This window comes from Excalfactoria chinensis, chromosome 1, assembly GCF_039878825.1.
Source record: "Excalfactoria chinensis isolate bCotChi1 chromosome 1, bCotChi1.hap2, whole genome shotgun sequence".
Taxonomy (NCBI): domain Eukaryota; kingdom Metazoa; phylum Chordata; class Aves; order Galliformes; family Phasianidae; genus Excalfactoria; species Excalfactoria chinensis.
Window position 1 is genome coordinate 20,301,800 of NC_092825.1, and position 71,900 is coordinate 20,373,699.

Here is a 71,900-nt window from a genome sequence, read left to right on the forward strand (position 1 = left end):
AAAGAACTCAAGTAACAGGCACTACAAGTGAAGAAAAAGTTCTAGCTGGCACCCATGTCAGCATTCGTGCAAGAAATGAAAGAGCATATTGTCCTACCACATGGGTTCTCAGGCTTCAGCCTGCTCACTCTAGCGGCAAGGATGCTCTTCTGCTGGCCGGCCCTCAGATGGAGGATTCTTCTTCTGACACAACAGGTCCATATTTGCAAGGAGTTAGCAGAGTTAGCTTCACTAATTAAAATCAAACTTAACTGTCAACTTTCAAACTCAGTTGTCAACTTGAGTCCTTCTGTGACTGAAAATTATAGGATATACATTCAAGACAGAGAAAAAAGACATGATAGGCTTCAGATCCTCTTTATTCCAGGCTGTTACCCACCTGAAACAAATGATATAAAAGCTCGGTGAAAAATGAAATACAGTGACCGGACCTGAAACGAGCTGTAACTTGATGATCCCGTTTCCTTCAGAGCAGGTTGGGATTTCTGAATGCTTCATGGTTCAGTACATAGTAGAAGTGAAGGAACAACTTCTGAGTAAAATAGCTAATATGTTATTCATCAGTATTAATTTAAGCCCAATTCTCTTAAATGAGGTCTATGTAGAAAAAAAAAAAAAAAATGTGGCTTACTGTAAAAGAGAACTTGTATCTTCACAGTTCAAAAACCATTTTCAACCACAATGAGAGTTCCCTTTTTTTGGTTACCACAAGTGGTTTCGCAGTAAATGGACTGGTCTTTTCTACAGGTCCAGACATAACGGGTGCTGAGAGAAAGGAGCCTTTCCTATTTTTTTGGTCTGTCCTTCTGCCACTCTGTTGTCATACTCCGAGTGCGGTGACACTAATCATACATTCACAACTGTGACCTCCCCAGCCATGTTTATGTGGTTGCCGCAGTTTTGTCTGTGCCTGTACCATGCTGTTTCACTTGCCATTGAATGAGATTGGAGACAGAAGTTAGTTAGGATTTATTTTTCATTTTAAATTTCATTTCCCATTAATTTTGCTTGTTCTTCAATGTAATCAACTGCCACTTCGTCTTATGGAAAATAAGAGAATCACACTGTATGACCTGAGGAAAAGAAGAAAAATCAAGATTTGAGAAACACGGTGCTGCTAAAACAAACAAACAAACAAAGCATACATAAATCCTCGGAAAACCAACTTATTGCATTCAGACAGTTCAGAAATTCAAAAAAACTCTGAAATAGTTTACAATTCGTGGCTCCGGGGCAAGAAACAGAAACTCTTCCTTACCTTTTTATTTCATTTTCAATTGCAAAACATTATTTCTGAAATTGGGTTGATGGATAAGCTCTGAAACTCAAAGCGTGTAACTTTAGACTAGTTATGGAATTCAATTTTCAGCTTGCAAAAAAAGTTACTGAGAATTGTGGGAGACAAACTTCAGAGAGACAAAATTGCTGTAAAATGTAAGTCTGCCAAGGAACATAAGATCTGTTCGTTAAATAGGTATTGATATTACAGACCTGTAAAATCATGACACTTGTTTATATTCATATTCATATATCACTTCCAGTGTACTTGTTATGAACTGGCACCAATGAGGAATAGAAAAATACAAGTTACCAGCTGCTTCCCACAAGTTTAGAGGCATCAGGAGTGGGCAACGCAGTTTGAAGCTCCGTACTACAGTAGGAAATTCAGAGGGAAGCTTAGGATAAACAATGACAGCAATTTCTCCTAAGAGGTCAGAAAGAGCATTGCAATTTCTTCAAAATATAGTCAGATAATTCTGGCTTTGCTCAACAGAATTTTACTTGAAATTGGATATTTTATTCAGGAATAACAGCTTTTTGATGATATGACTGCGAATGTAAGTACTAAAGGCATAAACCTATTTTTCTTTGGGTCCCTCTTACTCATCACCAGACACTGATATTTCCATTTCACCTCAGGACTCACTGCTTTGCTGTGATACAAAAACAAAAACAGCTTTTGCATAATTAATGAAACACGGGATCTGAAAATAGTTCTTTTTCCTTCCCTTTCCTGTCTACCCCATTAAAAAAAGCAAACAAAACCCAAACAATAGAGCCTGAGAGTTGAAGGCCCTTAAGAATAGCTACAAGCTAGCTGGTGTCAAAAGAGCAGCATGAAGCAAAAAGCGTCACAACTAAAATCAGGACTCTGTTTGAATGGAAGGATCTACACAGTGAGGAACAAAAAGTTACCAGGAATGAGGAAAAGAGCAACAAATGCACAGGGGCAGAGACATGAGGATAGTACCAGCATTTACTGTTGAAAAGTGCATTACATTCCTAGCTATTTACGCTGTAACTACCAAGACAGGTACTTATATTTCCTTGAAGCAGGATCTGGCTATGAAAATAATTGTTACGCAAGGAAAAAAAGAAAATGCCTTGTAAAGTGCTTCCATGTGTTTTATCTCTTTACATACGTTTTCAACAAACGGAATGCTGCCAATATTCCTTAGCTAAAATATTTCCCCTTCTAGTAAAATATGCACATACTTATATAGTAAAGAAATGAAGACTGAAGAACCCATGTCTGATAAAAAATACTTTGAAAGTATCAATTCCTACTGTTTGCTTTTCTTTTACTGTAAAGGCCCGTGGCACTTCTGTGAAACCTTCATGCTGAGAAGTCCTGTATATATATATATATATATATGTATATGTATATATATATGTATGTATGTGTATATATATATGTGTGTGTATGTATTGCTGAAATATCAGGATTTTCTACTACTCATTCTTCCTCCTGTTTTTGGACATAATTACAGGCTCTTTTAAGCATGGTAAAAGGACCTGCCATCTGTTTCTGCCTGACCTTTTGGAAGATATGAAGAGAAGTCAGCGGAGCTTCATACAAAGATTTGTGTTTGCAGGTTTTCCCCTGGTGCTTCTCTAGTTCCCCTCCTCCTGTGCTACTTCAGTTCTTTTAATACAAAGCGTATCACCATGGGGGTGTCGCTTTGTCTTCCAGATGGACAATTGATTTATCAGAGGAGGTAAAGCTAACTTCATCACAGAACTGTAGCTGTAGGAAAGGACCTCTGGGGATCATCAAGTCCAATCCTCTGCTGAAGGAAGTTCCCTCACATTCGTGTGGTACTTCCCGTGTTTCACTTTGTGTCCATTGCCACTCATCCAGTTTCTACACAAGGCTGAAAAAAAATCCCATCCATTTGACTCCCACACTTCAGATATTTATAAGCAGTGATGACGTCCCCTCTCAGTATTCTCTTCTCTGGGCTGAAAAGTCCCTGGTCTTTCAGCCTTCCAGTCTCCAGGCTCCTCATCATCTTCTCTCTCTAGAAGTTTCCTGTCATTCTTGAACTGAGGAGTCCAGAACTGGACACCATACTCCAGTGGCCTCATCAGGGTAGAGAGGAAGGATTACCACCTTCAGCCTGCTGGCCACACTTTCTAACACACACCAAAATCCCATTGGTGTTCACCTTTGTCCCCAAGAAGCGTGAGCACTACTTCCACACAGTCAAAGCCAGCCTGGGCACACAGCAGCTGAGCTCAGTGTCTTTGAGCTTTGAATGCCTTCAGCATTCGATACCGACGTGTGGGGTGAAGCAGGGCAACAGCTCTGCTGCCAACAGGCACTGCCTGTACATGGCATTTCTTCCCAGCAGCTCCCCCGGGGAGCTCACAGTTCCCACTGCTGCTTGCAGTGTTTAACCTCCAGCTGCACGGAGGGCGATGGCTGACACCCACTCCGCCCCCCTGTTTGACTGTGCAAAGAGAGGGAATTGCTTCTGTACAGCAAGAACGCATCATTAACCCCCAACGTAACACAGCATGCGGTAATGCAATTGATAATTTGCATGGTGAACCACGAGGAGACATTCTCCTTCCAATGACAAAAGGTCACAAAGGTTTTTGAGTTACAAATTAAACCATGCTTCACTCTAAACTGCTCAGGAGCTCAGCTCCCGAGCTGCCGCACTGCATGAAGCCGGGCTGCCCCGAGTCCGCACTGTACTGTCGGACTTCACCTAACATTAACGCCGTTTGCTGACAGCTCCTAGCAGAGAGCTCCTTTCTCCTCAAGTGAATGCACCGAGTCCCCGTTAGTGCTTTCAGACCAGAAAACCGAGAGCTTTTCAAATCAGCGAAGGGCCCGGCCGGCTGACCCCGCGGCCTCAGGAGCACTGCATCCCACGGCGCCCGTTTCTCATTCCTCGCCCCTACTCCTTCTTCTCCTTCCTCCTCCTCCCGTCGCACTCCCCGCCCCACAGCAGCCGCCCGGCCGGCCCGGCAGGTATTGAGGGCAGGGCTGGGCGGGCGGCGTTCCCCGCCAGCTGGCGGGGCGAGGAGGGGCCGGAGCGGAAGGCGGTGGCGGCCCGCACGGCGCATGGTCGCGGCGGCGGCGCGCTCTCTCTCTCTCTCTCACGGCCTCCCCTCTGGCTGCCGCGCGCTGTGGTCTCGCCCGCCCCCGCTGCCATGTTGGATTGTGCGGCCGCCGGAGCCGGGCCGAAGTTGGAAGTTTAGTGCCGCTCGGAGGGGCGGGCGCCATCGGCTGCGGCGCGGAGCTGCCTCCTGCTCGGTGCTCCCTCCGCGGGCCGCTTTCCGGGCCCCCCTACCCCTCCGCCTCCCTCCTTCCCCGGCCTCGAGAGGGAGGCTCCGCGATGCGGCTGCTGTGAGTGAGGCCGCCGCGGAGGAGGAGGAGGAGGAGGAGTAGGGGGCCGCGGGCTCCAACGGTAGCAGGGCAGCGCCGTGCCGGCCCGGCCATGAGCGGCGCCCCGCAGCAGCCCCCGCAGCCGCGGCGGGTCACCAACGTCGGCTCGCTGCTGCTCACCCCGCAGGAGAACGAGAGCCTCTTCAGCTTCCTCGGCAAGAAATGCGTGGTGAGTGCCGCGTCGAGCCGAGGGGCGGCGGCGCTGCCCGGCCCCAGCCCTTCCCACCCCGCGCGCGGAGGGCCGGGGCCGCACGAGGACGGCGGAGGGTTGCGGCCGGGCGCTGCTCTCCTTTCTCCCTGCCCCGTTGCCTCCCTGCCCCGAACGCGGCTCTCGCCCGGAAGTTTGTCCGGCCCGGCCCGCTGCCAGGGAAGGGGCTTGGCGGCAGGGCCCGGCCGCTGCCCGGAGCGTAGGGGACGCAATGAATGGCGGCGGGACCGTTCGTCCGAACCCTCGGCCCGGCCTCACCTCTCCGCAGGGCGCGCGATGGGGACTCCGAGCCGCCTGGGCCGGGGCTGCGGGCGTTGTGAGGAGCGGAGCTCCGCTCACCCCTCACTCCGCGGGGAAGCTTGTTGGGGCGGCCTGGGGGCTCCACACGGCCCCGGGTGCACCTGCGGCACAACAAAGCGGTGCTGTGGGGCGGTGGAAGGCCCGTGTCCGCACCGGGCCTGCCCTGCTCCGTACTTGGTCTGAGCGGCGGGTCCGTGCGCTCAGGTGCTGCACCTCCAGCTCTAGGCTCAAAATAAATAATCATAAGGCAACACGGCAATCTAAGCAGAAAAACCTTCTGGTGAATGTGTTCCTAAGTATTGCACTGAGTTCTGCATTTTTGGAATACCCTCTTGCATTTTAATGTAGAGTTGTACTCATCTGTGTTTATAAAAACAGCGACAGAAACTGCATGAAGCCTTTAAAAGTTAGCTCCGTGTTTTAGAAGAAGCACAGCTTATCTTAAACTTTCCTTTCTGTATTTTTTGAATAAATGCTCTTCTTTTACTTTCTTTTTTTTTCAAATGGCCACTTGAAGCCATTCGGAACTGTGACCTGAATGTCTTCTGATGCTTTATGTGCAGTGCTGGGTTACTAATGCCAGGCACCTTAGTGACCCGCTGTCATACAGTGACAGGTACGTCATGAGCATGAGCTTGTGTCTCAGAGCAGGATATCAGCAAAGTCTCAGTGCTTCTGCATAAGTCTGGACTTTGAAATGGTGTTGCTGATCGAACTGACTCCTGCAGGAAAGCAGGAGATGCAGTAGCTGAGCAGGAAGTAGGCGATGCTGACGTTGGGTGAGTTAAATAGGATGTTGTCGTAGTAATTACACTGGAATGGGTCAGAAGATGTAATCGTGAAACATGTCAAGAGGGGCTTATTTTTGGAAACTAATAAATCTGTAAGAAACCTGTAATCAAGCTATTTTTCAGGCACGCGTTTTGTGTGTTAAATTCCTTAATTCCTTAAAGAAAAAAGTAAAACTCTAAATGACAAAAGCACATGCATTTGTGTGAGTTTGTTTTTTTACAACTCAGAATTTCTTGTCAAGGGAACACGTTATGCTCAGCTCTAACACTCACCTACTCAAGTTCTCAACTTTTCTGCATAAACACCACTTAAGGCTTTAGAGACAAATATCAGCACAGTACCTGGGTGATGTGATTTGTGGCACATTGATAGCTTTGTAGATGTGACTCTCTTCATGTTTTGCTTGAATCTGTGCATTCTTAAAGCTTTCACTGAATTTTGGATGACATTCCAGTTAAAGCTTTCCTGATTGTCCCAGCCACTTCCCTTTTGTCCCCTGCCCCATCTAGTCTCCAGGTTCTCTAGTCTCATAGGCTCATGTTGTAGTTGTTCTCTGCCATATCCTTGAGGGCTCGAGTCCAGAAGCTCCAGAGATAAACCAGACTTGTTGAGCTGAGCCAAAAAGGTGGTAATGGGGAAACTGATTCATGAGCAAATCTAGTTTCCCTATCGCAAGGGTGACAGCCTCTATCAAGACAGTGAAATGGGCACCTGGAGATGGTCTCTGCTGTCTGGTTTGAATCCAGAATGTCAGATCAGAGTCTAATGGCACTCCTGGCACTACTGACCTTCTGACTTGACTGTAACTCAGTGTTAGCATGCTGTGCTGATGAGTGCCATCTTGCTGTAATATACATGATATTTGATCTCTTAATATCCATGCTTGAATTATTCATTAGCAAAACTTAATAAATGGTAGGGGAGGAACAATCTTGCAAGTTTCATAGGATGCTACAATTTTGCTTTCACACAGGCTGGTCTAACTGTGTTCCCAGACTGCTGCAGGTGGTGCTTCTGCTGGTTCAGGGCATGGGTTTGATGCTGTATGTGATGTTTCCGCCATGCCAATATCACTTCAGGTTACATTTTATATAACCTTACGTCTGTGTGACTGGGGCAGTGAGTGCCAGGGGAGCAGTTGAGACATGAGACTATGATCCTAGATACTCTTTTTATAGTAATAACTTGTGGTGCTCTTGTGGAGTGCATAGTGCTGTAAACAGGCCTGAGGGTCTTGGATAAGAAAGCATGTGGCCCTCCGGACCTGATCTACTTCAACAGACTTGCCTTTGTCTGTGTTTGACGGGTTAAAAGGGCAGCTACATTGAGATGGCACTGCTTAGATTTTATTCTGTAGAAAAGCAATGTAATTAATCATATTGATTGAGTGTGCACAACATATGTATTTCAGTATTGACATAATTTCAATGGCATCTTAAGTCGTTATGACTGATAGTTGTGATGGAAGTGGGTGAAGAGCCATAATTGTGTTTGTGTGGGTGGGACTGATACCCTTATATGGAAGACTACTGGTACTTTGGGGGTCTCGATGTTTAGTAGGTAAATCTATGTAAAGGTTACTGATCTTGGCTTTATTTATTTATTTATTTTGCTGAGATATAAAATGCTTGTCTGAATTGGTAAGCAGTTACAGCATCTTTGAAAGCCTAATTAGTCAGGGGCTAAAACAAGCCATTGACTTGTAGTCGTAGCTGTAGCTAATTTAGTTTAAATACTAAGCCAAATGTAGAACTGCTTATGATAGGTGGAAAGCAGGTAGCCAGCCAGGACTTTCATTGTTGGTGGGTACATGAAAAGCATTTGACTAGTTTTCATTCAGGCTTGTGATATTTATCTGTCAGCTGTGAAACTTACTCCCTATAGTAATTCTTTATCTTATTTCTATCATAATGTAAAAATAAGTCTCTGTAAACTTATCCTGATCTGAACTATGAGATTCTTGATTATTTTACTGAGATATTTTAATAGTTATGCTAAGCTCATGAGATTTTGCTGAATTTGCTTTAGTTTTGACTAAAGGAGTGGGTTTAAGGATAAAATAGTAGGTGTCCAATTAATTCTTTCTAATAAAGAAGACTCTTCATTAATTTGCGTGGTTAATAGTGATAAGTAACATCACTGATGAAGAATTAGTTTTCTGCTTGTTAGAGACCTCAGGAAAGACAAAAACATGACAACTGTGTAGATGACAATGCAGGATGGAGCATGGTTATCTTATACTGCTTAGGAGTGGAACTGAACACTCGAATAAGAGAGCAAGCCTAAAGATAGCTAATTTCTAACATCTTTCTGTAGTTAACATGGTAAACAGGAACTGGTAAAGAATGCAAAAAGTGAAGTGACACAGCAGTAAACCAAGAGAACTATTTTGGCTGCTTTTAAAATGCATGTGACCAGAATGAGATTGTATGTCAGAGCCAAAGGACAAGTTTCAGTAATGCTTCAGATAAAACAGAATTAAAATGTGACTGGGAGTTTTAGTTCTTGATTGATAAGAATTCAATTTCTCCAAAAAGGGACTTGTAAGATTACTTGTGCTTATGATAGCATGAACTAAGACTTGACAGCAGACTGTAGGTCAGAGTAACGTGAAGCCTCGTGTGGCAGGGAAGTATTGGGACTCTGTCACTTTGAGTTTATGCTGCGGGCTGCACATCCGTGAGGGTACCAGAAAAGCTGAGGCTGTCCTTTGGAAAGGAGTTATCTCTTGAAGAGGTGGGAGGTAGTCATCTGTTAAGATGTGCTGATTACTTTATGTTTGCATCTGGTCTTAAGTGAGATGTGGAAGGAGAATACAAAGGGTAAGGGGTAGGGTCCTGTGAAACACAAGGGTGTTGAGTTGAGCCTGAATTTCATTGTGTCTGTCCTATCAAAAACTGTGTGACTTCTTCAGATGCCTCTTTAGTATCCACTCTAGTCATATCCCTAAGCAGCATGGCAGGGCCAACCTTCTAGAGAGAATCACAGTGCATTTTGACTGCTCCCCCTGAACCAAATCTGTGCCTACAAAAGTGATTTTCACAGGATTGGGTCAGGTGGGACTTTTCAGAGCAACTCAATGTCCTCCAACTGCCTCCTTGTATCTACAGCAGAGATATTTATCATCAAGTGTTTCTCAATCTTATTTTCCTTACAGCCTGCTATTAAACAAGGACAGTGAATTATGTAATAAACAAATAATTTACTCATGGCTGAGAAATGTTTTGAGACCACATGTGAATGCTCTACAGGATGTTGTGTCCTATATCTGAATGTATTTGAGAGAAATAATTGGTTCATAAAAAGTACAATTTAGTTCAGGATAAGAGAAATTCCAGTGTTTGTGTTCCAGAATTGTTAGTGGCGATCACTGGCTCTTACCTAAACTCAAGGAAATAATTTACAGTTATGATCTGAATTGGTCTGTTTGGCTGTAAGCACTATAAATGTCTGTTAAGTTATGCTAGACACCAAATATTAGGTGTCTAGATGTGCAAAGTGAGTCCTACTTTGGTAGGAAGTCTTGTGTTTGTAGGCATAGAGGAGGAAATCTAGTAAGATTTGACTGGATTAAATATTGCAATCCACTAAGGCTTCAGAACTCTTGTGTCCTCTTCTGAACTATTTTGTAAACCTTTTCTCTTTTGTCTTTTACCTTTTGCAGGTAGTTGAGTACCAGAAGTCTCCGTGATTACTCAGCTGGTCACAGATACCTGTCATAGTCCTGATAATGTGCTCTGGAATCCTGTAGGACCCAGGCACAACAGGATGAGAGCAATTTGTAGTCGCTAGCAGTTGTGTTGTAACTTAGCTGCCCTTTGCAGCTAAGAATCAGGTGGAGGAATTTGGATGAACATTCATAAGATGTTTTGACTACAAGGTTTCCACCAAGATGTCCAGACACTGCTTGTTTAGGAGGACACCTAAGGATGAGGTAGCTCTTAGAAGATACGACCGAATTTATTATTTCATGCAAATCTGTAAATTGGAAGACTGTAGTTTGTTGCTGCTTTAATGATGAATTTGTGATTTCTCTGTATTATTTGTTCATAAATATTGCTTTGAATCTTCTTGTTAGAGTGTTTCCTCTGGGACTATTTCTTTTGGAATTTTCAGGGGTCTAACATAAGCTGGATTTGTCGTAGGCAGAGTGTATAAGGTCCTTCTAAAAAAATCTCTTGTCAGAATTGAAAACGTATTCCTTGTATTCCTGGAGGTTATTCATGACCTTTATTGCTTGGCTGTTGGTGTCTCCACAAACTGCAGGGATTAAGAATTTGTTTGCCACCGTTATTGCTGGTTAGCAGCAGCTGCACATGGCAGCAGCCACTGGTAGCTCAGCACTGAGCTGGTTGAAGTGGTTTGCATCTGATGAACGATTGTCACTGAGAAACCTTGTGGTAGTTCAGTAACCAGAAGGACAAAGGGCTTGATTTTTGTGTCGACTTGTAGGCAGATCTGCCTACAGTGGCAATAGTTTCTGTGAGCTTTTTGATGTTTTATTTGAGAATGTTTGCAATTCACTTAAAGGAGTGTGGTAAGATTTACAGTGTCCTCTTCTAGAGAGCATGTTTCATTGACTTGTCTCTTGAGGAATCTTTGCAGTACAGAAATAAGACTTGGTATAGTGCAGAGCACTCGTGATTTCATGACCTAATACCTAGATAATATAAAGGAAGTAACAGAAATGTGCCATGAGCACTAGACAGAGTGCTTATTAGTTGGTTAGGGTAGGATTTCCTCAAGAACGGTTGGCATTATTTTGCTTGGGTACAGAGGAATTTTCTTGGTTGGCCAGTTTTTCCTTGTAACAGTAAATCATGCAAAGTGGATTTAGGGGAATTTGAAGTGTGTCTTCATGGGTGGTTTTAAACAGGAACACTGTCAGATGCTATAGAGATGGTTTTGTTTCTCAGTATTATTGTGGGTACGCTGCCATGCTAAATTCTGTGGCTTCCAGTCCTGTTGTTTCTTTCTGGGTAATCAGTAAAATGGGCAAAGTAGCTACACGGTTACCTTCCTGAACTTTCCCAGCTACATTCTAAAACTCTCAAGTGGGCTGTGATTTTTGTGTGACAGGAGCAGAAGGGCCAAGTGGGGAAAGATGCAATGCAGGCAGCTTTTACAGCTAACTGCTCCCTTTCTTAATTCTTCAAGTTGAGTTGGTACTTCCATCTACCTTTGAGTTAACAACAGGTAATTTCTGATACCTCTTCATGTTTATGCAGCGCATGACACTTTAGGGATCTCAGATTAGAATTCCAGTGTTGAACTTCTTCCATAACCATATATGCTTAACAACACATCTTACAAATTACTCAGTTCCTGTAGATTTGATGTTCAGAGAAGATCGTTGCTGGCATAGAAACAGCAGCTGCAGACCTCCACGACATGCTGACAGATCTGCAGATTTCAGCTCACCGTAGGCACTTGCTTTCATACATGCATCCACATGTTGGTGAAGCAGTTTTCTCCCTAATGTTTAATCAGCTACCTTTAAAATCCTTACTCCTGGCAGCTTTTTTCTTTTTAACTTTTCTGAGAAAGTGTTAATGGGTTTTCCAGTTCTCCAGTGTGTCTAGTTTAAAGCTGAAAGATCACACTGAGACTTGCTAATCAAGGTCATAAGCGTTTCCATTTCTGTAAGATTTCACACACTATTTCCCCCTTCAGAACTTTATGTGTAATTCAGAATTCCCCTGCGTTCATCTCATTTCCCTTCAAAGTGAATGTGTTATTTTGCCTTTTTCTCCCCTTTTAATTAGCCACTGTGCAGCATAAGAGCAGTATAGTCATACAGGAACCTTTTTGTGCTCATTAAGCATGTTTTATATGCTGAGGGTACTGTGCCTGCAGTATGAGTAACACCAACCTACTGAAAGAAAATACAGTTTTCTGTTCTTCAAACAGCTAAGAAAACTGTATTTCATTATCCGAACAAGAGTGGAAGGATAACTGTTGCCTCTAAGTTTGCAAATACTTTAAAAATACATTTGCTTCTAATGTCATTGATGATGGCTTTCCCAAAGTTGCCCAAGACAACTGGGAGTATTTACAAGAAAGATTAAGTTAGAATATGGATTCCGAGATGACATACTCTGAATATCAAGTAACGAAACCTAATACTTATCTTTCTGTCTAGCAAGAATATTTGAATATGGGAAATTGTCCCTAAATAGTAAATGCTTGAAGTGACTGCCAAGAGATTTATTTACCCATATGTGATACATGGATAAGAAAAGAACAGAGTACTAATTTGTGTTTTAGTATCTTTCTAAGGGATAAAGAAAAGTGTAAAATGTTTTATAACTTAAGACTGCTTCTGTTGTAAGTTGTACTACCAGCGGCCTTCTTAAAGTATTTTTTCTGTGTAGGAAATCAAACTCTGTTAAGATTTTTATATAGCAGATTACTGTGAAGTTGTTAATGATACTTAAGACATCAATTTGGTGACTGTTGCTCTTGTAAACTCTGTTCTGCCGGTTTGCTTCAACATCCTGTGCTGTGACCTTTGTCCCTTGAATTTGGTATGTTTGCATCAGGGGCTCCTTCCATTCCCTCATTACAGCATTCTTTTTTTTTAACAAGATTTCTGCCTTTCTGTACCAGCAGGAAGATCTCCCTGTTTCCTCTTTTCCATTGGTACCTCAGCTGCTTTGTGAGAGTACCCCTTTTTCCCTCCAGCCCTTGCAGCCAGAATGTGCACAAAGGCATCCTGATAAAAAGTAGAGTGTCTCTTCCTCACTGTTCTTCCCTCTGTTCCCTTATCACTTTGTTCTTTATTGCACAACTGCTTTGTTCCTGCTGATGAACTGGGTGTCTCATCTGGCATGTAGCCCGAGCCATACCCAGTGCTGGGCTGGACACAGTTTGTATTCTCCTAGCTCAGCAGAGCGTTGCATGGGGAGAGGAGACAGTCGATGCTAACCAGCTGTTCTCTGCTGCTTATGTACAATACACTTCAGCCTGAAATATGCCCATTAGCCATTTTTCCTCCTATTTCTTGTTGCTGGCCCAAAGTCACTGTTAGCATTACTGTAGCAAAGAGAACTTTTGGGTGAGAGAAGGAAAAGTAAAACCCAACTGTGATATTCCTCAGGCTTGCACTACCCCACCCTTCACTGCTGTTTCTCCAGGGAGGACCAAACTCTCCAGTTTGGACACTGCTGTATTAAGAAACTGAATGCTGGAAGATACAGCTTCAGCAACTACAGGCTCAAATTTGAAACCACAGAATTGCTTAGTGCTGTTTTGAGTGAACTCTCAGTTATTTCCTGCTCCCCTAACATGTGACAGCTCTCTCTGAGCACAACTGAGATGTGGTCATTCTTTGTAAGTAGACATTTTTCTCTCTTGCTCCCCCAGTCATCCAAAGCATACAGAAACATCACTTGGCTTATGACACCAGATATAAACAAAGGCATCCAAATATACTCATCTATGTAAAACTGTTCTTGATTTTTGTGGTTCTCAGACAAGAGAGGAGAGAACGATGAACATCCTGTGGTGGTATGTGTTGTGTGCAATACTGCAGCCAAAGGCTTCTGCACGTGTCTGCAAAGGAGGAAGCTGTAGTTTTTAACAAACTAAATGTAGGGTTGTCTTTTCTTTGTCCTTAGTTATTAGCTTCTCAGGTATGAAACTTGTTGTATAACCAGGCACACGGGATGATTAGTAGCTATTATTTTTTTTAAACAGTTAACTGCCAGGTTACTAAAAGCTCACAGGTTTAGTGCTTAATTTTATGCAGCTTTTTATCAGCCTGTATTTTTTGGCTGTACAATGTTATTGTCATTTGTATCTTTCGTAAAGAAGTTGACTGTGTTGCACTGTAAGTTGTTTTCAGCTTGGGTAACCGGGACTTTAAATTTAGAATTGTATAAGGTTTTAAAGTGTCATCACAACTGAAAATACTTGTAGCATTTAATCTCTAGAACTCAGGAGTGATTCAACAAACCATCTGTCTGTTCTTTAAAAAAAAAATAATAATAAGGTTGAGAGATTTGTTATGTTCAGGTGCCAGTATTTACATACTTGAGAGACTTGGAGCTTCTAACTGCAAAGATCCTGCCCTTCTTGCCTTAATTCAAGGCTGTGCAAGGTGCAACGTGCCTAGATGCTTTTCGGTTGTTTGATAAGCTGAGTTTAGTGCTGAATGTTTTCCTAAGTTATGGAGCTCTTACTTATATCATGGCTTTCACTTCATCTTTTTGTGTCATTTAGGAGATTTCTCAGTGCTTTAATTCTTAATTGAGACATTTCCTTAGCAGATTATTGGAATATCTGTGCCCTCTGCTGTCTGTAGACACTGCATCTGGTCTGTTCCTCTGTTCTCTATTTATAGCATTCAGAATGAGGTTTGATTATTGAACAAATGTTCTGGCTGCAGCCTCAGACTTCACCCAGAGTAACCATCCCTCACACTGGCCATGTGTATGGTACGTGGTCCATACATTTCTGTCCCTGGGAGCCAGAATGGCAAGCTCAGATGTGAGATATCCATGCAGGATACATAGGAGCTTTGTGCAAGGAAAATGCATCCTGTCCTTTCCCTCACCTCTGGTCTGTCAGTCAGCCGTGCTGCTTTTATTGATGCTAACAAAACCTAAGTAGGGCAGTAACATAAACTCAGGCACTGTCCTGTGATTGTCTGTTGTGTTTAATTTGTTGGCATGCTTCCTGGCATAGATTTAGGTTATGCTAGCTAGTACTCACCCAAATTAATGAGCACGGTTTTAGGAAAGGAATGATGGTGTAAACACGGTTTCTAGTAGTTGGTATGCATACAGCAGTCTTTACCCAATTTGTGCTGAGCTGGGAGTAGCGGGAGTTCAGCTGTACAGAGGTGAACTCTGCTCTACCATTTGCCATCAGGTCCAGAAAGTATCTCTGATCCTGGCTGGTGCAACCTCCAAAAGCCATCAGGAGGCAAAAGCAGTGGTAATCTGGAGAATTTAATGTCATATCTGTTCTAGTACATCTGTTAGCATGTGTATTGTAATGGCCAGCTCTGCTGCTCTCACAAGTGTCCTGCTTTGACATCAAGTCAGAGTACTGGGAACAACAAAATTCAATCTTCTCTCTGCTCTCTGAAACTGCTTTTGGAAACCTGAGAAAATGTAGGTGACTGGAAGTTTCCAGCAGGTGAAAGCTTGCCTTTGCATGTAGAAAGCGCAGTAGCTGGACTATCAAGTGCATCTCACATACTGTGAACACAAGCTCATAAGGCTCTCGATCCTGTTCTCTGATTTCAGGGAGGAAAAAAATAAATATTTTGCTTCTTGTAACAAGATCTGTCTAACTTGTAGCTGTTCTGCAGACTACATTAGGTACAGCAGGGATGACCTTAAGGGCCGCTGCATTTCACTTACTGTACTACTTGATTACAAAGCACGGGCCTATCAAGAAAACAAATTCCCAAACATTTCTTTTCAGGGCTTTAAATTAGATTTTGTGGAAGAAGGGGGTGTGCTGCTGAGAAACGGAAGAGTCAGGAAGCACTGTTACTTTAGGAAGCAGTGGAAAGAAACCTCAGATTCTGGGAGGATTTCTCCAAGAAAGTAATGCATCTGAAAAAACAGCTGAAGTGCCTCTAAACCAATAGCAGGGGAAATTGGAAACCATGATGCGCTCATCACACTCACAGGCTCTCATCCTGATGGGGGTTTTCAACCACCCGGATAACTGCTAGGAAAACAAGATGGTGAGCTGCAAGCAGTTCAGGAGATTCTTTGAGTCAGTTGGTGACAAATTCCTGGTTTGGGTATTGGACAGACCTGTCAGAGTTGAAACGTTACTGGATCTGATGCTCACCAAAGCTGAAGAGATCATAAAAGAGGCAGCCTGGGCTGCAGTGACCATGTCCTGTTTGAGTTTGTGATCTTGAGGAACACAGGCCTGGCAAAGAGCAGAGTCAGGACCTCGAACTTCAAGGAAACAAACTTCAGGCTGTTTAAGGAATTGGTGTGTGAGATCCCCTGGGAAACTGTCCTTAGGGACAGTGGATCAGAACAGGGCTGGCAGCACTTTAAAGATGCCTTTCTGAGAGTAAATTGCTCTTCATGCCCTAGGATAAGAAATCAGGCAGATGAAGCAGTAAATCAGTATGGCTGATCAGGTAGGGGATAAAAGGGTAGGTATAGGCAGCAGAAGCGGGGATGGGTTTCCTGGGAAGAATATAGAGATGCTGTGTAGATGTGCAGGGTTGGAGTCAGGAAAGCCAGGGTACAGATGGAATTGAATTTGGGGAGGGATGTGAAAAACAAGAAGGGATTCTTAAGATACAGCAGACAGAAGAGATAAGCAAAGAGCATACCCCCCTCTGATAAATGAAATGGGAGAACTGGTCTCGCCAGACATGGAGTTGCTTAATGAGTTCTTTACCTTGATCTTCATCTTCAGTCAGGGAACTACAGGATGGTGAGCTTCACATCCGTGCCTGGGAAGATAATGGGGTGGATCTTACTGGAAAAGATGCTTAGGCACATGCGAGATGAGGAGGTGATCAGAGACAGCCAGCACAGCTTCACTAGGGGCAGGTTGTGCCTGACCAGTCTGGTGGCCTATGGTGGGGTGACGACATTAATGAACAAAGGAAGGACAAATGATGTTGTCTGCTTTGATTGTGCAAGGCCTTTGAAGTGGTCCTGTGCCACATCCTTATCTCTAAATTGGAGAGATATGGATTTGAAGGTTGGACTTGGATGGTTGTAGCAAAAGGGTTGTTGTCAACAGCTCTATGTCCAGGTGGAGGCTGGTCACGAGTTGTGCCCCCCAGGGATCTGTCTTGAGGCTGGTGCTCTTCAGCACTGTTATCTGTGATGTAGACAGTGGAATCAAGTGTACCCTCAGAAAATGTTGTTGACACAACAGAAGGATCAGGGCAATGCCAGGTATGAGTACAGGATGGGAGAAGAACTTATGAGCAGCCCTGAAGAGAAGGACTTGGAGGTCCTGGTGGATGAAAAGCTGGATGTGAGCCATCAGTGTGTTCTGAAGCCTGGAAGGTCAAGAGTATGCTGGGCTACATGAAAGGCAGCAAGGCAAGAAAGATTATTGTTCCCCTCTGCTGTGCTGTTATGAGCCTCATCTCAAGTACTGTGTCCAAGCCTGGGGCCACCAGTATAGGAGAGATACGGAGCAGTTGTAGCAGGTCCAGAGGAGGGTTACAAAAGTGATCAGAGGGCTGAAGCACTGCTCCTGTGAGGGTGGGTTGAGGGAGGTGGGCTTGATCAGCTTAGAGAAGAGAAGGCTCTGGGGGACCTCATGGCCTTCCAGTACTTCAAGGAAGCTATAAGCAAAAGGCAGACTGACTTTTTACACAGTCTGATAGCATTAGGGGAAACGGGGAGAGGGAAGGGCTTTAAACTGAAGGGGGGAAAACTTAGATGTTAGGAAGAAATTTTTTTGCTCAAAGCACGGTGAGGTGCTGGAACAGGCTGCCCAGGGAGGTTGTGTGTGCCCCATTTCCGGAGGCATTTCAGGCCAGGTTGGATGGGATCCCGGGCAGCCTGATGTAGTAGTTGGCAGCTCTGCTTATGGCAGGGAGGTTGGAACTAAGTGATCTTTAAGGTCCCCTCCAACCTAATCCATTCCATGATTTTCTGATACGTGTAGTTATAAGTATTTCAAGAAGAAAGTTCCGTGTGTCTTCAAAGACTCTGGAGATCTGTGCTGAGGTCTCTTGAAATCTCCATTGTGGCTGCACTTTAAAGAGTTCCTGCAGCTTTCTGGAACTCAACTTATTCCCTACTTGAGATCCAGAGACCTTGCTAGGGAAGGAAATGGCATCATTAATGACAGCTTAATCACTGCATGCTGTCTGTTTTTGTGTTCCACCATAATCTTTTTGTTCTGACAGGGTTGTAAATGTGTGTATGGCTTCTGTATCCACTAGGTCTGATGTTAGGTGATGTTAAAGCTGAAGTACCTAAACACTCGAAGTTTGTAATGTTTTCTCTAGTGTCCTGTGATTCCCATGATTGCTCTTTTCTTCCCCCTCTCTTTCCTTCCCCAACCCAGTGCCTGCCATTAGGTCCGTCCTGGCAGGATCCAGCCCCCTGGTGATGCTTGGTGCTGTACAGGCAGTTCTGCAGCAGCAGGCTGTCTTTGCTTCAGAGTGGAAGGGAGGTATAACCCATCATTTATAAGCTGAATGCTTTTCCTCTTAATGTTACAATGGTGACTTGCATGTCAATTCTGGCTGCAGTAATTGCTGTAGAAATGAAATGTGCAGGTATTGGTACAGTGCCATTGTTGCATCTCATTAGGAATAACTTCTGCAAGGTCACCACATGCAGGCAATCACAGATGCAGGTTTGAAATAGCAAAAGGTGTTCTGCAGTTAGCTTGAACCTAACAAACAGACCAGCCATAAATGAGATTGCCTGCTGTGTGTCATCAAGGCTGTTTCTTATGTCAGATGTATTGAATACCTTGTTGAAGTGCAGCACGGTATGTGCACTGTTAGAGTATTCTGATCCAAAAGTGAAGGAGCTGACATGTCACCGACTATGGAATTCTTCAGAGGACTGGAATGTCTGTTGCAGACACACAGTGCGTGTGTGTGGGGATCAGCAGAGGTAGCAGTCTGAGTTCCAAATCAGCCCTGTAGAGCTCTGCAGTTCTGTGTTAACATTGCATGTCTCATGGTGGGTGGCAGAAGCCTTCTGAAGGATGCATCTTCGGTTAACAAAGCTGTTCTACAGGACACATTTGTTAGTGAAGTTCTGTGAATCTGCTTCATCTTCTGTCAGTAGTCCATCTGCCCAGGAGTGGAAGTTGGTCTGGAAGAAAGGAGGGTTTTTCCCCCTCAAATTTTATCAAATTCTAGCCCTTTTGGCATAGCCCCATTGCCAGCTTTTTATAGGAAGATCATTGTTTTTACCACAGGTGTTTCTGGCAGACTTAATCTGATGTTTGTAATACCGAACCTCTAGCAACTTCTTAATGCACTGATATTGTGTAGGAACCATTCTTGTAGTTATTTCTTCTACCAAACTGGAAGAGATCCGATTTCGATGTCTATACCAAGGCTTAGGCTGTTTTGGGTAGGCTGCTCTATCTTAAAATAAGTTGATTGTCTGATTTTCTGAAAACTGTGTACTCGTGGGGCTGATGATATTTTTCATAAATATTCTGTTTCTGTGCTAACAGATTGAGGCTGTTAAGTTCTCAGAGCCACTGATGTGGTTAGCTGAACATGAAGGGAAGGGATATTCATGCAGAAACTGGCAATCCGGTGTCAGCTCTGGAACGAGGAACTGCTTTCAGTCACTGGATCTTAAGTTGTATCAGTGCCATAATGAAGGATTATTGCATTTCAGAGTGTGTTATACTTCTGGAAAAATGTCACTGTCATTAGTAACCTTTTTTTTTCTGTTAATTAGTTACAGCCAGTATTAATGAGCATTTTTATTCTGTTAGCAGGCATATCATTGCATTACGCTGTCTTTATATTATCATAAAAGTGCTGTAAGTGATTACAGCTTTCTGAAAAGTGGCAAATGTTTGACCTGAGAGAAAAACTGCTGCCAGTTGTTTGAGGTGGTGACATTGAGTTGTTTGAGGCGGTGACGTTGAGTTGTTTGAGGCGGTGACGTTGAGTTGTTTGAGGCGGTGATGTTGAGCAGGTTCACCTTATTGTCAGTGATCTCAGAACAGGTGGAAAGATTTGTGGAAAAAATAGTTCAGAAACTGAAATATGTAACACTTCCAATCCGATGCTTGATTGGTGATATTGGCTGCTGGGCCTACCAGTGCTATACAAACTTGTTGTCTCAATATTTCATTTTCATTAGGATCAAAAGCAAAGCTGTGTTAAGATCTTTTTCCATTAAAACATTCTTTTGTTTCAACTGGCTCTATTTCATTAATTCAGACAATGATCACTAAGAAGGCTAATGGTTGGTTTCAGACCTACTAATGTTTTTTTTCCTAAATGTTCTTCAAAACAGATTTTCTACCCTAAGATTTGAAAAAAATGTTCTAAACTGCTGTTTTAATGTAAATTGCACTGGTGAATTTAGAATCCATAAACTCATGTACTGATCTACTCTAATACTGATTGTCATTCTTGTAAGCTTTGCTTCTCATGCAACATGCAGCACTACTTACCTAATATTTCAGGTAGGGTAAAACTATTATCTGCTAATTCAGACAGGTACATAGTTCTAATGTGACTTAGTATCTTACTGCCGCTAGACAATGTTCAAAAGTTATGTTTAAGAATGGGGAAGCAACAGTACAGGGGGGAGAATTACCCTCAGGTTTTGTGGAGTTGCTCTTCTGGCCCAATCAAACACGAATATTGAAGAATAAAAATCACAGTGTCACTGCTTCTATTCCTCAGTTCTGCCTGTAGTTGCTAAATATAGCTGCTATGTGTAAGGTTGTGCTGATGGCCCACTCCTATGATTTTAAACTGGGAATCGGTGGATTTCCTCTTAAGAGGAGAGTTGAGTGCAGAGGAGAAATCCATCCTGCTGCCCTTCCTACAAAGTTTCTGTTGTATGAATGAGTATATTTCATTAGCTGTAAATGGGCAGATTCTTTACAGTTTTGCTGTTCTGGTTTTGCCTAGCAGAGCAGACAGCCTCTTGAGAACTACATCTGGCACCCAGAGGAATTACAGAGGAAGAGTTGAAGCTTATGGGAAGGAGCTTTCCCATTCTACAGTCATCTGCACATTTATTTTTGGGTAGTAGGTAATAAGTTTAGAAAGGAAATTGTCAACTCCATTGTCAGCAGGTTTCTATTTGCAACTGTCTTTTTTTCTTTTTTTTCTTCTTTCTTTTCTTTAAGTCCTGACTTGGCAGAGGTCACTTTCATCCATTTCTCCCCTGCCCTGAAAACTGAATATTGCAAGCTCAGCAGTTTATCTTTCTTTAAGTTTTTTGCAATCAATAAACTACACCCAACTGTTACCTTTATACTGTTCATTTGGGTGGTCCAGAGGGAACACTTAACAGACGTACAACTGGTGCAGGGGGGCCTTTCTGACATGGTAGGAATGTAGGGTTTGTAATACTGAGAGTATCGCAAAGAAAATCTTTAGCTGCCGAGCCCATACTATAGCAGATGGCTGAGGGTAAGCTCTTAATGCAGTTTCTAAGAGGTATTAATAGTAATGCCCAAATCCAAACTAAAATATCCCTGTATGTTTCATGTAGCCTTCTTTCTTAAGAGGAAGAACCTAGGTGTATGGGGAAAATGGTTACTTGTATTGAAGGGCTGTATTGGAATTAGCCTGCTCAGTTTTTGAAGCTGCTGCTATCAGGTGGCCGACTAGAAAGAGATGGAAATAAATGATTTGCATTCAGGATGAGGTTTGTGTAGAATTGGCCTTAGAAGATTGCTATTTTGTAATACCAATTCCAAACTACTAGAATTTGTTTTCATTCAAGTCAATTCAAGCTCATTTTATGCTCCACAGTGCATTGGCAAATGTAGTGCTTTGAACCTGCAAAGTTGAAACTCTTGTAAGTAATGAAGTTGTAACTGTTAGCTGTAATAAATGTCATTTTAATCAAGGGTGTCCTGTATGGTGAAAGGATATCTCCATTTCCTTGTCTTCATGGTTGTGGTGTATCTGAGACTTTCTAAAACAGTGAACGGGCTATCAGATAGTAATTGATGTTCAAATAGTTGTTGATATTCACACACTGTGGAGAGAAGTTTCACATTACTAGTGTTAAACTGTTTTAACCCTTGCTATTAGCAAATGAGATAATGTAGCCTTCCTCTCTACTCCTCACCCCAAGTAATGGATTTTTATCTGGCAGCATAATGCTGTTTTCTTCATGTGCACCCTGTGGAGGTGGAGGTCACCATTTCTTCTGTAATACAACTGAGAAAAATGAAGCACAGGGGAGAAGTGAAGACTTAGGTCACGCTACTGGCTATTGGCAAAACTGAAATTAAAATAGCAGCATCCCAAACCTTTGTTGGGTGCTTTCATAATTAGGCATATCCTCTACTGTGAAAGACTTTAGCATTGTATCCCCCAGTTCAGCTTCAAATTTGGTTAAGTATCCTGCAACCATTCAATCTTCATGCTTTTTTTTCTACCTGGTAGCATACCTACTTTTGAAGATGTTGAAGTGGGAATAATTTCTTTATAGTAATTACACTATTGGGTCCATGCCAACCTCATGAAGTTCAGCAAGGCCAAATGCAAAGTCCTGCATGTGGTTGAGGCAATCTCATGCACAGATACAGGCTGGGTGCAGAATGGCTTGAGAGCAGCTCTGAGGAGAGGGATTTGGGAGTGGCAGTTTTTGAAAGATTCAGTGTGAGTTGGCAGCTTGTGCTTGCAGCCCAGAAGGCCAGATATACCCTGGGTTGTATCAAGAGAAGCATGATCAGCAGGTCAAAGAAGGTGATTCTGTCCCTCTGTGCTCTTGCAAGACCTTGAGTATTGTGTCTGCTTCTGGAGCCCCCAGCACAGAAAGGACATGGAGCTGCTGGAGCAGGTCCAGAGGAGGGCCATGAAGATGATCAGAGGGCTGGAGCACATCCCCTACAAGGACAGCCTGAGAGAGCTGGGGCTCTTCAGCCTGGATAAGAGAAGGTTTCAGGGGGACCTTATAAGTGCCTTCCAGTATCTGAAGGGGCCTACAGAAAAGCTGGGGAGGGACTTTTTATAAGGGCATGTAGCTGCAGGAGGAGGGGAAATGGCTTTAAACTGGAAGAGGGTAGATTTAGACTAGATATTAGGAAGAAATTCTTTACTGTGAGAGTGGTGAGACCTTGAAAAGGTTGTCCAGTGAGGTTGTGGATGCCCCCTCCGTGGAGGCACTCAGGGCCAGGCTGCATGGGGCAGTGAGAAACCTGGTCTAGAGGGAGGTGTCCCTGCCTGTAGCAGGTGTTGGGACTAGGTGATCTCAAACATCCCTTCCAACCCAAAGCGTTCTATGATTCTATGATTATTGATGTAAAGAAGTAAAATAAAAATCTTATTCACAATTACACAGTTGAGTTTCCTTATCTGACTGTTGTATTATTGTAACTGTTCTGTTGAAATGTAGACTGCTAAAGAAGCAACTAAAACATGCTTTTGTGGCATGGGGAAAATGAAGGGGAGCTGCATCTCTACATACCCTTGTATAAATGGATTGTGTGTGTTTTAAGGGGCAGGACTCCAGTTGTGCATACCCAGTTGCTGGCTATTATTCAAAGAGGTTTTACTTTTGTCATGGTTTTGCAATTTTGTAATTTTGCTATCAGTATTCCACATCATAACATCATGTTAAGCATAGATAATTTGGACGAATCTGCTGCTCACAGAAAGAAGACTACATGTCCCAGGGAGCACCACGGTCAGTCATTTGACCAGGACTATATAATCTCACTTCAGTGCTGGACTCGTTCTCTTGGATCCTGCCAGCCAGGGGGAGAGCCGTGTGGGAGCGTTCCAGCCGTTTCGCCTAGAGTTACAGTAGGCCTTTCGGTTTCAGGACTCACTCTCTCTTATTTTACTTGATTCGTTAGCCTTAATTCCAATTATATTGCATTATATTGTGTTATTCTGTATTCCGATATAGTATTTAGTAAAATAGTGTGCCTCCTTAGATCGTTGCCGCTGTATTTATTTTCTCTTTCTCTGTTTTCTTTTCCTTTTGGGATAGCGGCCCTGCAGGCCGTCTATACCCCTGTCATGGGTGCCGGTAGATTTTAGGCTAACCCGTGACAACTTTTAATAGCCTTTTCTCAAATTTGTTTCTATTTTGAAGGGAGTTCTTTGTTTCATGTGGCACTAAGTGGTTTTCTTATGTAAGAGACTTTCTTTTACAATTTAAACTCTTTTGTTTGTGTTCTGTAAGCATCTCAGATATTTGTTCTACCTTCAGTTGTAAAGGTCATAAGGAGAGTTCACCTGAATCATACTCTGCTAAGCAAGCTTTTTCTTTTCTAACCTGAACATGAACATTACAGATAGTAGGTGCTAAAGAAAATATTCAAGGGCTCGTGAGCGTTCCTGAGCTGGGATAATTCAGGAGATACTGAGGCTTGTTCTGCATCTGTTCTTTGATCAATGTAGCTGTTGCTTTGAAGACTCTTATTTGTGGAAGGGGTGATGCATATACCATTGAGCGTCTGTAAAGAACTTCTATAGATCTAACATGTTTTTAAAGCTGCCTATTTTCCTTTTTATAAATTAAGGTTGGAATTCTAACTGTCCCTTGAAGGCATTGACATATTTTCAAAGTAGATATGAGGATCTCCTTCTGTGAGAGCCTGCATTAATATGAAACTAAGCATGTATCCTCTGGAAGAATGTTAGTATTTAGAAAGGGAAATTGTTCGTTAATGCTGAGGAAAGAGGACCTGAGTGCAGGAGAACAATAGCTGGTAGCAGAGGCGAAAATGTTGGCTCAGAGCAGCTGGTTCACTGTATAGCTGGATGGGCTGTAGTACAAGGCAAAATGGATTTGAGCCACAGCTATCTCCCTCAGGCTGCATGAAACTCCTGATTCTTGCCTTCAGCTTATAACGCCAACTTACAATTTCTGTGCAGGAGTATGAAATGTTCTTTTGGGAACCAACTAATGTACGTATCTGTGTAATGTTTTGTTATTTATATATTTATATGTACTGTATAAATGTATATATTATATATTTATTTACAATACCTCCGTAGTCTTGGTATTCTGTATTGATTTCAAGTGTCTCAAAAGAGACTTAAATGTTTAATTTCAAAATTCCCCTGAACTTTGACCACTGTATGGCCTTGCTGTTTGGTTGTCTGGTGAACCAAAACTGAAAGGTAAATGTCTGCCTTCTGCAGTGAGCAGTAATACAGGGACCGATTGGAGAAAGGTCTGTGTACAGCATGCTTTCATTTGTTCTGAAAATAACAATGCACAGTTTTGACTACAGAACACAAATAACTGTTTTGTTGTGTGCCTGCTGCTTGCTGACAGGCCAAGGTTTCAGTGGAGTTGAGATGCAGGCCACAGCAGAGTAAGCCAGTAATAAGGCTGTGCAGGCAAACAGGAAGTGTCAGTGTTTTGGTGGCTCAGCAGTGGAAACTCCAGGTTGTACGTCATCTGGTACATCAGCTGCTCATCTGAGATGGACCGGCCTGTGTGGTGTGGTTGTGGTTATGTCATCCCTCTGGAAGGCTGAAATCTTGCATGTGTTGCTTAAATGTACGTTGTAGGATATAAAAGGTATCCTTACTGTGTCTGGTAAAAGCATACTTTGTTTTTTTGCTGTTTACTTGGGTTTTGTACGCTACGTTGCTTACCCGCAGCTTGAGTCTTCGGTGACCCACAGCTGGACAGTGAAGGTATAGGAAGCCACCAGCTGGCTCTGGCTGAACTCGCAGGTTCTGGGAAGTACAAGAAGCTGAAAGATGCTCAGATAACTGAGTTATCTGTAATTGGCTGACCAAGTATTATAAGTGAAGGATCTGCTGTCAAATTCCAGAAGTTCACTATTTATTTCTATGGGAAATGGGTGTAAAATCATGTCTGTAGCATCTGAAGTTGACTTTTTGCAATAAACAATTGCCTTCAGAAGTAACTTTATAAGTATTTCCTTAAGTGTGTTTTTACTAGCTCTGATAGCTTTGAAAGTTTAAATAATTGCCTTTTACCCAGATTGCACAGAACATAGTATCCAAATCCCCAGTGAGTGAATGTTCTCAAGCGTAAGATGCATTTCTGAAGCTTCAGGAGACAGCCCGTTGCTGTAAATTCTAAATCAATCTCAGAGCTGCATAAATCTACTTTACTAAAATTTAATGCCTTAGTCTAAATATTGTAGATCTCTGGAAAGGTATTTTTGTATACAGAGAAGTCCATATGTGGACTATCAAGGTGATATCACACACAGTTATTCTATGAGGCGTAGGAACCTTAAGTAGCCTGACCCATGGCTTTTAAGGAATAGACTAAAAAGGCAGTCAGACTGCATCTGTTTTACTTGTCCCATCATCCTCTTCGTAAGAACTGCAGAAGTAAGTTGATGCTGATAGTTGTGAATATTAAAGATTTTAGAGGCCTCAACTCTTTGCTGCATGAAGTGGACCTAAACCATCGTAGTAGTTCCGTGTGCTTGAGAAGTGGATCGAGTGCTGTCCTGCGCTGATGAACACAGCAGGCTTCTTTCTGAACTTAGCTGAGGTGAAGTTCCTAGTGTTGCTGTGGAAGAGCCAGGAGGTGTTTTCATCTAGAGTAGCAAATGCCTCTCCTAATGACAGTGTAGAAATTACGTACTTGCATGTCATCTAAGTGGCCTAAGTAGAGATCATCTTCAGAGAGAGGCTCATTCAGTTCATTTAGAAGAGTAGCTGGGGGAATTTGCAGAGCATGCTGTCTGTAGGATTACTCAGCGATGAGTGTGTTCACCCTGGAAGTGGGATATGAGCTCTTCCTAGCATGAAGGGAACACACTGATCTCACATGGCAGGGGACATTCACGGTGCCAAGAAAACAGCAACATTTGCTCTTAAAACAAGAAATGGAACTGCCAGGGAGTACGAGCAGAGCTGTGTCCTGTGTGGCACCAAGGGCCTTCCGCTGAGAAGGGAGGAGGTTCCAGCAGCTGCTCTGTGCAGCAGGTGTTATTTATACTTTGTGTTAAGAGTGATGAAATAACGTGTGAGCCATGTGGAGCATAACGCTTCTGGAAGCTCCAGCTATTTCTGTCACTAAAGATGAGCTAATTACAGATTGACATGAAGGTATTGCCACAGTCTAACTCCAGTTTTGTTCACTTTGAATAACATGAGCTTATTAAGGTGCTGACATTTAAATGTGTAATGGCTTAACCATTACTTTTTGGAGGTAAACTAAGATTTCAAGCAAAGTTTCTGATTGTTTCTTTTTTCCTGCGTAGTGCTCGTACCCTGGGGAAAGATATGTCAAACATTGACTTCTATCTAATTGCCAGATTTTCTGTAGATTTCTTGTACTCTGTTTGATTTCTTGTAGTTAGCTACCCTGCATTCTGCCTTCTACTTCTTTCTCTTTCATGATTCTTAGTGAGTTTCTTCTCCTTTTTCATGACTCGATTAACACTTGGCTAGTAGTGATTTCCTCAGTAGTGAAGCTTCCTGTCCTTGCCGTGGTCAAGACTAAGTTACACCTCACTAAGTATTTTCCACTTTGAAGTGGTACTTGACTTAGCACATCTCTGTTCTGGAACGCTGCCATCTGGGGAAGCTTGTCACTTCCCACTGTATTAAGGGCAATGAATAGCAGCAGATCTTTATTCTTAAACAGGTGCTCTAGAAGCAAACTGAATGCTGCCTCATTGATCTGGCATCAAAAAAGAAATGAGTGGCATGGGCACATCTGGCATTACCTGGTCAAGCTTCAGTGTGTTGGGTTAGGTATAGTAGGGGTTGCCACCAAAGTAGGTCTTAAGATCTCTTCAGGTACATGCTCACCAGTCACCAGTAGTGTTACTGATCAGGATGACTTCTTCAGATGCCTATTTTGGGGAGGGGGGTGGAACCCAAACATTTCTGTTGTAGGTTTTGGATTGCATGCAACGAGCTGTGTCTGAATTGCAAAGTTCGCTATAGCACTTCTCATGGAAATCCTAAAGGAGCTATTTGTGTGCACTATGACTCGAGCTGGAAGTCTTTTGTGTAGCCTCCTGCGGAAGCTAAGGGTGTCACACCAGCACTCTTTTCCAAGAAGTTACTGTGCTTGGAAACAAACCACAGCCAGTTGTGTTCTTGCATTATAGGGTAAGGTTGTCTTTCAGTTTTATTTGCAGGATGCTTCCAGGAGCTGAGAAGGGGAGCTAAGGAAGGCAAATCTGTCACATAGGATTTAATTAATTCTTTATATGTAGGTCTTCACTTTGATTTTCTGATTCAAGATTTTTCTAATAGATGTTTTCAGTAGTATTGTTAACATGTAACACAGCAATGCTGAATCTTTAGGATACATTATAGTTAGTTGCATTTTTACAGGCACTAAAATGGGAGTGATTGAGTGCTGAAACAAGCTCCCCCAGAGATAATTAACTTCAAGCTTAACTGGACAAGACCTTGAGCAACTTGAGGCTTTGTAATTACCGTTGCTGTGAGCTGGAGGCTGGACTGGAAGACATGCAGAGGTCACAGGCAGCCAAACTTTCCCCGTGGTTCTTTGATGTGTGCAGCACTAGCAGTTGTTAGCTGTACGTGAAGACTTGGAGATTGGTAGCTCAACAGGGGATTCTGAAGAGCTACCTTGTGTGATGGTTCTGTCTTGTTATCTGATGTGCTGCTGGCTGTTGGCTTGATTTACAGTTTTTGAGGCACACTGAGTTACTCTGAGTCATTAATTTGACAGGCTGCTGCAGCAAGTGTTCATACCAGGAGCTGATCAAAGTGCACAGATAGCTGGTGCCCAGCTGGAAGCCCTCAGTGGCTGGTATGATCACATTCTGCAGGTGTGCAGTGACTAGTTGTGGCCTTCTTTTGCAGGCAGAAGGGGCTTTTATGAGCCTTGTGCAGGTACCGCATATCCTACTGCGTGTCCAGGGATGAGACCAGCTCTGCCAGAAAGACAGTGTACAGCTGACACCACCAGGGTTACTGCTTCAGAGCTAATTAGTTGTTGGGGTGTGACAGCTCTCTGGAATCAATGGCATGTCCTCCTGCAGAGTGTTGGCTGTGGAATAAATAAAGGGAACCGAGGAAGGTTGACACTCTTCTCACGTGCATTCAGTTGGTCAGTGAACTTCTTGTTTCTTGTGCACCTTTATAAAATATGCAGGTATATAAAAAGGACAGAGTCCTCACCAAAAGTGTTGAGCACAGCAGTAGTATCAGCTTCGGAGTCTTTCTACTAGAAATAGAGTAGTAACTTCGGGTATTAAGTAACAGATGATTGCTGAAACTCAGAAAAAACACACCACAGTAATTACTTTGAGGATTTAGTGGCACTCCCATTTGGTTCTATCTGTGAAGTCAGTGGCATGTCTTGCTGTGAAGAAATATTTATGTACAGCTTTAAAGAACCCATACTTTAAAATGCAACATTATCTGCAAAATGTAAAATTATGTACAAAACTGAGCTGTATTAATTGGCTTCAACAGGCATTGAATGTGAATGAAGAAAATGCTGTTGAATGCTTAAATTGCAGTATTTGCATAAATATTTTCAGGTGCTGCAGTTCTGCAGTTAGAATTGAAAAGGTACCGATTTGTGAGGCTTGGATTCATAACGAGTGCCAGTGGATGAAAGAGTAGAGACTGAAGTAAAATGAGTTGGATTTTGTTGTCTTTATACTATCTAAAATACAGCTTGCTTTTTTTTTTTCTGTGTTATTCAAATAATTAAAAAAAAATTATAATAATGTAATTAATGACTGTTTCAACATGTGAAAACCTCACTGCTGTCTGTCAACATTAGGAATTTGCACAACACTAATTTTGGTAAAGTTTAAATGTAATTTAATTCTAGACTTGGTAGGCCCCAAAAGAACACCTTCATTAGGTTGAGTGAAATAGTTCTCTAGCTTGCAAATTAAGCTCTAATCCTAGAGTTTGCATGAGTAAATTAAACAGATTGTGATTGTACAGAATGACAAGTCCAGCGGAGGGCCACAAAGATGGTGAAGGGCCTGGACCATCTCCCCTACGAGGAGAGACTTAGGGAACTGGGTCTGTTTAGCCTTGAGAAAAGAAGGCTGAGAGGGGACTTGATCCAGGTTTATAAATACCTGGGGTGTGGGAGCTATAGTGGCGAGGCTGGTCTCTTTTCAGTAGTGCGTGGGGACAGGACTAGGGGCAACGGGCTGAAACTCCAGCATAGGAAGTTCCGCACGAATGTGCGCAAGAACTTCTTTACGGTGAGGGTGACGGAGCACTGGAACAGGCTGCCCAGGGAGGTGGTGGAGTCTCCTTCTCTGGAGATATTCAAGACACACCTGGACGCCTACCTGTGCGACGTGGTGTAGGGAGCCTGCTTTGGCAGGGGGGTTGGACTCGATGATCTCTAGAGGTCCCTTCCAACCCCTATAATTCTGTGATTCTGTGATTCTGTGACAAGGCACTGTTTTTGTGTAATACCCCGTCTGTTAACAGGGGCTTGCTGATTCAAGGTTTTATATGCAGATCTTGTGGAGTCACTACAGGTAGATTCACCAAGATAATCCAGCTGGTGCTTTTGCTGCTGGATGGAATAGAAAGCGATGTCATGAACCCTTTTCTGTTACACATTGTTCTTCTGTGCTTTGAATCAAGGTGCATAAATTGCTGCCAAAACCCCCTGTTTCCCCAGGTGGTCTCGTTGGGAGGAGGCTACTGGAGTCAGATGTGTTTGGGAGGTTTGGGAAGGCTTCTTGTAGGGACAGTGCGATAATTCCTTTGATGGAATGTGATGCCTTCTTGATCACAGCTGTAGAGTGGCCCACTTGCACTCCTCTTTGTTATTTTCAGCCTCTAACACTATCAGTTAAAAAAATCAGGTGAAGTTTTAGAAATGGGAGAAAAGGCTGTTGGACCTGAACAAAATCTGTCCAGCTGTGCCCAAAATGAAGCCTTTGTCAGTTGCAGTATAAGGTGAAAGTAACATCTGTTACACCTGCGACGTGGTTTGGTGCAGCATCATGGCTAATTCAAGGCTCCCTTTTCCTCATCTGGCAAGTTGTGATTAATTTATATAACTCTGTAGGTTCTGGGGAAAGAAGCCTTGCTTTACATCCAAGATGGTGGCTAGAAAGTGATTAATTTTCCAGGTGGATATCAGAATGGTGGGAAGTCGATCTTATTATGTACTTCTGAAGAAGTGGTTGTGGAGAGGAACAGAATTATGTTTTGACTTGTGTAAATTACGTCACCGTTCTTTGCCAAAGGTTATGAAGCTTCCCAAGCGAGTAGCTGTCAGTTTGGCTAATTATTTTGACTCTATCTGAACGAAACTGAAAGCTTTTTGATGAGAAAATCCCATGAAGATGAATGGATTCTGTCAGTTGTTGTAAACCAGCTGAGAAGTGTGACATAGACGATGCTGATACTTAGGTGTCAACAGATACTGATGCAGCACAAGATGTGCATTCTGGATAAGCCAGCTGTTTTGGCAAGTAGTTAGTGTTGATGAAGGTGAAGTAACACTCGTTAGAGCAGATAAGGAAAACCTAATTAGAACCTGTTACTCAAGGTGGATACTGGGAAAAAATTCTTCTCTGAAAGAATAGTCAGGTGCTGGAATGGGCTGCCCAGGGAGATGGGGGAGTCACCATCCATGGGGGTGTTCAAGAAACATATAGATGGTGTACAAAGGGACATGATTTAGTGGGAAATACTGGTGGTATGTGGATGGTTGAACTGAATGATTTTGGAGGTCTTTTCCAATCTTGGCAGTTTTATGATTCAGACCAGATACCATCTTCCAGGAGAGTTCTGGGAACTGAAATAGATACATGAAAACATCAGCTTACTGTCCCTTAGTTGGAAAGAAATAAACCACTTTGATTTACAGGGAAAGTAGGAAGCAATATTACTGTGATGTTTTGTTGAGCATGCTAAGAAACTAGGTGCATACATTATAAGACTCATCCCTAATATAAGAAGGATATATGTAGTAGGATGCATGTGAAAGTCAAGAGTAATGAAAGCAGAGATTGATATTTCTGCTATTAATTTTTTGTTGTTACAAAACCAACTTAATGCTACAAAAAAGAGTAGAGTAAATGCTATGATGCTATAGAGTCAACTAAGGAACCACTGGCACTCTCTCCTGGTATTAGAACTAGGAGGGACAGTCAACTAAAACTAGCAGGTGGAAATCCTTTTAAATCAGAGGAGCTGGTTCTTCACAAAGTACAGAAGTGAACAGTGAAATATAGTCCTATACACCATTGCAATGCCCAGAAATTCACAGGGATTCAAAGAGTGGTGAGAAATTCATTAAAGAAAACCATGCCGGTTTAGGAGGGCTTTGAGATTCAGCCTGCCTTGCTGTGATGGTACATTCCCCTGGTGTAGTGATATACTGTTGTATTCTTTCCTACACCTCTGCTGCTGTTAGAATGTAGATTCTGGGCTAGATAGCCTCTAACCTGTGGCATTACAGAAACAATAACTTCTCATCCTTATGAACTGGCTACAAAATAAGTACTCCTCTTCTGAGGCTCCAGTTTTCATTCCCTCCTAACTCTCTTACAGTAAAACACAAGTTATATAAATACTAGGAAATAAGTTCAGGAACATTCCCAAGCATGGAAGGAATCTGGTGTAGAATAATCTTAAATCTCTTAATAAAATCTCTCAATTTAAAAACAGGGTTATTTCACATTGCCAGCTGGGAAGGATTCTTGTCCTTATGCATTTTCAAGTCATGTCTAAGAATGTTCAGATGCTTGTTGGCATAGGCCAGAATCATGCCAGAGACCATTTTAACAATTAAGCAATATAAGCAGTTACATTCCAATACCTAGGAGTGTTTCCAGGCACTGCAATTTATAGTTCCAGCTTGAATATTGCATTTCTATTCAATTTAAAGTACTGAGCAGAAAAATTTAGTAGCACAGTAGGGCTGCTGTGTGACAGCCATATTTACTGGTCTGCCTCTTACAGGCAAATTCTTTTTGCTGATTTTATGATCAAGAACAAAATGTTCCATTAGATTCCTAAGCCATCTCAGTCTTGGAGTGCAGGGGGTGATAGCACAGAAGTAATTTGGGGTCATTTAAACTTGCCTGCCTTACTACCAGGAAAATCATTGTATTTGCTGCCTAGAATGAGAACCAAATGTAAGAATTACTTTGCGAAGAGATGAAATGTAAAATCTGTGTGTTTTGCCTTAGAAGTAATCACTTGTTTTCTTTTCTAGACGATGTCTTCAGCTGTTGTTCAAATATACGCAGCAGATCGCAATGCCATGTGGTCAAAGAAATGCTGTGGTGTAGCTTGCCTTGTAAAGGACAATCCGCAGAGGTCATATTTTATCAGAATATATGACATTAAGGTAAGTTTTTCCTTTTCACTTTGTTGTATTCATTCTCCATTTTGAATTGAATTATTTTCGGTGATTGCAGTTGCACACTTGTACAGAAATCCTCAAATAAATGGCTGTGCGCTGAGCAGTGCACTGACTGCTTATTAATAGGCTGCACAGCTTTCTTATATTCTCAATTTGAATTATTTCAGAGATATTAGCTCTTACTGATCAAATAAAGATCAGATACGATTTTCTTACAACTTGCAGAAGTAGTTCTCTACTAATTGGATTTGTGAGACTAGTGAAAATTAGTGTAGTGTCACTGATACTGATAGCTGTGATAAGTTTAGCAGTTATTAGTACTTGGGCTTGTAGTAATAACATAGACGCTGTGTTTTGTAGGGATGAAAACAAGTATCGTTTTTTATGGTGAATATGTTTGTGCGTATGAAAACTTCAGTGTAAATATACTTATTTCAAATAATTTCTTTCCCACAATATGTAGTTTCATACTGGAGACCTCTGTTCTATTGTGTTATTTCACTCAGGACAATGGGAGCTAGGAGCTTAAGTGTTCCAAGATGCATTTCCTTAATAAAATAATAATACTGTAAAGCATATCCTACGGGCTTTAACCATGGAAGCTTCTGATTCTTCCTTTAGCTAAGAGCAGCTCAGTACCTGTCAGCATCCACTTTGTGAAGTCACAGATATATTCAGGAAAGCCAATTGGTGGTTGCATTTGTGATTTGATCACTTTGTTATTAGACGTGGTGAGAAACCCATCATTTGGGTGCTGAATCATAATGCCATTTAAATATCTGGAAGTTTTTAAAGTGAGGTTTTTGCTCCCTTGAAATTGACTGTTGAAATTAACTCCCTTGAAATAAACAATTTTTAGGTCAATCTTGAGAAGATAACACTGGTGGAGGTCTCCTTTATTTTTACTATTAACACTGTCTTTCAGTGCTATCACTGGTCAGTGCTAATGCGACCAGTATAACCATAGCAGGATTATGAAACTTGAAGTATGTTTTTTGAGATATGCAGGAATTAGAACAGAAGGTAGAGTGATGAAATAGTCTAATTTCTCCACATGTTCCAATATACTTGGGCTGAGCTCATTCTTTCAGCCCAAGTATATGGGTAAATGGCAAATGCTTAACAAAATGCAGCTTCAAACTCTTGATAGGTTCTATTATGAAAGAAGTTAAACTACAGTTTGTCTCCAAGTGTTTCAAACTTATGTTGCTTTGTCTGTTTTTTTCCAGGATGGGAAATTATTGTGGGAGCAGGAGCTGTACAATAACTTTGTATATAATAGTCCTAGAGGATATTTTCATACCTTCGCTGGAGATGTGAGTCTCAGCATCTTTGAATACCTACCTTACAATGCCTTTTATTTGAATGGTTGCTTCTTCTAATATAATCAAGATTTCCATTTCTTTCTGTGAATTATTTTAGTGCAATATCACTTTTTCTTTTATATTTTCTTATCAAAAGAGCTTTGGATTTCAGCTAGCAAAATCAATCTATTAGAGAAGTACATTTTACATATCTCTTCTTTAATTTCAACTCCCATTAATAGTGAAATTGTTTTGACTTGGGTGATATTTCACAGTCATCATTTATTTCTTAAAATAAATTTTCCTTCCCTCACATTTGATTCCAAGCTACAGGATTTTCCTCAAATTTGTTAAGAGTGTGAGCTGTAGAAATCTGACTAGGAGACGGACTTTATTAAGTTAGAATATGTTTCACAGTAAGATGTGTTTTTCCAGATTTACAATGGTGATGTTTCTTTCTGATGATATCTTCAGAAGCGTAAGAAAGCATGTAAGAGGAAAGCCTTTGTAACACTTTCTTAGTCATGGGTGGGGGGATATATATTTATTTTTCAGGCATGTCAAGTTGGTCTTAACTTTGCTAATGAAGAAGAGGCTAAACTGTTCCGCAAAACAGTAACAGATTTACTTGGACGACGGCAGAGGAAATCTGGTAAATATTCAGATTAATCTTGAATTTGGGACTGTTTCTGTTGTTCTGAGAGGAGGCAGTAAGTTATTTGTGTCTGAAAATGACTGGAAGGTTTTGCTGCTGTATTTATATTTAGAAGTAATTGCATTACAAAAGTGTACTTCATCTCTGTTGTTCAAAAATATCTCCTCTGAAATAGCTTGATGCTCCTTCTTGCTGTAAGTTTCCTAGTAAGCTGAGACTCGAAGGATGTGGTGTTTGAATGTACCGACCAGAAAGAAGCAGAAAGGGTAACCTATCAGTGGGAAAACAAGAAATCTTCCTGTAAGCAGTTTTCACATTTGACTAAACCCTAGTTTAGCTCTGGGCTGTTTACAGTGAATTTGTTTAAATTCAGCCCAATTGGATTGTAACAAAGATTTTTACCATCTGGTGTATTAAGTAGTTCGTGTAAATGAATTATTGGCACTGATCCAGTGCTCAGCAGAGAAATATATTTTATTCAAAACTAATGATCTTGACAGAGGCCAAGTGCATAAGACATAATGTACCTATACTGTCCTTAGCAGCACCAGACAGTCAGAAGTACAATGTGCATTTTGCCAGCTTCAGAATGCCTTAGGAAAATAGCTGGTGTTTCAGAGGGAGCTCAGGCTTCCTCCAGGTCTTCTCTTGGTCCTTTTCCATTGAACTCATAAACAACTTGCTTGCCTTGACGTTCATATGACCATGAAGAGTAGGGTAATAAAAACACAGGTTGGATGCACATGGATGTGTTCAGGGTTGAAACTTGTCTCAGCTACAAGATAGTTTTTGTTGTCTGTTTTGGGATTGAATTGTACTAGCAATGCAGCATGGAAAGGGAGTGTAGTAAAGAGAAAGGTATCATAGTAAAGGGAGGAATCCCTTGGAGTACCATCCATGCAAGTATGTCACTCACGTGAAGTGGCTCAGGCACAGAGCATTTGTTCCAAACCTTGGTTGGCTTGTTTAAGACCATCTCTGCTTAGAATATGTTCGTAGGATTTCTCAAGAAGTGGCGTTAGTGTGTGACATTACTGGAGTAAAAGTAATCGTATTAGTTTTTGTCTCATGTTCTTGAAAGTTTGTGCTATTACACTTCTAAAACACAGTGCTGCAGTGCACCGGTGACTTGGGAGAAGGCAAATACTTACTTGCTTTCTTGGCCACAGCAAAGTTTGTTTGAGAGCAGTGGTTCAGCCAAACCTCCTGTTCAAAGGTTCTTCATGGATTTTTCTTGTTTCATCTTTGAGCAAATAGTGTTGGTTTGTTGCTCAGGTTCATACCGTAGGATGAGATTACTCCATGCACTCTTAATGTTTCTTAAAAGGTAAATAACTTTATCCCCAAAAATGTATAACTTGAAGACAACTTTACTTTAAAAATATATGTATAAAATTGATTTTTTTAGTTAAGCCATGAGGTGGAGTTCTGTGTTTGTCATTGATAGGATGGTATCTGATTGTGCTTCTGTAATAACAGGCTTTGCATTTGCCCAAATCAAAACTGATTTGTCATTGGAGTGTGTGTATATATTTAGGCTTATCATAATCTTTTTAATATCAGGCTGATCAGTTAAGTTCTCAGCCTTAGGTTAGGAAGAAATTACAGTAATTACTTAATTTCTCTAGTAAGCTTACTTAAGTGAGTCTCTCCATTTACTACCTCAACAGACCCCAAATAGCAGGGTGAGTAATGTTTCCCCTCTCTGTGAGCGCAGTACATTCATACTTCTGGTATACCTTAATATTAATACTATTAATTTTATATTTACCATCTTGCCTTATAAATGCCAAGGTACGTAAACACACAAGTATCCTCTCCACATACTGAGAGAACTTAGCCTGATTGCTAAATGCCTTTCAACAGCAGGTTTCAATTTTTTGTCTAATTCTTAGGGGCAACTTGTAGCTCATAAAGCAGGTTTCAGTTTTTGTCTAATTTTTAGAAGCTTGCAGCTCATGGGTGGGAGCTCTTTTCCAGGTCTCAGAAAGCAACCGCTCCTCCAACAAGCTTTTAGCTCTTGATGCCCCTCCTAGTGCACTTCAAGCTGGATGCAAACAGGTTTTTGGTTTGTTTGCTTATTTTTTACATGCGGATGAGAGCATTTTCGTAGACATGGGCAGCTTGGTGAAGTTGATCAGTAGATATCTCTACCTTCAGTCAGACCTCTGGTCAGGTCATCAGCACTTTGGAAGAGGAGTTCTTATTTTCTAGTCTGCAGTGGAAACCACACAAAAACAAATCTAGCATATTTTGGCCACAGATTATTCTTATCTATACCCAGCAAAAATTGCAGGAAGTGTTTAAAATGGCTTGTTTTGTTCTCCACTGTTTTATCTCTTGAACTTTTTCTCCTCATGAAAACTGTAATAATTCCCGTGATTTGGCACAGAGCCGCTCAACATTTCCTATGAATGCCTACTTTTGCCAGTTTCCCATCCTTTGCTAGATGACTTGCTATCAACCCCATGCTTTCCTTTTCTGTTGTTGATAACTTCTGAAAGCGTTTCTGAAACGTGTGAAGAGGGATCTGCTGTAAATTCACTTTAAGCTCCTAGAGGAGGCCCTATTGGATTCCAGACCTGAAAGGAACGTAGTGTTTTCCATATAGGACTATGTTTTTTGGTGAGATGAGGTGATAAGCTGTCCAAAGTCTTCTGAATGTCTGTGTAGGTACACAAATAGCCTAAGTGCAACTGTGTACTGATTTTTGTTCAGCTGTGTACTAGTTTTTGTTTTAGACTCTGCTTTGGAGAAAGATTGCAGGATTGGTAAACCCTGTTTGAAGTGGATAGAAATGAATGCTAAGTGAGGAAAGGCTCCTTCAAAGAGGAATTTACTGTTACAGGCTGAGAGTGCTGAGGTATGAAAGGCCTACAAATGCATCTTAAATTGTCAAGCCAAATTCTTCATGGTCTATGAAATGGTGTGGCTTTGCAATTAAAATAGCAGTGTAAGGATATTTGAGTTCTGTTCCATGTTGTTACTTTTCGGTAACAGAAGTGTTTTGCTCCTCTGTGTTCAAGTGTCTTCACACTAGGAAAAATGATTGTGAAATACATGTGCTTTTGTGGAAGAACGTTACTGTATCAAAATGTTTATTGTATTTCCACATAAAGAAAGTGGAAATCATAAAGCATAACACTTAAGAATATATGTATGTATGTATATCTTACTTTGCTGGGTTGTACTGAAACAGCTTCTTTTTGAATACTTCACCACAGTTCGGAGCCACAGTATATGAAACAAACTTAGCAGCTATTTCCTACTTCACATCAACAGTCATGATTTAAAATGGGTTTTTATGGTTCTCTAATGCTTAATGTGTTTTTTCAACTGTTCAACAGGTAGGCTTTTAAGATGTTTATAGGTTAAGCCTGAGTTAAAGATCACTGAAGGTGTCAGTGGAATGTTAAGTCTAGCATATATTTGTGCTGTGATATCTGTGAGTAATACCTCTTTTTCTTTTTCGACAGAAAAAAGACGAGACCCACCCAATGGTAAGCTTTTTGCATGAACCACTGCCTTTTAACTTTTCCTGCTACTGTCATTTATGGTTTGTATGTAGCTTTGTTTTGGACTTGTTCAGGATAGCTATGTGGTAGCAGAAGCAGTAAACTCATATTCTGGAGGTTACTATATTTGTTTTGTTTCTGTTCTTTGGTATTTGTTTAGTTGTAGTTGGAAGATTTGTGGTTTTTTAGCTGGCATTTGTAAAGAATGTTTTTGGAGAGGATTATGTTTTCCTGCGAATAGGACAGAGGCCCTTTAGCTGAAACTGTGAAGAAAGCTTTGTACCTTTCATTTGCTGCTTGGCCTTCAGAATATACCTATAAAGGGTAACTATGCAAAACTTAGCTGAAATTAAAACGTAGGCTGTTTGTCTAAAGGTAGGAATAGTCATGACAGTTTTCATAAAGTATCTGTGAAACTTTAACTTCTGATTCTGACTGACTTTATAACGTAACTTTCTGGCTATATGTCATATGTTTGTCAATGCTGATCTTTATTCCGTGAGAGAATATTTGAGTGTATTTGCCTTGCATTTCACTGACATGAAGAAACAGATTTCTCAGAACATCCTTATGAATTTCACAGAAGTAAAAAGAATGTATCAGTTTGATCCCAAAAATTTTTCCATCTTTTCTTAAGAACAAGTGAGAGATGCTCATCAGAGATTACTGGAGTCTTTGATCTAATTATGCTTTCAGCCTGAAACTAAGAAGAGATTTCTGCTGTGGCATCTCAACTGATACCTGACAGGTTACTGTTTGAGCGGGGTTATCACCAAATAATCGCGTAGAGACCCAGAGCCCTCTACTGCCTGAGGAGATCTGATTTTTGGGTGGTCCTGTGCGGATCCAGGAGGCAAACTCGTTGATCCTTATGTGTCTTTTCCAACTGGGGATTTTCTGTGATTCTATGAGTTTCTTAGGTTTGTTCTAACCAAGACATCCAAACCTCTCAGTCTGTCACTAAAACAGATAATCCTGAATTATGGGAACTACAGATGTCCTGCATATACCCGATGCAGAATACTTCTCAAACTGTGAACGTGCCTTTTTCATGCATATTACATTTTGAGGAAGTTCAGTCAATAATCAGTTTAGTCCAGGCCTTTTTTATTTGTGCACCTTCATTCAGCAAAGACTGGCTTGCTTAGTTTTGAAACATTCATACTAATACCGACCTGCGATTTTCTAATAGTTACTCTGAGCTATGGGAATGTTTTAATTGTTCACTGTCTTGAGCAACATGTTTTATCTCACCTAAATAGTTCTTTCCTTATATTAGCATAAAGGAAGACAAACAGTGGTGGTGATGATATAGTGCCACCTACCACAACAAATCTTTAGCCTTGGAGTCTCTACTCTAAAAGTTTTCTAAATGTTTTTGAATAAAAAAATTGAGTACTCATTTTGCATTCATTGATCTTGCCCATTTAACCTAAAAATTATTTGACAGACAGAGTATTCACAAGTTCGCTTGGTGTTTCAGGTTCATGGAGAAGTTCTGAACTTCTCTGTGTTTTAGCAGAGTGTTGCTGGGACATCCTCTGCTCTTTCATGATCTGCCTACCTTCCTTTTCTGATGCTGTGAAGTGCCCTAATGCCAGGCTTCTCTGCTGGCACTTCACTTGGTGTTCATGGCCTCTGTAGTCTGAGGTGAGACATGCTGAGGGCACAGCTCATAGTCTCAGTTGGTTCTGGCCTACAGACAGCACACTTAGCGTTTGGACCAGATTACAACAGATATATATAACTGGAGGGGGGTAATGAAAACAACTATTATAGGGTCAGATTTTTTTTCTTTTATTCTCCATATGCAGTGAAATTCCACTAGGGAAAAAAAAATGGAAGAGCTGCTTTTGTTCTACGTATCAGTGTGAATGTATCAGTTAAAACTGAAGAAGAAAGAGCAGCCACATTGGTGTACTCCTATAATCCACGCTTTGAAGTGCTGTGGGAAATTTTGTTCTAGGGGTGCTTCTTTGCCTGGATTTTCTGTTTATGTGGAAATAAATGGGGAGTTGCGCAGAAAAAGCACTCTTATTTTTTGTTTGATGTTTTCAATGGTACAGATTTAAGACTTTTTTTTTCCTTTTTTTTTTTTTTTCTTTTTTTTTTTTTTTTTCCTTTTAGAATTGCAGGATTAAAATCAAATTGGCATTAAGAGTTATGTAAAATGTATTAGCCTGTAATTTCCTGGGATTTATGTTCTACACATTCGTTATAGCTAGGTCTCTTCATGCACATAAAGAGGACTTAGTGCGGTTGAACTGACCTCACAGTGAAGTTCTGGCTGAAATAAGCATTTGTCAGAGGTCGGGTTTTGAGAGGATCTTTAAGAACCATGTGGAGCAATTTTGTTTCAGCTGTTAAGTAGTTCGCATTTATTGTAGGGCTGTCTGCAGCCTGAGTCAGATGTCCGGAAAGGTTCTGAAATCCAAAGAATTTCTTAGAAATTCTATTTGAAAATGTTCTGTACTACATTTTCTGGAGCCCCCTCTGAAGATGTCACAGATGCTGATATCATTGGATGCCTGAGGCCACTGTACTGTCAAGTACTTCCTAATGATGAGCTCTATATGCCTCTCTCATCTTCACTTATTGAGCTATCTACACCTGACGGGGAAAGTGCGTGTGTTTTGATGGGAAAAATTTTGTTGGATATAAATATGGCCGTTCTAGAAGAAAACAGTTCTTTCCAGAGTTCTTTTATCCCTCGTGGGAATCTAAAGTCTCAGCCTGATGGTAAGAATAACTTTCATCTGGAGGAATTAACTGTGATCTCTGGTATGAATATTAATATCAGAGTTAGCTATCAGTCCTTAATTTGAGCTCAGCTGAATAAAATCTCATGGATGCTGCTTTGCACTTGTTAGAACCAGTTCCATTTAGTTTTGAGCTTTACATAGGCAAAGGTATATTTTCAAGGGCTAAACAAGGACCAAGGTGAGAAGGATATAAAAAATCTGTGAGCAGTGTTCAGTGCGAGGCTCTGTGTTTCTTCTTCAATGTCAGTATAGCCTTTGAAAAGCTGTAGATTACATTGTCTTGGTGAGAGGGTTTGATATGGGTGCATAAAGTGAATATGAACTCCTATGGTATATATATATATTTTTTTTGAGTCGAAATGAAATTTAAACTCTTAATTTTTCAGTTTATCCTGCAGGTTTACTTAACTTCACGTGAAGCTTTGGGTTGATGCTATTTAACTGTTGGTCAAGTTAGTGCAAGCTTTACGAGTAACTTTTACAACCAAGTTGTGCATAGTTGTAAGTGGTCAGTTAGAAGTTTTGCATTCTGTCAGAGGACAGCTGGCTACATCAGAGCCTCTCTCAAAGCATTTCCACAGAGCAGAAAAGGCTTGAGAAATCTTGTTCTGCATTTCACATGCAGTTTCAAAACCTTGTCCTCTAAACACTGCCAGAGGTACGTAGGAGTTGTCATATGCTTTTAAATGAGTTTTGTCTATCCCAGTATCTTGTTTCTGTTAGCGTGTTGTAGTCTGGCCAGTATTGGGTGCTTCCCTTTGAAGTGTTACACTGTGAATGTCAGATCTGAATGTATCTGTCATATTGTCTGCTTCTCTTTTCAGGCTGTGAGAGCAGCTCGTTGGTCTTTTCAGAATGCCTGGGATAACTCTGAATTATGTATATAAAATATGCTTACAAAAAAAATAGTATCAAAATAAGGTTCTGATTCTCTTAAATCTATGAGGTGTTTTTTATCACGTGCCCAGTAAAGCTGGATGTGTGAATCATATTCTCATTGACTAGCTAAGCATTGCTAACTCAGAGTATGCTTTTCAAACTGGTCCTGCTCAAACTGCTCTTAAATAGACATCCTTGGTTTCATCTGTGGAAGAATAAGATTACTTATTCTTTTAATAGTTTTATTTGAAAATGCACATATATGCACTTATACACATGCATGAAAGAGGAATACATTGCCTTACAGTGTTTAAACCCCACCATCCCTTACGTAAGAAAAGTTACCTTCTGTCAAAACTAAAAAGAACTGTTTGGAAAATGCCCCAGGGATGTTTATATGCTGTTATTCCAAAAGTAACACAATACTGGAATGTTAAAACTGGCCATCTGAGTGTTTGTTTACTTTGTTTCTGGTGTTGCTTTTGCTGTCGTGACCTTTGTTTCACATCCGGGACTTCGAATGTTTAACAAACCCATCAAAGAATAAGAAATCCCAAATAGCTCTGTCTGTACTGTCACGCCTTTGAAGACGACAGTATTCCCACTTGATGCTTAATAAACAAAGGTTCCTCCTCTGTTAAAAAGTATTTACTGTGTTTTCAAGGTAATTGCACTCTGCGTATTGCTGTCTGTGACATTCACTTTCCAAGTCTTGTCTAGGATGGCCGTTACGCTGCCACTGTGCGTGGCTGTAACTTAATCCCTCGTTTCAAGCATTCTATTAATGTGTGTGAAAACCCTTTAAGTTAGAATTAATTTATTTGCCAATTATGCAGAAATAAAATTCTAGTTTATGATTTTTTCCTGCTATTGCTCTGCTCCAGGAACACCCTTTTTTTCTTCAGCAAATGGCATTGTTCATCGTGATTCTGACATCCAGGACCCAGTCAGATGCATGTAACACATACAGCATTTAGCCGCACATATGCACAAAAATGTGATCTTAATTAGAAGTTAAATATGGTTTTATTGAAACAGTAGTTAAGGTCCTGCTCTTTGTCTTCACAGGTCCAAATCTACCAATGGCGACTGTTGATATCAAAAACCCAGAAATTACAACTAACAGATTTTACACTCCACAAGTCAATAATATTTCATATACCAAAGAAAAGAAGAAAGGAAAAACTAAAAAGAGAAGATTGACAAAGGCAGATATTGGAACACCGTCTAACTTCCAGTAAGGACTTATTTTGGGGGCTTTGTCAGATCTACATGCGAATACTCAGGACTTCCATGTGTGACTGTTGTGTGTAACCTGAACTCGAGTGAATGCTGACTGGCATTTTGTGGGATTTAAAAGCAAGTTAACTGAGACACGTGGGAGTTTATCTGCAATAAAAAGTAACTTACTGTCCTAATGTAACTTGATGAAGCTGTATTAAGATGGCTTGCTTAAGTGGTCAGCTCAGAGTAGATTCCTCTTTCATTCAACCTCAATGGTTGACTCTTAAACTCATTACTCCTACAGCTGTGCAGTCTTTGCTGTTCCGTGTCAAACAAAGTACACACATAGGTCCTGACTTTCCATAACTGCAGAAATGGCATAGCTGTGTTATATCTGACTTGGTAAGCTTGGGTATGTGGGCTTATACCCACATCTTGTGATGAAAGAATGCTGTGTGTATATGCTTTTTTAGGAACAGGTTGTTTTCTCCAATATTTCGTAAATACCTTTATTCTTCTAAAATAGTTATCTGTTGTTTTAAGCTTCACTTTGAAAGTTGGTTTTGGTCAGCTTACTGAGTTAACCATTGTTCTTCCTAAATTATAATTTAAGCTTCTGCCTTTTAAAATAAGTGCACTTATTTTGTGCATTTATTTGCTGTGCTAATGCAACAGCACTTTGAAGGTCTTGAGTTAGTTCAGGATTGATAGCTTGTGTGAAGTGTAGGAAAACCAGTGTAAGGTTTATATGCCAAATGAACATCTTATTCTTTCAAACCATTATCTTGCATTGTTTCCACTGACATGCTTTCCCAGGATAAAATTCCATATAAGTAATGCCAGTATTAACAGTTACAGTAATGTTTTTGCAGTGTTACATAGTGGACAGAAGCAAAAGGAGAGAGAGGCTAAAATGCATCCCAGTTCAGAATGTGCTTAAACAATTCAGACCTGGATCATATTTTTTCCTGACACGAGTGTTGAAGTGCTACATCTGTTAATGTCACTACTGGAAAATGAAGAATGCAGAAGAGTGAGACAAAAAGAAACTTGCACAGTGATTGGTAGCTGGTCACTGTTGTAGCTGTACTGAATGCAGCTTTCAGCATATGCAGGCGGGATTGCAGCTAATGATTTGTATTAGTTTAACTTAGCTCTGATCAGAATTTGTGGAAGGGTGTGCAAGAGTGAAGACAAACAAAATTTGATGCTTTTGTTTATGTTTGTTGGGTCCTGACAGTGGTGGAGCACTGCATGCACATTCATGTCATATTAAAGCAGTTGTAGAAAAGCTGAGAATAAGGTAAAATATTTAATGAAGTTAAATTGAACTGCTTCTGCTAGTGAGATGTGGACATGTAGTGTTTTAAGATACAAGTAAAACAGTGAAATTATGCATGGTGTTAGTGTAGCTTGATACCTACTCTTTAGGTATTTATAAACAGTGGTGACATCCCTTTTTCTCTTCTCCAGACTGAGCAGTTCCAGGTCTCTTAGCCTTTCCTCATAAGGGAAATGCTCCAGAAACCTAATATTGTGCCACAGACTATAAACTAGCGGAAGAATCTAGTTTTCCACTTGATAAAACTGGAGAATAAAATAAAAGAAGCTTTATTCTCTTCTCAAATAGGGTGCTATAGAGTAAAAAATGCTTAGTGTCTCAAGAGACTGAAAGTAGAATCTAGTAATAATGCAGTTATTTGGGTGTCCTGTTTATCTTCAATTACAAGTTCTGCTTTACTCCAGTTAAGTGGACTTTTCTGCTTTCTTTTTTCAGACACATCGGACATGTTGGTTGGGATCCAAACACAGGTTTTGATGTAAGTAATCTTAGTATGTTGTTCAAGCTACTGAATGACAAAAAGCTGTCAAGGCTTTGTAATGCAGGTTGTGAAGATTGGCATCAAATGAGTTGTGACTGCACATCAAAATAATTAAATTGTGTGATTCCATAATAAGTCACTCCAAAATAATGCCTCCTACTTATTTCCATGGAAACTACAAGAGATGCAAAGAACACAATAATGTTACAGGTTTTTTTCCTCACTACAAATGATGCTTTAGAAACTTCTCTGTCAAGCTCCTAAATGTATCTGACTTGCAGGTGAACAACTTGGACCCAGAACTGAAAAACTTGTTTGATCTATGTGGAATTTCAGAGGCTCAACTGAAAGACAAAGAAACTTCCAAGGCCATATATGATTTCATTGAAAAAACAGGAGGTGTGGAGGCAGTTAAAAATGAACTGCGCAGACAAGGTAGGATTTTATTTCCACACAAAGCGTTGTATGGTGTTTTTTGGCACAGGGGTTGAAATAGAAGCTGTTGATGAGAAACATGATTATTTTTTTTCTTTGAACTTACTATTGCCTCAGAGGTATTGGGTTTCATGTTCCTGTGTGCCATATTCCATGTTAAAGTGTCCATGGGTGACCCATGAGAGTACTTTCTCCTTAAGGGTAAGAGTGGTACCTATGTCAGTTAAATAATTGCTTGTAACAGTGACTGTACACATATTTCATACAATGTTTTCAGACTGCAAAGTCATACATTTGTTTATAATTTTGATCTTACAAGTAAATATAAACTCTGAAAGCAATATTCCTGTCGTCAGTTATAATAGAATTACATGACAGGTGTGTGTGGTGCCAGGCATGTCTAACCTGCCAGCATTTCAAAACTAGAAAGCTGTACTTCAATAAGTGTAAGTATTTGGTCAGGAAATCTGATTTAACTTCCTGAGGAAAGGGAATTCTGAAATAAGCTTTTTCTTTCCTGGTCTTTGAATGTGGTCTCAGCTGGTGCATTACCTGCTCCAGTATAGCAAGTCAATCTGAACATTAGGCCGTCAGTATAAAAGTTTTGAATATTTGCCTACAACACTTCTCAGGAAAAACAGAAAACAGAATAATAACGCCATTGAAGTGATAGCGGTCTGGATAAATAGTTTGAGTGTCAGAATAGCTAAAAGTTCAGGGTACAGTGACTTTGTTACATTTATTTCTAGGGCCCCCACGTTGGAGTGGTATGTACTTGAGCTGGCATGCTGTGAAGTATTCATGCTGCTGTGTGATTTCTTTCCTGGACAAGAAACCTTAGTCCACATCCGTTTGACTGCAGTGCTATAAATTATGATCAAATATTGTACATAAATTGCAGGCAAAATTTCAATTACAATCTTTTTCAGCAATAAGTCTTCAATTTCTGTGTACAAACTTAACTCTATTAAATTAACTCTATTCAAATGTGTACAAAGTTGTTGATCCCAAACTGCTGATCTTATGATTCAATTGAGAAGACTTGGCTTGAAGTCTTGTAACAAGCTTGAAATACTTTTAAAATGCCATTTTTGTTGTGTGTATTCAAGTTATGTCCACTTGCACGTATACAATTGAAAGAAAAGCCGTCTCATTTTTAACATGCATGATAATAATCTACCTCTGTGCTTTTTGGTAGAGGTAGATAAAACTATTCCAGTGGTTTTATCCACAGTTACATAATACATAGACTTGACTGATGTTTGGAGTGTTTTTTCCTCAACTCAGACACATTTTCCTGCTTTACTGCAAGAATTTCTGTGCTTAACTACTCACACCACTAGGATGCTGTGCAGAGAGTTGCCGACGCTTCCTTGTGCTGAGATAGAACTTACTTTCTCCCTTTTACTGCCCTTTCTCTAGTTCTGATGTTGGTTGTTTGTTTTGGGTTTGTTTTGTTTTGTTTGAGGCAGCAGAAGATTTTACAGACTTCCATGTTAGTAGCTGTGTTGCATTTATAAAAACTAAGGGTTCTTTTTATTTTGCTTCTCTCATCTGTTTGGGGGGATGGGGAGTGAGGATGAGGTCATGGTGCTCCCTCCTTGCTACTCCTCCCTCTTTCCACTTTAGTTGAGTCCAGGCAAGCCTGCAGAAAACAAAGCAAAAACTTCCTGAACTGTGTTTCCTCGGCTGGGAGGTGGCATATTGCACTAGATGTGATGTAAGTGAGATCTTTTGCCACAGGAAAACTTGAGCTGTGCGTTCAAAATCTGCAGGCACCACAGACTGAAGCGTGGCTGTGTTGTGCATCATGTCTGAGATGCAGAAAACCTCCCTGTTGTGCTTGCAGTGTAAGTTGCGTTTGAAAATACTGCCCTCCGATGGCCAGAAAGGAAGATACAGTCCGGATAACAATAAAGGGGAGGGCAGGGTCTTTTTTGTTTGTTTTGTTTTTAAATCAGAATGTTGGCAGTATTTCTCTTGTAGAATACACGAAGTTTGAGAGGAGATTCTCTCCTTGCTGTTTCTTTTTTTAGAGAATGGGAAGCATAGAGAAACGTGTGGAATTTGGGGCGTAACGTGTGATTTTAGTGTGGATAAGTCTGTGAGATGAGCAGGGAAGGAGGGATGAGCACTGAGGCACCAGCGCCTTGTACTTCTTCAGAATCCCCCTTTTTTGGCCTTTGCCCTCTGTACTGCAGTGCAGGCAGTCTGTTCTGTTCTCTGTGCAAGGAACAGGACAGAAGAAATAAAGAAGCATCATCTTAAGGATAATACCCTTTTTTGCTATCAAGCATGTAAAATCAAGCGAGAACTTTCTTAATAATTCAGATGCTGCCCTATGACTAAGTGGTAATGGGCAGCAACCACAACTTATATTACCACAATGGTACTATGGTAATGGCTTAATGGAAGGGGAAATAAAGCTGTTATTTAAAATGCCATTAGCAAAGCAAGTACATTTCAAGGCCAAACAATATAGAAGTGATGGTGTACGTTGAAGTAGCCCTGAAGTTGTTACTTTCTAAAGTCCTTTCCACAAAGATGTTGCTGAAACTAATTTTGAATAAAGAGATTAAGAATTTGTTTACCGAGTTTTTGAACTTCCTGGGGGAAGTGGGAAGATTTCATATATATCATTCAATCACATTTTTGAGCCTATCTAAAGGAAGGACTCAGAGCAGCTGCTACTGGCAAATCAAGATTGAGCAAAAGCATATTTGCCAATGGCTGCCAGTTTTTTCAAGGTCAGTTTGTCCATATACCCAGAATTCTCATACAGATAGAGAACTATAAGAAAGATCATTCTCAGATGATAGTTTTATAGTTTAAAATGTGAAATAGGTTTTTAGAAGATGCATTACTTCACTGTTACAAAGCAAGAGAAACTCACATTGTTAGGATAGTATTCCTGGATGAGTATTAGTTGATTTGCTCTTAAAAATACTCTTATTTGCCAACCTGGCAAATGGTGACAAAAAAAAGATAACTCTCAGTAGCCATAAAGGTAATTTTGTTATAGTGAGGCAGTAGTCAATGGAGAACTTTGCAATAGCTTCTCTATCCTGTTGCCTGCGAGAGGAAACTGCTTCATTTGATTGAAGTTTTGCCCTGACCTGTCACCTTGAACTTGAAATGCTGTATCAACAGTGCTGTTTCATTGCTTGTCTTTGTAAAGGATGCCACGTGGTGTTAAAGGATATGAAGGCATGCTGTTAAACACAGTCATGCAGTATGTTCATCTTTGTGTCCCACCTATTCCTAATTGTAATGCATTCATATTTTTGAAGCTTCATCTTCCAGTAGCAAAAACTTTGCATCTTGTTCCCTAATCAAATAATGAATTGTTTGTAAAGTGGAAGTCCTGCATTCATTTTAGGTGTGTATTCTAAAATCATTTTTCCTCGCCTTCTACCCTGAAAAATATCTTAGAGTATGGTTTAGATTTTTTTTTCCCCCTACATCCTTTAGTGGGAAATTGAAACCTTGACTTTCAAATTCACTTGTACCATGAAGGATATTACCACTATAGTACCAAACTAAAATGGATGGCCTGGATAGTATAGTGACCTCAGTCTTTTTCTGTTCTGCACTTGCTCCCTGCAGTGTTGCAGTGCTTTTATGAGAGTTTACAAAATAAGTGACAGAGATGGGCTATATTCAACTTAATTTGGATTCGTGTAAGCACATCTTATCTTCAGTGATCTTCAGCTTAATCCAGGGTTGGTAAAACTTGTACAGGCACAGAGATCCTTGCAAAAACTTAGTCAAACCCTTTTATCCTACTTCTGCCAGTCTCTGAAAGACTTGAGAGTATTAAGTAGTGTGTAATTGTTAAATTATCTTTTGTTTCAGCTCCACCACCACCACCACCGTGCAGAGGAGGACCCCCTCCGCCTCCACCACCACCTCCCCACAGCTCGGGCCCTCCTCCTCCCCCTGCTAGGGGCCGAGGGGCACCACCTCCACCTCCCTCAAGAGCCCCAACAGCAGCACCTCCACCCCCACCTCCATCTAGACCAGGTGCCGCCGTGCCCCCACCTCCCCCCAACAGGATGTATCCTCCTCCACCACCGGTGCATTCATCCTCTGCGCCATCCGGTCCTCCTCCGCCACCGCCACCACCGGCCAGCGGTTCATCTGCTCCCCCACCGCCACCTCCTCCTCCGCCGCCTCCTGGTCCTCCTCCACCACCAGGCCTTCCTTCAGAGGTCGATCACCAGCTTCCAGTTCCTGCAGGAAACAAAGCAGCACTCCTAGATCAAATCAGAGAAGGAGCCCAGTTAAAGAAAGTAGAACAGAACAGTCGGCCAGTGTCTTGCTCAGGAAGAGACGCATTGTTAGATCAGATACGACAGGGGATACAGCTCAAGTCTGTAAGTGTTTCTCATTTAAGTCCCCTTGGGACTTGCAGATGGCTGCAGTATTGCAGGATGAATAATGACTTCTGGCAGTTTTTGGAATGATGCTTTAAACAATACTACTACTACTACAATAATACTACTGATATTGATTACTTCAATATGGACTAACTAAACTTACAGTGTGCTAAAAGAATATAATTAAACTTCATATTTGGAGGTACATTTTTAACTTACAAAAGAAACTGTAGTTTTAGTCTTCCTTGTGGCTGACAGTGAACTCATTGATTTTATAAGGTTTTTTGAGAAGCACACAGATTCTGTTTCGCTAATAATACCAATCTAACAAATCTCTTCTTCCAAGGTATCTGATGGCCAGGAGAGTGCACCACCTACACCTGCACCCACCTCAGGAATTGTGGGTGCGTTAATGGAAGTTATGCAGAAAAGGAGCAAAGCCATTCATTCTTCAGGTAAGCCTTGATGGAATTCTTCTGACCTCTGGGCATCAGTTTTTCAAGCGTTAACATCTCTACTGAACGTAAAATGTGGGGAGAAGGCATGGATTTTCAGCATGCACTTAAATACTGAATGCTCTAGGCAGACCGCTGGTGGTGGTTTGAGTGGGTGCTTTGTGCTACTTTGAATTACTGATGTATAGTAGCTTGCAGTAATATTGGATTTGAAATGACTAATCGAGGTTAGGATCCAATATAAAAAAAAAATAAAAAATTCTTACAGCTGATTTATTTTGGAGTTATCTGAAATACTTTCCCAAAATGCTTTGAAAAGGTTTTTAATGACGTGTTTCTAGAAGCCAGGGCTGTTGCAGAAAGTCACACGCTTAAAACTGCGTCTTCCTGTGTGCTGTGGGTGCCACCTGCTGGGTAACAAGCAGATAACCCACATCGCCTGACCAGTCCCATCTGAGTACTGAATCACTTTTTCAATCTTTAGGGCTTGGAAAAAGTAAAGTTTATACCAGTTTATAATAAATGCAATTCAGTAGCTCCAGTGCAGCTGTTGAGGTGCATTTCTTCCTTTTAGACTTTGCTGTGTGTTTTTCTTTCAGAGCTGGCATTACTACCAGATCTGCCCTTGCAGTCTGTGTATCATTTGACCATTTAATGTAGTTTAGTGGTTTAGTGCCCAGTGTCATAACCTGCGTTGGTTCTTCACACAAATTAAATCCTGGAAGGGTGCTACTTACAGCATTTCCTGGAAGGGAAAATGCTCTTGCCAGTTCGTTTATATCATTAAAATCTGTAGCGTGCAAAAACTATGAATGGAAGGCTGGGTAAAGGTAATGATTTTGACACTGATGTGCATTACACAGTTTAGAATATTCCAGTAACCACAACAGTCCTAAGCTCATAAAAATATTTGTATCTGCTTGTACAGTAAACAGGTGATATCCTGTTACAGAGATAGCAGTTCTTAATCGTAGAAATTAATTCACTCTGGAACAAGCTGGCTGCTCTCACGTTCTTTAAACAGGAGAACGCAGTGAGAATCTGACCAGTTCCTCTTGTATCCGAAAACAGTATTCTCCTACAGAAAGGATAAAGATTTAACTTTCATCCATTATCAATCTAAATGAACGCCACGTCCAGCAATCTTAAAATATTGTATTATCAAATGTCTTGTCCTGACCTCCTCCAACTGCTTGCTCCTTTTTCAGAAGGCTCTGGGAACAATCAGTAGCACTTCCGTAATGAGAATTTGATGCATACAAGTGTCTTCTTTTTCCTGTTTTTTAGATGAAGATGAGGATGAAGATGATGAAGAAGACTTTGAAGATGATGACGAATGGGATGATTGATCATATATTATATTATATATATATTTTTTAAGGTGAATGATATACTAAACACTACTTTCTGTCTATGGATTCTGTAAAATTATTATGTAAATGTTCTACCAATTTGCTGTATATTTTTGTTGCCTTTTGCTTTTTTATTAATCTGTGCAATACCTCATTTAATCTGTAAAGGTTTGTCATAATCCTCTACAAAGCTACTCCCTGCTAATGTGTGCAAGTTTACACCTGAATGATCATGTACATGTGAATACTTTCCATTCCATCAGTAAGGGAGTTTAAATGTAACATGTGAGACTGACAAAAACCTTAATGTAATTTAGTTATAATGCAAGAAGGAAAACACTATTTTCATACCCTACTTTTTCTGTATCTAAATTTTCTTATTAAAACCTAGTATAGCACTATGTTCTTTAAGTGATGCAGCTCTTAGTTTATTTAGCCCCTTCATTTCAAATGCAATGCTACTTGAATGTTGAGGCTGTTTTAATACTATTGCATGGTTTCAGATACATCACAACATTGCAGTTCAAATCTTAGCAGTATACTTTTCGTAACACAAAATCACTACAGAAGTGCACAGCTAGTTGTGAAGGTTGCCTTGCCCTAACTGTAGCAATACTGACTGCTGTTGAATAGCAGGAGTTGTTGAGTACTTTAATTAGGGAAGTCTCTATCTGAATTAAACAGGATGGCTTTACGTTGCGATGAAGGCATCTTTGATGCAGACCGGTTCAGTCCTTTTTTTTTTCCTAGTTCTTGACTTTTCAGAATGAAGAAATGTAAATTACTGGGGGCTGTTCTGAAGGTTCGCAATTGCTACAGTTTGATTTATTTTTAAAATCATTTTTATGTGGTTTTCAAGCTGAAGGGCTGCGTTTAATGCTTGCTTCAATAATGTTTAAATATCTTTAAAAATTTGTAGGGCATTGGTGTACTAATAAAGTAAACATAAGCGGGATTACTTTGCAGTCTTTGTGTTATGGTACATGGCAAATACTGAAACGCCAATCCTACATCCAAGTTGGAAAGCCAGTAACTCAACAACGTATGGTTTGACGACATACGGAACTTCATGGCAATATTCCGTGTTCATTCGTTGGCTTTAAGACCAAGAGTTGCGATGAAGATCAAGACCTCTGTTCACAGGAGTAGCATTTGAATAAGTGGACAAAAAAATGGGATTCTTATTTCACAGCTTGAACATTTAAACGTCGTACTTTGCAGTGCAGTAAACATCGGCATATCTGCCTATCATAAAATACTAATCTTTGCTAAGTGGGTATTTAATATCTGCAGCGTTAATTACTGTACTTACTGTAATTTTCAGGTAGTTTTGTTATTTTTTTTTTGAATATACAGCTGACACAGAATGTTTAGTTAAGTCAGTCATATTTGGAACATAGTTATTGCATAGTGTCTTGGGTCCTTGGCTGTAGTCAAGGTATCCAACTCAGTTTAAGTTATCAGAATTGTATTGACTGAAACCCAGTGACGACCTGATGCTGGCAGGCTGGACCTGCACAATATGGCTTGGATTTCTAACCCAGCGATAGCCTAGTCTCTAGTGAATTAATTTAGTCATATGAGAAGAAAGGAAAGTTGCTTAAAAGTAGTGGGAGAAGTAAGGTTGTAGTTAAATTATTCAGAGGATGTTAACTTCCTCCTGAGAGTAATTTAAGCACATAACATGAGGAAAAAGAAAATCCAAGTGGTCTGATTTTCTTGCGATAGCTTTCTCATTGCCCTCTGCTGCTGGAAATGCTTTCTACTAGCTTTGCTGCTCCAGTGGCTTGAATGTTGGATCAGGTGCAAGTGCAGCCACAGGTAGATAAAGGCAGTGGAGTTAAGAACCCGTGTAGGAAGAAAGTACTTGTATGGCTTTCATATAACTTCTGGCACTGCTCCTTCATTGTTCTAACTGCATATAGGGCATTTTAAATTAAGCGGATGAGGCCTAGAGGTTTTCCTAACACGCTACTTACTAGATATGTTTAGCTGTTTTGTTTCCAGAGCTGGAATTTATGTAATATAGTTAGTAATTAAGCGTCACAGTTCATTAATCAGTTTTCTCTTCCAGGTTTTGGGAGCTCTGAAGTTACGCTACTGAGAAAAACTTTAATTTGTAGATACTGACCAAAGAAAGCTTTTGGTTTTTCATTTCCGTTTCTTCATGCGAGAAGTACACCCACATTCTGTGGTGTCCAGGTTAATATTTACTTTAAAATAGTGTACGTACATGATAAATTTCAGGCATAAAGACTGCAGTGGCAGTTAAGTTAGTCATAACTGCATGCTTCAGCCCTCTGCCACTCGCACTGTGAGCAGAAGATAACATTTCATGATGCTGGTGCATTGTTGCTAAACATTGTAATGAAGGCCTCTCTTATATATTCTGGTTAAATGACTGTCCAGATAGCCTTAGCAATTAACAAACGAGCATGAGGCTTTGTATTTCAACACTCTATGTGCATAGACAATTTCAGCTAGCCACTTGTATGTATGGGATCCGTAAGAACCTTCTCAATCACTCAGTTCTCCATTTATCAAACTGAAATTTTTAGTATGTGAATTTTTGAAATGTACAGTGAATAGGATGTTGCACTGGTGGCAATTCATCATGGAGCATAATAAAATTAATTTGACCCAACTAGTGTAAAACTGTGTGGTTTGTAAGTGCTAATTATGGCACGGCTTTTAAAATAGACGTACATCTTGCTTATACGCTTTAAAAGTAGTTTGGGTTGCCCAGCCAAGTTCACAAAGCAGTAAATAGGGACTGTCAAGTCGCAGTAGTTTGCGCGTCTGGAAAGTTGGATTGTGCCAGTGAGTAAATACAATGACTAAGAATGTGACACCCCCTCTCTCCTCCTGGCAGATCTCTCAGCTGCTCACAGCTTGTCTGGAAACAGCTACTGCTGGGGGCAAGTGCAATAATACAGCAACATTTCAAGGTCAAACAAATGTGGCTTTGTTAATCCAGCATGAGTACTAACTGGTTAACCCTTCTCAGTGGGTGCTGTGACTTACAAGGTCTTTACAGATGTAAATCCTCATCTGGTGTGCTGCAGAGCTTGGGCTCGGGGTGCTACAGCCTGTTTCCTCTTCTAAAGCACCTGAAGGGCAGCTGGCATTTCACGTTTTCAGTCTGGTTTGTGCCATATTCTGAAGCTTATTGCTGCTCTGATGTTCAGGCTGTAATGGAAGGCAATTTGATACTTACTTATATATTACTTCAACACTTTCTGATTTGCTCTTCGCTCAGTAAACAAACTTAAAAAATGCTTTTGAAAAGAAGCTGTTTTTTTTTTTTTTTTAGTGGTTTTATTTGACGGTGGTTTGCTTTCCCAAGTGAGACGTATGTGAAGAGGAAAAAGGAGATGCTCTTTTGTTTTTAAGGCTGTTACTGATCCATTGCAACTGCCTCTATCTAATCATTAGAGGAATTCCTGGTCTAATTAAAGCTCCTGAAGCTCAAGTACAGTGATAAGCAGCTTTATTTATAGAGAAGTGTAAATGGGTTAGGGAAGCTTAGATGATACCAAGGCTCTCAAAAGGACCAGCGCTGTCCTCTCGCACTGCAGTGGGAACGCTTCCTGCTCTGTTTGTTTGTTGCCTACATCTTTCTTGTGAACAAACAGGGCAGAGCGATGTGAACCTTTCTCTACTGTTTGAAAGCGTGGAAGCATCCGTGCAGTTACAGAGCAGACTTTATATCAACAAGCTCTTACAACGCATCTAGTTCTTGCTTGAAAAAATAAAGTATGAGTTGGAAATCACGGATTTGAAAGCGTGAGCACACTGAGTGTTAAAATAGCGTCAGTGTGTCAGCATTAAAGTAACTTCTTGACAAATTGTATTTTGTGATGAATTTTACAGCATTTGCAGAGCAAAGTGTAGAGTGCTTTATGAGAACAGTGATTTATCCAGTATTCAGGTTCATACTCTGGTGTAGTTTTGGCTAATGACGAGTCGTTCTAAACAGCTTTATACATACTCTCAATGGAGAGACTTGATATTTTGCATTTATTCCGTCTTCTCTATTAGTGCTGACAAACATGCTGGTGCGCTGAGTTTTTAGTATCTTTGAGCACAACTCTTAAGGCTCCCCAGAGAGGGGGTTGAGTCATCATCCCTGGATGTGTTTAAAGCTGTTAGGATGTGGTGCACAGGGACATGATTTAGCGGAGGGTTGTTCGTTAGGGTAGTATGGTTGGGTCGTGGTTGGACTCGATCTTAAAGTCTTTTCCAGCCTGAGCAATTCTATGATTCCTAAGTTGTTATTTTGTCTGTTTTTCTCTCCGTGAATTTTAATTGTTTCTTCTGAGTTTGTTATTCGAGCAGCATGTATTTAAACTTGTTACCTGAGGATTAGATGGGGAAGTGTAAGGTTTTCTGAGAAAAAGCTTCATAAGTTTTAAAAGGTAGGACGGTTATTATGTTTTTATATGTGCAAGCTGAGGGACATGATAGTACGTGACGTTTAAAGCTTGACAATAAGAAATATAATGCTTGTATCATATATCAGACATGAAGCATTTGCTTAAATGCAGTTGGCAGGCAATCAGAGTCAGCAGTTGGCTCTTCTGGATGTTGATGCCAAAAACCAGGCAACTACCGGAACAGCTGAGCTGGATTTGAAGCCTTTTGTTGGGAGTTGGGCCTTTCCCAGATGGCTGGGGTACCAGGTACACGGACTGCTTGAACGCTTCTATCTTTTCCTTAACTCCTCGCCCCCGTGTCACTGGATAATGAAAGCTATGCGATTTTCTGGTTAGAATGGCCCTTTGAATGAGAACAGTGCCTGTTTGATTGAGGCAAGAAATGACCCTCGGCGTGTGTAGTCCTTTGTCAGGGTTATGCCTGTCGAACTGTCAGCAGAGAATGTCTTTTTGTGTTCAAAATGAAATGGAAAAAGCAATCTAGACCCAGTTTACATTAACCACAGAATGCTCTTTTTTTAGTCTCTGGAGGATAATTTCAGGACATTCAGGTTGGACATTAGGAAAAATTTCTTCTCCAAAAGAGTGGTCAGGAACTTTCATGGGCTGCCCAGGGTGGTGGTGGAGTCACTGTCCCCAGAGGTGTTCAAGAATCATGTAGGTGTTGTACTGAGAAACGTGGCTTAGTGGGAAATACTGGTGGTGGTAGGTGGGTGGTTGGACTGGGTAATCTCCAACCTTGGTGATTCTATGATTCTGTTGTTTGTGATAGGACAAAAGGCACATGCCCAAAGCAGAAATATACAGGCTCTATGTGTTCTCTTTCAAGGTGTGCCTCAAGAATGAAGTTTTCACCTGCAGGAGCTGTTTGTAACACCCTGGTCCTTGCAGTACGCATTACTGAAACTTCGGTACTGTCCCCCAGATATTTAGGAGTACTTCTGGAGAGCAGCTGAGCTACTATGAGATCGATTACGTTAAACACTGGTTGTGCCTGAATTTGGCATCTTAAACCATGTTGATAGTGGAGTGTCTGGTGTGAAAACAAATGTGAGGGCTGCTCCAAAAGTAATGCTTCCTATTTTATTAAGTTGGCCCACAGCGTCAGAGGAAGTTACTGTTGGTATGGAAGTATAGATTGAACCTTACCACTGATATTCTGTGACGTTTTGTTGCCACGTGACAGATGGCAGCAGAGGGGCAGTCTGACAGAATGATGTCTGATGTGGCGGAAGTGCGTATGAAGCAAAAACGTGTTGTGGAATTCATCCATGTGGAAGAAATGGCACCCGCTGACGTTCATTGACACTTAATGAATGTGGAGACCAAATGGTAGAAGAGAGCACAGCGAGGCAGTGGGTGGCGTGTTTCAGCAGTTGTAAGAAGTGATGTGAAAGACAAGCCACCTTCTGGACGGCCATGCACAGCTGTGACACCACAAAGAGCGTTTCAATCAGTTCATCCATGAGAATTGGCTAATGGTGGTGACGACGTTGAAAATGAGTGTTTTATGGCTGATAATTTGCTCTATCAAATAGTGTTACTACGCTCTTTGCCTCTCTTGTACTTTTCACAGAAATAAAGAGGAGGCATTACTTTCAGATCGACCCACCGAAATTGGTGCCAAGATGACGTGAAAGAGAAAATATGAGCATGGTTTCTGATGTTCAGTCTGCTTTTGGAATGAAGATACTATCGATTAGTGCTCAGCATCACATCCAAGTCCTGTTATGTAACATGTTGCTCCATTCACATAAGAATCAGTATAATTCCTGGATGAAAAGTATAGAATATGGTCAGTGGGCTTTAAACAAAGAATCCATCTTTAGATATTTCCAGATGACCTTTCAGAATCTGGCATCCATGTCTGAAGGCATGCTGTGGTTTAGAGAGGGGAGGGAACTAACGATTTTCTTGGCAGAAGGTCTCTATGCATGCCCTCTGTTCTTAGAAAAGTATTTGAATATAGCACGTTATGCTGGTGATGTGTTCCTCAGCCAGATGACCTGTCACATGGTGGGTTACTGCTTATGGAGAGAATGGTTCATAATAATTTATAACGAATATATTAACTTAGTTCTTTATGAATTACTTCAATTCTAATACAAGCTATGGGATAAAGCAGAATGGTGGTATCTGGATCTGCAATTGACTTAGAGCAGCATTCCTTGTACCTCATTACCACAGATATCCTGTGACGTTTTGTTGCTGTGTGACATTACCACAGATCCTGGCTAATGAGACATCTTCAGCTACACCACAGCATAGAATTTAGCGTGGCCTCTGTATTGTGCCAACTTCCAAAGACCAACCTCACTGTGCTGCTACCTGTAAGCACAAGGTATCTTCTGTAACCAAATGCTGTTGTTCAAGTTGCTTTTCATGTTTCGCTGTTGGAACAGCCTTTCCGTTAGAGATGAAGTTGAGGAGAACAAATGAAATGCAATATGAGATCACTGTATGTCTTCATAGTTCCTGATTTTCCAATGAGAATAGGTTCCCTATAACCTCCCTTACATCCTTCCCAAAGCATTTTGTTTTACCCCAAGCAGATTCCCTTGGTGCTTCCCAGAGGAGACTCCAAGGAGTGACTGCTGATGTGAGAGAGCTCAGCAATGCATCCAGGAGCCCCTAAAGGAGCGCTGTGTGAGCCGTGTCCCCACTCCGCAGGCCCTGCTGCTCAGATACAAAAGCACCACAGCCTATTTTACAGCAAGGCTGATCTGCAGTCCATTTTGCTTGAGATATGAAGAGGTTTGGCATACAGATCTTTTACCAAGAAATCAGGGTGGGATTCATCCTGAAGTTCTGACACAGTAACTCATCTCCACTGCCTGCAGTGAGTGTAGACCCCACTGAGCAGGCAGGCATGTGCACTTTGGACACTTAGCTGTAGTTGTCTTACCTGCAGCCAAATCTGAACCCAGCCTTCTCTGTGCCTCAATGATGCTTCTGCATCGGGGTGGTAACAGCCCATCAGAGGTAACGCAGAACATATCACAGTGTGGTTGAGGTTGGGAGAGACTTTGAAGGTCATGTAATCCAACTGCCCTGCTCAAGCAAGGCAGCATTAGACCAAGGTACTGCTGTCCAAAGAAGGAACGTTTAAAGTATTTTAAATGCCTTGTTAAAATTCAGTTCCCTCTGTTCACAGAACAAAAACTCTTAGAAAAACAATTCTTATTAAGCCTGATTTTCAGAAGTGGGCGCCACTTTGTGGGTGTAAATGTTGGGTCGTACCCTGCTGTTGCATTAAACAATGCTTTTGAATATAACCTTTTGTTCGATTACAACGTTGGAAATGGCTGCAGCACGCAGTTCTTTATGGATTTATCTTTAATAAACGACATACGAAAGATGTGAGTGGGAATAGCATTAATAGCATTTGGAACTTAAAGAGCAGCTGCTAATCCTGTGGAATACAAGTGAAATGCCCTCCCCAGGCTCAGCAGCACATCCCATCCCAGCGGGTCCCGTCAGGAGAACCTCACTGTGACAGACAGTGTCAGAAGCTTAACTGATCGGAACACTGAGTCCTGGCCGGCTGAGTCCCCCCAGTCCAGGAGGGCTGCAGGCTGTGCCTGTATGAGCTGCAGGAGCTCTCCCCTATCAGGTGGCCATGGAGCTCTGCCTGTGTAATGCAGCAGGCTTCACTGCTGGTTGGCCATGAGCAGCCACACGTTTCTTTCCAAAGATGTAAAAAGCACTTATTTTGCAGCTGTGAGTTATGAAGTCACAGGAATGGGTCAGTACACTGAGTTGCACATCTGCAAGTCCAAAGGGTGCAGCAGTGCAACTGCCACACTTCTAGAAAGCTCAGGGGCTCTGAAGGCTTGAAGCAGAGAAGGCGTTCTGCTTATGGCTCTGTGTTTGCTGGCTCCTGCGGGTTTCACCCTACTGTCTCATCTGCCTCTATCACTGTGGTTTGAAAGGGGCCATCCTGTTTTCATCACGGTGCACTTCATTTGAGCAAAGGCAGCCAGTAGCTTTGAAGTGTGTGATAGTATTTTTGCCGCTGGGTGACAGTCACTACATCATGCAGACCATCGTGGCATGTTAGGAGAAACTGCTGCTGGATGTGATTGAAGTCAGATTGCTTTATTTTCCTCTTTTGTAGTTGTACTGCTTGTACTCAGCAAATCAAGTACTGCAGCCATGTGGTAGCAATGTGTCAGCTCCCTGTTTCAGCTGAAGGATGCGATGTGCTCCATGCTTTGTTCCAAGTGTTGTGTTTGCCATATACTTTGGGATCCAAGTGAAGGATTTCTTAATCTTTCTGCGTAATTTTGAGTGAACAGCTGCACTGTCAGTTTAGAGGCAGAGAGGTCTTCCAAGAAACACAAGAGCAAACACAGCTCTTTAAATCTGACCTCCTGGTTTTATTACTATACTAACAGCTGGTCTTCGGTTTAGCAGCATCACTTCTGCAGCATTATAGAAGGAACAAAGAAACAAAACCCTCGTGTTTCATGTTGCTCATTTGATCAAAACTGGCAAGACGTTCCTGTCCAGGGCAACTTCTGAGGGCCTTGCTAAAGAAAAGCTCAGACACAGTCTAGCTCCAAAGATTTCAATTCAGTTTTGATATTTCCTCTGTGCAAGGCTGACAGCGTTTTATTCAGGTCCTGTAAGCACTTTCCTGACACTAGCCAGAGTGCACACAGGTTGTGTGAAGGGTGCAGGCAATAAAACATCACTTCTGAAGTTACAAATGAGACTCACCACAGCTTTAGCGTAAGTTTGCGGTTGAGGTACTTCCTCCATGTTTTGCTCCTTATATCAAGCACTGTATTTTATCCAATCACAAAAGTCTTTCAACCACGCCTTATGTAGACACATTAAACTGGTGTGAGATACCAGAATGGACTCAGTCAAATTCTTGGCGTGCTCAGGGAGTAGGAAGGATGGGGGGCTGCAACAGGAAACACGATGTATGGCTCACTTAGTAGGAACAGTCTCAGGGTCTGTGGTTTATTTGGTGTGTGATGGTTCAGCTACAGGTGTGGTGAGGAATGGAGATAGCAGGTTGCTGAGAGGGAGAGTTTTATGATCTCCACTGAGCATGTGTAACATAGCTACCTGCTGGGGAAACGTGCCATGAGGTTCTCTCTGCATTTCATCACTGGCTCCTCTTAAACATATGCTATATCAGAGGAGAACGCACCTGGTGTACAAATACGTGGTTATACCAGAGATAGGAGAGCCTGAAGCAATTTGTGCAGCATCTGTGATCAAAGCCCTGAAACAGCCCCAGGGCACGAGAGCTTTTGACAGAATCCATAGAGCAGAAACAAAGCCTGGAATCACGGGCTTGAGGAGAGATTTTTCAGGCTATGTGAGGTGGTGACCCATTGCACAGAAAAATAACAGCACGTACAAGAATATAGCAAGAGATCTACCAGTTCATGTTACAGTTTTGGCAATTGTTTCAAGTGGAGACTTCAGGCCGTGGCCCTGTGGTATCTAGAGAAGTCATTTGCAAGAAAAATCAGGCTCAGTCTGTACACAACGTTACTTTTATCAGATTCCACAGATAGAGAAATTCTATCACTAGAACTAACTTACTTCATCCTCCAAGTTGTAAATACACAGTTCACGTGTGGTGCAGGTGCTTCTGTAGCTGTAGGCATCTGCTTTCCAATAAAATACGTAACAGATTTCTGTTTTTTAGAACAGAGAAAAGCACCAAATATATATTAAAAAGCTTGTCATAGGTTACCCTAAAATCTACTGGCACCCATGACAGGGGGGCAGTTGGCCCTCAGGCCGCTGGCCCAGAAGGAAAAGAAAAACAGGGAAAAGGAAAATAAATACAGCAGCAACGATCTAAGGAGGCACACTTATTTACTAAATACTATATCGGAATACAGAATAACACAATATAATACAATATAATTGGAATTAAGGCTAACGAATCAAGTAAAATAAGAGAGAGTGAGTCCCGAAACCGAGAGGCCTACTGTAACTCTAGGCGAAACGGCTGGAACGCTTCCACACACTCCCCCATGGCTGGCAGGATCCAAGAGAGCGAGTCCAGCACTGAAGTGAGATTATATAGTCCTGGTCATATGACTGACCGTGGTGCTCCCTGGGACATTCAGTCTTTTTTTGTGAGCATAAGATTCGTCAAAATTATCTATGCTTAACATGATGTCTTGATGTGGAATACTGATAGCAAAATTACAACATTGCAAAACCATGACAAAGCTTTGTAGATATTTCGTTTTGAAGACATTTGTGCTGAACAACAACATTTGTTTAGACTCTCATTGGAAGGGTCGGTTTTATTTTTCTTTATCTGCCAGATCAACCTCTCGATTCTGCCTATCAGACTTCCAGCCACCGGGACAGAACTTCTACCTGCAGCAATCCCAGTGATTTAAAAGCCTTCCTGCAGTTTGATTTCTGCTGGGAAGCGTTTTCTTCATCTGTCGTGAAAAAAGAAGATGAAAAGATGTTTTATTCTTTGTTCCGGTTCAGAGCTGGTGGGGAGGAAAAGGCAGCTTGATGGAGCTTTGATTTGCTCTGTCTTGGTGGTGTTGTGCTTGCTTTTCTTTACCTCAAGGATTTACATCTCCCATGACCTAAGCAATGCTAGATGAGGATTAAAGGGGAAAGAAAAGATTGCAGGGTGTCTTTTTACATGACAACACAGATCCCAGAACAAGTATGCGTTAGGGAAGGACTGGCACTGATGAGAGCAATCTGAGCCCAAGCTGATAACACTTTGATCATGCTGATCGTTCCCCGAGAAGAGTTATTAAACAGAAAAACGTCCCAAGGCAAGCATGGAAAAAGCAAGCCTCGTCTATGCAAAACACTGACGTGCTTGCATGAACAGCATAAAGGCTACAGCATCTTTAGTTCCTGATGTGTTTTATGCAGCAGTCCTCTCCTGCTGCAGTGGGAGTCCTCTTCTAAAGATATCAGGCAGGAAACTCTGCCATTTGTCTGCCCAGGTGTTCACATTTTAAAGCATTTAAGAGATGGGAAGACAGGATAAAGCTACAGCTTCAGCGGCATTTCCAGACTAAATCCATATTTTCATGTAAAAGCTGTCTGTAATAAATTATGCAGCTCCTGTTCTACTTTCAGGTAATTCCCAGCCTGTTTCAACTAAAACAGATGCACGGCTTTTAAGGTATAATGGTGTATTTGAAATGACATGTCCAAGTTTGTTATTTGCTTCTAGATGCTAGCGATAGCCCTGAGGCCTTGCTTGTGTGATCTCAGGGCAGCAGGCTGGGAAGACAAGGCTGCAATGAACACTCTGAGAGTGGGGTGGATCTTTTCCTGAAACAGGAATTCTAGAACTGAGTGGACGCGCTTCTCATCTTCTTTCTCCTCTTCAGGGAGATCACTGCAGCTCTCCCAGCCCCAGCCAGAGGAATGAATGACCCCGTAGAGATTTTCCATCCCATGACTATTAGTAGATCCTAACAGTTCCACCGCTCTCCTCAGGAAGAAAGGAGCCCTCCATTCTTCATCAAAAAAGGAAATGAGAGAAAGGCCCTGAATCAGCTCAAGAGATGCATTAACACCAAAATTCAAATAAGGAAATAATGTTACACTCAAACTGAGATTATCTTGAAGGTATTTAGGACCTGAAGGAATGGCATGGAGCTATGTCACAGGAGGATCAGTTTGGATGTTAGGAGAAGGTTCTTCACAGGAGAGCAGTGGGCATGGTACAAAGTTCAAGAATCATATGGACAGTGCTCTCAGACAAGGGTTTGATTTCTGAGTGGTTTTGTGTGGAGCCAGGAGTTGGACACGATGAACCTTGTGTGTGGCAACCCTGTCTGTGGCAGAGGGGTTTGAACTAGATGGTCTTTAAGGTCCCCTCCCACCCCAAGCAACTCTATGATTCTATGATTCTTGAGGATCACTCCCAACTTGGGATATTCTATGACTCTGATTCTAATCTACATGGAGAGAGGGTTAAGCATTTTTTTCAGCTGATTTGGAAATCAGATTAAATCCATTAAATTTAATCCAGGTTAATCCATTAAATTACAAAGGAGTGAAGTCCAGCAGTGTGTTTTGGGCAGTCCCTCCTGTGGGAGTCCTATCACCAGCACAGAAGACCTGCAGAGTCAGGCTGATACTCTCATCCTAAGACATATTCCACCCTGGGGGACACTGCTGGCTCATGTTCAACTTGCCAACAACCAGAACCCCCAGGTCTCTTTGTGGCCATCTTTGACAAACCAGAATTATCCATTTTAAATGGTTTTATGGGTCCGGGGTAGATGGCACAAAAAGTAACAGACTCAGCGTTCCAGTTTGGGAAGACTAAGCGCTAAGATAACTTTCCAGTGATAAATATAATGGATGATTGTTGAGGGAGACTAGGAGCTTCATCTACAATGTATTTTTAATGACTGATTTAATTATGCTTGATCTTGCCTTGGAGCAATGGTATCCCTGGAAGCACTTTCTAGAAATAACTTCTATGTTCTGCAGAAGCAGGGAGCTGGCACGACTTGCTCGATGCCCTTGAGACACACCGTGTCTGATAGCAGCAAGCCAGTGGAGTGGAATTGGAGCCAGGGATTGTCTGACACCCAGCTGTGAGCTCAGTTCTCCATGTGATCCATGGGATTCATCGCAGGGGGAACCTGAGACCAGGAGCCAGCAGCACAGCAGGGTGATGCAGGCTGCTCAGCTGTGCCAGGCTATCAACATCCACAGTTCTGTTGTCAGAGGGATCACAAAGAGCAGAGGGTATCGATCCAGAACAATCTAAGCCTACCTAAATGCATGCTGCCCAAATACCATCATCTCCCTATTTCTGGGTAGAGGGTCTCCTCCCTGCACCAGCAGCGCAGCACAGAACCTGCAATGAGTGGTCAGGGAGCTAAACCAGCAGAACAGTGCTCTGTTTTTTGTTTCTAGGCTAGTTTTGTACCTAGCTCCTTACTGGGGACAAAAGTGAGTTGACTGAAAGCCAAGTAACATGGTCCAGCCAGGCACCCGAGTTTGTGTGATAAATCTGGATGAAAGGCCGAAAACTTTGCACTGGCTGAGCGCTACCTGTGAAGTCACACACCTTTTGGGACAGTGTTGCTGTATGTCCCTCTTGCTTACAACAAGGGCAGCATTTGCTGGTATCTGCCTGCTCTGTGCAACCAAGACCAGCCTGCTGTGGTAAGTGAAGGTGAAAATGGAAAGCTGGAAGGAAGTGTTCAGCAGTGTTTGAAACATGAGCACGGTTGCCTTTCAACTTGTTTGTGAAACACAGGAACATATGCATGTATCACAAATTTAAAGAGAAGTAAACTGAGACCTAGCAAGAGGAGTGATCCCACTCTGTGTACACATAAACACTTCTTTCAGGTGCCTGTGAAATTCACTGCTGGACATGTAGCTCATTTACAGGCCTGAAGAACATTCATTACAAAATAAAGTCATAGCTCTAAATGTTTCTCAGATTAAGCCCTGAAAAGAAAAACCTAAGAAATATCTAGCCCTTGACAGGTGGATTGACCTATTACTCCCATAAGAATGTCATAATGGGTGCAGAAGGAAAGAATTTCTCGTCTATGGAAGTTAAACTTTGGATATCTCTGCCACAAGAACTGTAGTCTGATGGATATGTAAGTTTCTTCCTATGAGCCACAAGCAGATTATCCTGACTGAGTCTGGTGAAATCATCTCTTAGGCCTCTCCTCTCCCCAGCGCATTCTCCTCAAGGTAGACCAGCAGTTCTGACTGTCCTTTCGGTAATGCATATGCTTGTTTATTAGCTGGCTAAATCATGAAGGTTGCACATTCCGGTACAGCTGCCTCACCCTTGGGGTTCCTTATGGCTTGTTTTACTTTAATATACAAAACTTCCTGCACTTGGACATCAGCTGTGCTTCTCTTTCTTTTTACACTGACACTAATCGTATTCACTCAGCTGTTCAGTCAAAACAAACACAGCTTAAAGGAAACAAAATTAAAGAAATACCCTGTCTTACAGGTCCCAATATCTGGAGATTTCCAAGCAAATCTGAGTCACCGTGGTCATAACCTTACAGGACTCTGAGGCATATCAATACTGCTATCTCCGAGGACAAGTAAAGGCATAAGATATTAAGCAGTTCACCCAAGAGTATACAGATAGTAGAAGCAGAGCCCAGAACACAGCCCCCAAACTTGGCTCTGAGATGAATGTTCTGGTTCTTACCAATTTGCCAGATAATTTCTGCTCTGACAATAACTTAATGATAAGCAAGTTTCCATGTGTCAGAGTTTCCATCTGTAGAAAATGATTCACTCGTGCTATTAAAAAGGCTTATTAAAAATCACATTCATTTTGAAATGAAAAGGTAAAATGTTACAGACAGAAATAAATACACCTGAGAAAGAGGCTGTTGCCGTGGTTTCAATAAGGAAAGAATTCTTCTATATTTCTATTTTTCTTCTGGACCATCCATCCGTTTCACACTGAGTAGTTACACACAGCCGCTGGTTGGTGTTTGCCACCCCCATCACGATAAAGTAAGACCTCTACCTGTGGGGTTTGCTGTGCATTAGCTGCGGTTCACTCCTTCACCTCTGAACTTCAGTGCAAGGCTTCATCCTCCCTGTCATGGTTTCTTGGTTGCAGGTTTTCTGCTTGTGTCTAAGCCGCCAGAATCATGGTCCAAAGTCAAGAACTGAAAGTTCAGAATGAAGACACTGTGCTGATTGTTCAACTCGTAACATCAGATGAATGCACCTAAAAACGAATCCTGTCTTAACTGCAGGGTTTTGAAAACAGTGGCCTGTCAGAAAAAAACAGCTGGACTTAGCAATATGTGAACTACATCTTGTTCCCTCTTGTACTTGGTTCCTGTCGGTACCAAGTGTAGATGGTATTAGGCCAGCATCTAGTGGAAGACTTGGGCTTCCATGTCATAAGCTTTCTATAAAGCTGCAGCTGACTTGCGCAGATTTGAAAATAAGATGCCTTGCTGCAAATTGTAGGAGCTTTTTACAACTTTCCATACTATCACACTTTGCAGATCTTGTGGAGTTATCACATTTACTTGTGTTCAAATAACAATGGCAGGACCTTCTGTGTCAGCTTCAAGCTTCTGCTACTGAAAGTACCGTACCATACCATCCTTTTTATGAGCTTCCTGCATTATCTTAACATCAAATTTGCCCATTCTTTTTTTAATGAGAAAGTTCTTTTAACAACTCTCATGCTCCGCTGAGAAATTTCTTCTGATTTCTAATCCAAATGTAGCCACGCACAGTTTATATCTATTGTTTTTCTACTGCCAACAGCGTCCTGTGGCTGAATAGCTCTTTCCCCTTTGCAGTATTTATAGACATGAGCTGAAATCCTTTTGAGCCTTTGTTTGGCTAGACTGATCCCACCACCTGTTCCTATTTCTTCTCTTCAGACAGCTTCTTCAGCTTCCCAATTATCCCAGCCATTTTCTGTCTCGCTTCCAATTCAAAACAATTTGTCATGACTGTTAGTTACCAGAATTGTATGCGCTCTCCCAGATGATGTTTCACTTAGGCTTACACCCAGGAATAGTTCTTGGATCTACTTCTCCCATTACATCCACCAACTGCAGGTACTTTAAGGTAGTTAGGAGTCATTTCTCTTTTGACTAGGGAGGTGATCTACATTAATCATTACTTTTATCTATCTGATGAACTTCTGAGGAAACCATATGAGTTGGGGAGTGGGAGTTTTGAATACTCACAGCTTCTCTTATGTGCTGAGGTGGATGGTGTGCAGGTGAGGGAGGGTCCTCCGCAATAACCTCCTGCTCCTCCCCTCCGCCTTGCATCCTCCTGGACCATCCAGGGACCTCCCGGGTCATCCGTCCTTCATAAAATCTTGCTAGAACTGTGTTCATAGGCTCCTCTGGCTTCCCATTTGCATGTAGCACAGACTCAGGCTCCAGGAATGTAGGTGGCTTCACCCAGACGGAGCTCTGCTGGCCACCTGTCCTGCTCAGTGGGAAGGAGCAACTTCCATGGGGCCAGAGGGGTGATCAGAGTGTATTGCTGGACCAGCACATCTACCCCTACTGAGTCCCCAGCTGCAGGGGAACACAGGTTGCTCTCCAAAACTTTTAACAGGTGACTGAGCAGGAGGGCATACAATTTCAGAAGACATAGAAACAGAATCTCTTGGACTTTTTCAGGTTAGTTTTCCTTCCATAGGCTCAGGCACTTCCCCAGGTGATAAAGCACTAACTAAAGGACTGCACTTACAGGTACAGAATTAAGCTCTGATTTTTTTCTGATGCATTGCTTTGTCAGCAGCCAGGTGAAGATGGCCTTTGTGTCACATGGTGCAGAGCAGCTGGGCAGCAGGAGGACTCGGGGTCAGTCTCAACCACAGAGCGTAGCCTCAATGGTCTATAGGATCCCCCCCTCCTTCACCAACCTGTATTTTAGGGGATACTCACAGGAGAGATTCAGCTCAGTGTAAACAGGGGAGGCAGGTTTTGCTTTTTTTCTTCATCAGAAAGCTAATTGTTTCTGCTTTTCATGGGGGTGGCCATTTCTGCCATTCACAAGGAGACAAATCAAGTTTGAAGAACATGTGGGCTGTATTTGCTGTATTTGCAAATCTAATCTGATTTAATCTGCTAATCTGCTGTATTTGCCTTCCTCTTCACCTCTTTGGTGACAGCAAGGACTTGGTTATCCTTTGTCGCTCTTCCATTGCTGACCAGTTCACTTGGAGAGATTTTTGTGTGTATGGTTTCTCTGTCTGGTCTTCGACAGGAGTGGACAGGCAATACTTCACATTCATCTGAGGAACTTCCTGCATCCCAGAGCCTCTTTATTGAGGCACTCAGCCCCGATGAAAGCATAGGGATGTGTAGGAGCTGACACACTTACCAAATAGGCCAAACAAAAGGCAGCCAAGCCTTCAAAGGAGGTTGTTTTCCTTCCTGTGACTGAAGGGAAGGGTGTAAAGAATGATGTAAGCTCAGCAGCAGGCCCCAGGCCCCAGGGAGATGCACAACTACAGGGTGCTTGCACCAAGTGAGCTGAAACACAGCAGGAACGCAACTTGGCAGCCCTCCACTCCTGGCTAGTGCTAAACTGGGAGGCGACACCGTATCTCTCAGGGCAGTGCTGTGTGCTTGTCATATGGTGCTCCATCACCTATTTGAAAAGAAAACAAATGGCTTCTTGGAAGCTGTTTATGCCCCTGGGAGGAGAGGGTGCGGGACTGCTGCCCACCCATGGAGGGAAGGGGCTGCCTTCCCCTTCAGCGGGGCATCAAATGTTAACAAGGTGTATTTAGGAGCCCTGCCTCACAGCTCTGCTAGGAAACAGGCTTTGAAATGACTCCAAGTGAAAGTGCTGTGAAGTTTATGTAGGCAGAAGGTAATTACCCAGATTAGAATTTGGCCAGGACACAGAACTGACACTTCAGGAAGGAGTGTGCCTCAGGAGCTTAAATAACCACAAGTGATCGGCGCTTCTGTGACTTTACATTTTAGCTGAAACACTAATCTCAATCAGCAGAGCAGTGATGGAGACAGGACTGATGAACAAGGTGTCAGCAACTGCAGGCTGCAGCTCGGACTGCGTCTAGTTCTCTTCCCCTTCTTAAATATATGAACTGTAAAGAAGTAACTCAAGCTGTTACTGACCTGAAACTTGAATTCTACCTTCTTTTACTTTTTCTAGGTTTTATTCTCTTCTCTCATCTGCCACTTTTCAGTGTTTATTTTCTCTGAATTATCCTCCTTTTTGATACCAGTTTTTACCTCCTGTGCAAGTACTTTCCTCACTTCCCCCTCTTCTCTCTTTCCTTGAAGTCTTTTTTTTCCATTTTCTTGCCTTCCTCCAAGTTGCCTGCATTGTGCTTTCCCTGATTTCACCCTTTCATTGCCTTTTGCAACTACTGAATTGCTTCTGTCATTCCATTTAACATTTTGCTGCTTCTCATCCTTCACACAGCCGTCCAAGGTTGCGGGTCCCCTCTTAACCATGGCTGCATTCCAGCATTGCTTCCATCCTCAAAAGATCCCAAGTTCCAGCTTCTGTTTGGCCACGGGATACTGACCACAGATGATTGTTGTTTGTGCTATGGGAGACTATGCCATTATAAAGGCATCTAAAGACTACTTGTGAGTACCATAGTTTCTGTGACAGTAGGTTTTGACCCTGAGAGCAGAGGAATAAGGTTGGGAAGTGTTTCAGTTAGTTGGTTCTTTTGGATGGTTCTGCTCAGTGACTTCCAAAGCAAAGAAATTTGAAACAGAAAACAGATCATCATTATTTCCTTGCTGTAACAGTAACTTCGCTGGCAACTCACTAATGCATTCTTTCTTTATTATTACACTTAATTGCCTTAATTAATGCTATGTTGGGTAACGAAAAATCATCTCTCCTGTGTGGTTTCATGTAGAAGAGATCTTAATTCTGTTACTTATTGCTGCAATAAGTAAACTAATTAATATTTACTTGCTTTTAAAAAACATGTATGCCTTCTTGACCTACAATATCTTGGCCACTGCTTGGTTTTTTTCTTGATAACACACCTTCACAGTAGCTGAAGAACCCAGAACTGTGCCTAATTGGACAGAGTGGGACTGTCCAGTACTACATGAAGAAGAGCATCACCTGCAATGAGATGCCTTCAGCTGTGCATCTCCAAATCGGATTAGCTCTGCTTCCACCTTATCATATTGACAACTCACACCCAGCTCGTTGCTCAACTGGTATCTTATGGAAGTCCTCTTCTACCTGATTGCTAGTTTTCTCTTTACATTTCTCTGTCTGACTGAATCCCTGCTATGGGCTTAGTTCTGCCTGGATACAGCAGTTTGCACTTGTACAACATGGATTTCTGCTCTAATCTTAAAATATCCATGAAAGTTTTAAAGCCTAAGTCACCATGAACTGCAGTTCTATTAATCACTCACCCTTCCTTTTCTGCTAAATCATTTAGGACCTGGTACACGATACCAGTGGCTTGACACAGCCCACCACTTGATTTAAGTTGTATGTAGCATTATGAACCATATTCTTTTCTATGTCAGCATGAAACTGTACTAATACAGGCTCAGGTACGATCCTCTAAACACGCTTCATTGATGTGGCTGAGGAAGATCCTGAGCTCTTTTGAGAGAAGTTCCTAATGTTCATGAATTTGACACAAATATCTGGAAGGTTTTCAGGCACAAAAACTCAGGACTAAGTTTTTGCTTAAAAGCTTCAAACTGCATTTATTGTAAATTCATGAAAAAAAAAAAAAAAAAAAAAAAAAAAAAAAAAAAAAAAGGAAGAAACCAGAGACTGGTAAACTGTTACATTTCATTGTGAAGAACTTGTCCAGTGATTTGCAATCCGATATTGAAAAGAATATCTAAATAAGCAGCAATTTCCCAATATAAATCTCATTAAATAAAAAAGAAAATTATTTCCATATTTACAGATTATAAGGCAAATGTATCTTTAAAGCACTGTTTAGTAGTTAGTGGGTTTATTTCTTTGAAAGGAAAAGATAAATTGTTTGAACCTAAGGGAGTACTTTAGAAGCAGCTTGCTACACAGTCTATTTTACCATCGGTGAACAGCCCAACAGCCTTCCTTTGGCCACTGCAGTGCTCTGCTTCTTCTGTCACCCAGGCTTTCACCGAAGGGCTTCTGGTACCTCCACCTACAAAACAGGGAGTGGGGGAATCCTGTTATATTTGTTGTACATTCTGTATCCCAAAATTCCTCCCTGAGTCGCTGGCCCTCTCCCAAGATCTTTTTGCTAATGCGTGTCCTGTAACAGGTCTGAAACTAGGAAAGTAACC

The 71,900-nt window shown here is 41.5% G+C and overlaps 2 protein-coding genes across 2 annotated transcripts in view; one reads left to right on the forward strand and one right to left on the reverse strand.

Moving 5' to 3' along the window:
• The first annotated feature begins 4,589 nt into the window (after positions 1-4,589).
• Positions 4,590-52,652, forward strand: WASL (WASP like actin nucleation promoting factor). Its single transcript, XM_072350039.1, has 11 exons — positions 4,590-4,850; positions 32,765-32,899; positions 34,144-34,230; positions 34,774-34,870; positions 38,350-38,373; positions 43,098-43,266; positions 45,031-45,073; positions 45,358-45,511; positions 49,367-49,887; positions 50,237-50,345; positions 51,633-52,652. The coding sequence occupies exons 1-11, from the start codon at positions 4,734-4,736 to the stop codon at positions 51,692-51,694; spliced, it is 1,518 nt and encodes a 505-aa protein (XP_072206140.1). The 5' UTR covers positions 4,590-4,733; the 3' UTR covers positions 51,695-52,652.
• A 19,079-nt stretch (positions 52,653-71,731) lies between these two features.
• Positions 71,732-71,900, reverse strand: part of LMOD2 (leiomodin 2) — a 5,704-nt gene continuing 5,535 nt past the window's right edge. Inside the window, exon 3 of the mRNA XM_072357228.1 lies at positions 71,732-71,758. Coding sequence (XP_072213329.1) covers positions 71,732-71,758 — 27 coding nt within the window. The remainder of the gene's footprint in view (positions 71,759-71,900) is intronic.

Bases quoted from the DNA above. Each gene is read 5' to 3' on its own strand.
- WASL (XM_072350039.1), top strand. From the start codon at position 4,734: ATGAGCGGCGCCCCGCAGCAGCCCCCGCAGCCGCGGCGGGTCACCAAC. The intron at 38,374-43,097 runs GTAAGCTTTTTG...TTGTCTTCACAG, and splicing joins AAGACGAGACCCACCCAATG to GTCCAAATCTACCAATGGCG. The intron at 45,074-45,357 runs GTAAGTAATCTT...TCTGACTTGCAG, and splicing joins ATCCAAACACAGGTTTTGAT to GTGAACAACTTGGACCCAGA.